The sequence below is a fragment of the Pristiophorus japonicus genome, chromosome 8 (genome assembly GCF_044704955.1).
Source record: "Pristiophorus japonicus isolate sPriJap1 chromosome 8, sPriJap1.hap1, whole genome shotgun sequence".
NCBI classification, from domain to species: domain Eukaryota; kingdom Metazoa; phylum Chordata; class Chondrichthyes; family Pristiophoridae; genus Pristiophorus; species Pristiophorus japonicus.
Genome location: NC_091984.1, coordinates 204,431,874 through 204,492,821, shown reverse-complemented (window position 1 = coordinate 204,492,821; position 60,948 = coordinate 204,431,874). Strand labels below are relative to the sequence as shown.

At 44.3% G+C, this 60,948-nt stretch overlaps 1 protein-coding gene across 1 annotated transcript; it reads right to left on the bottom strand.

The window, feature by feature from the left end:
• Positions 1-18,260: 18,260 nt before the first annotated feature.
• Positions 18,261-46,276, bottom strand: vps33a (VPS33A core subunit of CORVET and HOPS complexes). The gene is made up of 13 exons (XM_070887804.1): positions 46,138-46,276; positions 42,705-42,770; positions 39,404-39,531; positions 38,117-38,306; positions 36,764-36,880; positions 35,799-35,973; positions 30,209-30,402; positions 28,823-28,949; positions 28,584-28,651; positions 27,892-28,029; positions 22,991-23,128; positions 21,365-21,533; positions 18,261-19,350 (listed from the first exon to the last, which is right to left on the bottom strand). Exons 1-13 carry the CDS (start codon positions 46,252-46,254, stop codon positions 19,157-19,159), a joined length of 1,821 nt encoding a protein of 606 aa, XP_070743905.1. The 5' UTR covers positions 46,255-46,276; the 3' UTR covers positions 18,261-19,156.
• Between the last annotated feature and the right edge of the window lie 14,672 nt (positions 46,277-60,948).

The window sequence follows — 60,948 nt, the reverse complement described above, 5'->3', positions numbered from 1 at the left end:
TTTCTGCATCTCCATGTTTCAATTTTTCCAATCAGGTTTCCACCCCTGGTACAGCACCAAAACTAGCTGAACCAAAGTTACAAATTACATTCTCTGTAACTGTAACCATGGTGCATTATCTCTGCTCGTCCTCCGCAGCCTTTGACAGTTTACCACACCACCCTTGTCCAGCTCGATGGAACTGCCATCATTCGAGCGAGGGATTGCAAGTCCGTACGCATCACCGGCGCCATGACAGGAGCAGATGACTGCTGGATGGACCACCGCCTAATCCGTTCCGTCAACAACATTAATATGGCCCTAAAGCGATGACGGCAACAGAAGCAATGCCGCAGAAAAATCAATGTGGGGCACTCAAAGACCCAGCTAAGAGAGCCCTATAAAGCCAGCGCCTCACTGTCAAACTGGCGACCCTCAATGACCCAAAGATGCAGAGTGCCCACAGCGCCTGGTCTGCCCTCCAGGCCACTGTAACCAGTACCTGCAAAGAGTCGCTCAATCACTCAACCAGCAAACACCAGGACTGGTTTGATGAGAATGACCAGGAACTCCAGGAGCTAATAAATTGCAAGCGCAGGGCATTTTTGAACTTAAAGCAACAACCTAACTCGGGAGCAGCAAAGCAGCTCTACAGATGGCTGAACGCCGAGGTCCAACAAAAAACCCGCGACCTAAAGAATAGATGGTGAGTGGAGAAAGCACAGGAGATTCAGCAGCTGGCCGACAGCCATGGCGGCGAGGATTCTTCACCGCAGTCAAGTCCACCTACGGCCCAAGCACCCAAGGCCCCACCCATCTATTGACCAAGAATGGGGAGACACTCATCAAGGACACTGAAGCAGTCAGAGCCTGCTGGAAGGAGCACTTTGAGATTTCTTTAATCGGGACTCTGCCTTTGACACGAGTGTCCTCGACTCCATCCCACAGCATGCTGCATGCCACCATCTGAACAAAACCCCAGCCCTGCACGAGGTAGAAAAGGCCTTCCATCAGCTCAAGAACAACAAGGCATCAGAAGCAGATGGAATCCCCGCTGAGGCACTAAAGTATGGTGGAAAGGCACTATTGGCTTGAATGCATGACCTCATCTCTCTCATCTGGAAGGAGGAGTGCATGCCTGGAGATCTCAGAGATGCTGTAATCATGACTATCTTTAAAAAAGGGGAAAAATCTGACTGCGGCAACTATAGAGGACTCTCCCTGTCGGCCACTGGGAAAGTTATCACTAGAATCCTCCTCAACTGTCTTCTCCCTGTGGCTGAAGAGCACATCTCTGAGTCACAACGCAGATTCCATCCATTACGGGGTACAACGGACATGATCGTCACAGTGCGACACTCATAAGAGAAATGCAGAACAGCACCAACCCTTGTACATGGTCTTCTTTGACCACACAAAGGCCTTTGACACTGTTAACTGCGAAGGACTATGAAGCATCCTCCTCCAGTTTGGCGCCATCCTCCGCCTGCTTCACGATGACATGCAAGCCGTGATCCTGACCAATGGATCCACCACAGATCCAATCCATGTCCGGACCAGGGTCAAGCAGGGCTGTGTCATCACGCCAACCCTCGTCTCGATCTTGCTCACTGCAGTGCTCCATCTTACACTCAACAAGCTCCCTGTTGGAGTGGAACTAAACAATAGAACAAGTAGGAATCTGTTCAACCTTCAATGCCTCCAGGCTAGATCCAAGACCGTCCCATCCTCTGTCATTGAACTACAGTACGCGGACGACGATTGCATCTGCGCACATACAGAACTCCAAGCCATCGTCAACATCTTCACTGAGGCGTACGAAAGCATAGGCCTTACACTAAACATCCGTAAGACAAAAGTCCTCCACCAACCTGACCCCGCCAGGCATCACTGCCCCCAGTCATCAAAATCCACATCGCAACCTTGGACAACATGGACCACTTTCTATACCTTGGGAGCCTACGATCAGCAAGGGCAGACATTGATGACGAGGTCCAACACTGCCTCCAGTGCACCAGCGCAGCCTTCGGTCGCCTTCGGAAGAGAGTGTTCAACGATCAGGCCCTCAAATCTGACACCAAGCTTACGGTATACAGGGCTGTAGTAATTCCTGCCCTCCTGTATGGCTCAGAGACGTGGACTATATACAGTAGACACCTCAAAACGCTGGAGAAGTACCACCAACGATGTCTCCGCAAGATCCTGAAAATCCCCAGGGAGGATAGACGTACCAAAGTCAGTGTTCTCGATCAGGTTAACATCCCTAGCATCGAAGCACTAACCACACTCAATCAGCTCCGTTGGGAAGGCCACATTGTCCGCATGCCCGACATAAAACTCCCAAAGCAAACGCTCTACTTGGAACTCCTACACGGCAAGCGATCCCCAGGTGGGCAGAGGAAACGCTACAAGGACACTCTCAAAGCCTCCTTGATAAAGTGCACCGGCACCTGGAAATCCCTGGCCAAAAACCGCCCTAAGTGGAGGAAGAGCATTTGGAAGGGCGCGAAGCACCTCAAGTCTCATCGCCGAGAGCATGCAGAAAACAAGTGCAGGCAGTGGAAGGAGTGTGCGGCAAATCAGACTCCCCACCCACCCTTTCCTTCAATGACTGTCTGTCCCACCTGTGACAGAGACTGTAATTCCCGTATTGGATTGTACAATCACCTGAGAACTCACTTTTAGAGTGGAAGCAAGTCTTCCTTGATTTCGAGGGACTGCCTATAATGATATGATGGTAGTAATGCCACTTTTAGCTGTTGAATTGTATCCAGAATATCTGCAATGACGACTTCTCTTCCCATTCCCGCAGCATTACCTCCAGAGCACTCCTCATTTGTGCCATTGTCATCTTCAGATTCGACAACTCCAATGATCTCCTGGCCATCCTTCCATCACTTAACCCTTCATAATCTTCAGCTCATCCAAAACTTTGCTGTTTAAAGTCCTACTTACCCATCACTCATGACCATGCCGAACTACAATTACTCTGGGTCATCCACTTCAAATTTAAAATTCTCATCTTGTGGTTAAATCATTCATGCCTCATCCCTCCCTATCTGCAACTTCCTCCCAAACTCACTCTTCCTCTTACTCTGGCCTTTTGTGCATTCTCTTCTTCCTCCTCCACCACCCCACCTTTGGCAGGTGTGCCTCCAGCTACCTAGGCCCTATGCTTTGGAATTAATTCCCTTCCTGAACACCTCCGCCTCTCTCTTCACCTTTTAAGACCCTGTTTAAAACCCACTTTTGATTAAGCATTTAGTAACCCATCCTAATAACTCCTTCTTTGGTCAATGTCCATTTTTTAAAATTAGCTTCTGTGAAGCATTCAGGAATTGTTTCTCTACATTAAAGATGCTACATAAATGCACATTGTTGTTTAGGGCACTGATTCTACTTTCTACAAGGGCTGTGAAAACTAACATTATATGTATCCAGTTTAATACTGAACTCCCTATAGAGAGCTAAACTAGTCTCATAAGTGAGAAGTATATATAGAAGTTTAATTGAGGCAGGTGGTTTCTTTGACCAATCTATTAGTTGAAAGAGGTCTGTAAGTTACAACCACCCCACCTAGGTGGGACAAATAAAAAACCTTTGGGATTGAGATTTGATTGTGTCCGTATCCAAAACATGAGCACCTCTGCTCTTTCCACAGATATTGCCTGACCTACATTTGATGTTTTTGTTTGGGATTGATTAGTTGCTTTTCTGTTGTATTTTGTCAACAAACTGTCTCGTCATTCCCTCTGGCTGAAATACAAAAATGTAATAGGCTGCAATAGGTCCCCAATCCTTCTTGAGCCTTCCCATTCACTACACTTATTGGTTCTAGTCATGCAGGCTGACGTATGAAAATGTTCACATAGGAACCTGCCAAGTGGAGTTTGGGTCTTCAGCTTTCAGGTTAACAATTGTTAGAAGCCCAACTCCTCCATTGAGGAGCAGAACAGTCAGCTATGAAACTCAGCTCAGTCCCCCAACTCTGCTATCTCCTGTCATTTCATCGGTTCTACCCGATTAGAGAATAACATACAGTGATCCCTGCAAAATAAAACTGTACTCTATGATGTAAATGGCATATGCTTCTCCCGTGTGCCTCCAGGTAAGCGAGCCTCCAGGAGGTACACAAGAGAAGCCCAGGATACTTCACCCTGAATTTTTGTGTTCTAAGAGACAGGCGTAGTGGGGAAATAAAGACTTTTCTATGTTAGCCATCTAGTATCAGTATGAAGCACTGGCCAAGATTCTATCCTAACGATGTACCTCAGCCCCAACCTCAAAAAACAAACTGCACTACTGAATTTTTCACTTCCCATGTTAGACATCCTTTTAGCTGCTTGGAGTGAGATTGGCAATTTGTGCTGAAGACTTGGATCTCCACCCCCCAAATAATATATAAAAGTTAACCAAGCTCCATAATTTGTATGAAAGCTGCTGAAATAATAAACAACTTAAGTTTGCTTTGACATTGTTCCAGACTATCAGAAAATATCTCTACAACTCAGACTACAGTAGTTAGCCAAGGTCAAGGTCAAGCAAACAAACCTTATCTCTCCAGCTCTTCCAGCTTAGCATCCAAATGCATTTTGAACTCCTCCCAATGTTCTTGCAAGATAATAAGGATAAGGTAATAAGAATATAATATAAACGTTCTGTTCCATAAACATTTGTCGCCATTGACTATGGGTGTTATCTGCCTTGTTTCAAAGCTTCCCTGGTAAAGTGTAGCATCCCCACCGACTCCTGGGAGTCCCTGGCCGAAGACCGCCCTGGGTGGAGGAGGTGGATCCGGGAGGGTACTAAGCGCCTCGATACTCGTCGGCGAGTGCATGCGGGGAAGACAAGAGCAGGCTCCAGAAGGAACGTGCGGCAAACCTGTCCCATCCTCTCTTACCCTCAACGACTGTCTGTCCCACCTGTGGCAGGGACTGTGGCTCTCGCATTGGACTGTTCAGCCACCTAAGTACTCATTCTAAGAGTGGAAGTAAATCTTCCTTGATTCCGAAGGACTGCCTATGATGATGAATATTTCCATCTAATTCTAATTTTGCCAAATAAGCATAAATCTTGAATAGTCATAGCTTTAAACGTTCATTTTGCTTTACATGTATATTTGAGTTGGGGAGAAAGCCTGTGGTTGGGCGATCTTCCATCAAAGTACAGAGGTGTCACAGGAATGGAAAAATATTGCCATCCCAGAATACAATTAAAGGAACCCCTCAGTCTACTAGAATCAGAGAACAGGATATTGATTAGCCTGAATTTAAAGATAATGGATAACCATTATATTAAATCTCCATTAAAATGTGAGTGGTCACAACATTCCAGTGGTATTGCACCTGTCGGTGGTGCAGTGAGGTTCATGTTACTGGAAAAAATTATGAGGGACAGGATAAATTTTCATTTAGAAATACACGGATTAATCAAGGTTAGTCAGCATGGATTTGTTAAGGGAAGGTCGTGTCTGACTAACTTTATTTTTTGAGGAGGTAACACAGAGGGTCAATGAGGGTAGTACATTTGATGTAGTGTATATGGATTGTAGCAAGGCTTTTGATAAGGTTCCACATGGCAGGCTGGTCACGAAAGTAAAAGCCCATGATCCAGGGCAAAGTGGCAAGTTGGATTCAAAATTGATTCAGAGGCAGGAAGCAAAGGGTAATGCTTGATGGGTATTTTTGTGACTGGAAGGATGTTTCCAGTGGGGTTCCACAAGACTCAGTGCTAGGTTCCTTGCTTTATGTGGTATATTTTTGTGGATAAGGTGGTTAAGAAAGCATACAGAATGTTTGCCTTTATTGGCCGAGGCATAGCATATAAGAGCAGTGAGGTTATGCTTAAATTGTATAATACTTTGGTTAGGCCACAGCTGGAGTATTGTGTGCAGTTCTGGTCATCGTATTTTAGGAAGGTCGTGATTGCACTAGAGAGGGTGCAGAGAAGATTTACTAGAATGCTGCCTGGAATGGAGAATCTTAGTTATGAGGACAGATTGGATAGCTTGGGTTTGTTCTCATTGGAACAGAGGAGGTTGAGAGGAGACCTCATTGAGGTGTACAAAATATTGAGGGGCCTGGACATAGTGGATAGTAAGGGTCTATTTCAATTGGTGGAGGGATCTATTACGAGGGGGCATAGTTTTAAGGTGGTTGGTGGAAGGTTTAGAGGGGATTTGAGGGGGGGGGGCGCCTTCTTTACGCAGAGGGTTGTGGGGATCTGGAACTCATTGCTTGGAAGAGTGGTGGATGCAGAAACCCTCACCTTTTTTAAGAGATGGTTGGATGGGCACTTAAAGTGCAGTAACCTGCAGGGTTACAGACCAGGAGCTGGTCATTGGGATTAGTCTGGATGACCTTTTGAAGGTAGCAGGCCAGGTAGATAAGATGGTTAGGAAGGCATATGGAATACTTGCCTTTATTAGCCAAGGCATAGAATACAAGAGCAGGGAGGTTATGCTTGAATTGTATAAAACACTGGTTAGGCCACAGCTAGATGACTGTATGCAGTTCTGGTCACCACATTACAGGAAAGATGAGAGGGTACAGAGGAAATTTACGAGGATGTTGCCTGGACTGGAGAATATTAGCTATGAGGAAAGATTGGATAGGCTGGGTTTGTTTTCTTTGGAACAAAGGGGGCTGAGGGGAGACCTTATTAAGGTGCATAACATTATGATGGGCCTAGATAGAATTGATAGGATGTACCTATTTCCCTTAGCAGAGGGGTTAACAACCAGAGGCCATAGATTTAAAGTAATTGGTGGAACGTTTAGAGGGGATTTGAGAGGAAATTTCTTCATCCAGAGGGTGGGGGTCTGGAACTCACTGCCTGAAAGGGGTGGGAGAGACAGAAACCCTCACCACATTTAAAAAGTACTTGGATTTGCACTTGAAATGCCATAACCTACAGGGCTACAGACCAAGAGCTGGAAAGTGGGATTAGGCTGGATAGCTCTTTGTTGGCCAGGGCAGACATGATGGGGTGAAATGGCCTCGTTCCATGCTATAAATTTCTATGATTCTATGTTACAGGACAATGTTACAGTGACAGCAATATTTTATTACCCTGAACTTTTGTCATTGCACTAGAAAGATTTTGAGTTGAGCAATTTGACATAATAACCGGTGAATTGTTGACATTGTTTCTCCCCCGCGCCCCCTCCTCCCCCCCCAATAGCTGTTGTGATTTTGTCGCCTCCTAAATCAGTGCAATCTTTCCCGCAACTCCATGTTTGAATCCCTCCACAGCACTGAAACAGCCTTTAACAAAGTCAAGAATTACATCATACGTGTCTGTGACTGTGGTAAAGTATCCCTCCGCATTCTTCTCGAGAGGTCTGCAGAACGGTTCATGACATCATCCTCCTTCAACGCCTCTCCTCCGTACTCCAGCTGGGTGGGACCGCTCTCGCCTGAACCATGACCCCACTACCGAACATCAAGCCATTGTTTCCAAGACTGTCACTGACCTAATCTCCTCTAGAGATCTTCCCTCTATGGCTGTCAACCTCATAGTCCCCCAACCCTCACAACCTGCTTCTACCTCCTTCCCAAGATCCACAAACAAACAGGACGGCCTGGCAGACCCATCGTTTCAGCCTGTTCTTGACCCATGGAACTGATTTATTCCTATCGCGAGTATTTTTTCCCCCTTGTCCAGTCTCTTTCCACCTACATTGACTCTTCCAATGCCTTCCGCCACTTTAACAGTTTCCAGGCCCTAACTCTCTCCTTTTCACTGTGGATGTCCAATCCCTCAACACGCCCATCCCCCACCAGAACGGCCAGAGGGCACTCCGCTTTTTCCTTGAACAGAGGCCTATCCACCACTATCACCCTCCTCCATCTGACTGAACTTGTTTTCACGTTGAACAACTTCTCCTTTGACTCCACTCACTTACTCCAAATTAAAGGTATTGCTTTGGGAACCCACATGGGCCTTGGCTATGCCTGCCTTTTCGTGAGATATGTGGATCATTCTTTATTCCAGTCCTACTCAGGTCCCCTCCTCTCTTTTTCCAGTACATTTATTACTGTATTGGTGCCGTTTCAAGTTCTGTTCTCGCCCTGAACGAGAACATTTCATTCACTTTGCTTCCAATTTCCACCCTTCCCTCAACTTCACATAGTCCATCTCCAACTCTTCCCTTCCTCGACTTCTCTGTCTCCATTTCTGGGGATAGGCTGTCGACAAACATCCACTATAAGCCACAGCTACCTGGACTCCACTTCCTCCCACCCAGCTTCCTGTAAGGATTCTATTCCATTCTCCCAGTTTCTGATGATGCCACCTTCCATACGAGTGCTTCCAATATGTCTTCCTTTTTGCTCAACTGAGGATTCTCCTCTACCGTGGTTGACATGACCCTCGACCGTGTTCGTTCCATTTCCCACAATTCTGCTCTCACCCCTTCCCCTCCCGCCCAGAACCACAATAGGATTCCCCTTGTCCTCATCTTTCACCTCACCAGCCTCCACATTCAACGGATCATCCTCCACCATCTTCAGCATGATCCCACCACCAAACACATCTTCCCCTCCCCTCCCAGCATTCCAAAGGGACCACTCCCTCCGTGACACCCTGGTCCAATCTTCAATCTCCCCCCACGGCACCTTCTCGTGTAAACGCAGGAGATGCAACACCTGTCCTTTTACCTCCTCCCTTCCCACTGTCCAGTGACTGAAATGCTCCTTCCAGGTGAAACTGGGATTTACTTGTACTTCTTTCAATTTAGTATACTGTATTCACTGCTCGTGATGCAGTTTCCTCTACATTGGGGAGACCAAATGCAGATTGGGTGACCGCTTTGCAGAGCACCTCGATTCAGTTCGTAAGGGTGACCTCGAGCTTCCAGTCGCCTGTCACTTTAATTTTCCACCCCACTCTGACCTCTCTGTCCTTGGTCTCTTACACCATTCTAACAAAGCTCAACATAAGCTCGAGGAACAGCACCTCATCTTTTGATTAGGCAAATTACAGCCTTCTGGTCTCAACATCGAGTTCAACAATTTCAGACCATAACCTCTGCCATTCTGCCATTCCCATTTGCAGTATTCAACCATTCCTGCCTTCCACCCTATCACAGACTGTCCCTTTTGTTCTTTCCTCCTGTCCCTGCCTCTGCACCTGGTTATAGCTAACTTTTTCCAGTTCTGAGGAAAGGTCACAAATCTGTTTCTCTCTCCACATATGCTGGCTGACCTACTGAGTTTTACCAGCATTTTCTGTATTTATTTCAGATTCCAGCATAAGCAGTATTTTGCTTTTCTATTCCTATCTTTTCAGTTGGAGAATCAGCAGCAATGGCTTTTCTTTGGACCGTTACCTCTGGAGTCCCCCAAGAATCTATCCTTGGGCCCCTACTATTTCTCATCTACATGATGCCCCTCACTGATACCAGCTGAAAACACGTCAGGTTCCACATGTACGCTGATGACATATACTGCTGGTTATCAGATATCCAGTACTGAATGAGCAGAAATATTGTCCACTTCAATATTGGGAGGACCGAAGCCATGATCTTCGGTCTTCGCCCCAAACTCCGTTCCCCAGCCAATGACTCCATCCCTCTCTCTGACCACTGTCTGAAGCTGAACCAGACTGTTAGCAACCACGGCATCCTATTTGACCCCGAGCTGAGCTTCTGAATCTATATCCTTTCCATCACTAAAACCACCTACTTCCACCTCCGTAACATCGCCTGTCTCAGCTCACCTGCTGCTGAAAGACTCACCCCTAGACACGACTATTCCAATGAACTCTTGGCCGGCTTCCCACCTTGCACCCTCTAAATTTGAGCTCAACCAAAACTCTGCTGCCTGTATCCTCACACCCTCCAATGCCCCTTGCCCCTTGCTTGCCCCTCCTTATGTCTAACCTGCTCCAGCCCTACAACCGTCTCTGCGCTCCTCCAATTCTGGCCTCTTGCGCATCCCCAATTTTAAATCGCTCCACCATTGGCAGCTATGCCTTCAGCAACCTAGGCCCTGTTAATTGTATTAAAGTGGTGTTTTGCAATTGGGTGTTAATTGTATTCAGGTGGTGGGAATTAACTGGAACCCCCTTGCTCTCATATATATGGGAGTAGGCTGCGAAAGGGTTGCAAGCTGATTTTGGGGGTGTACAAACAGAAAATAGGTGCAGGAGTAGGCCATTCGAGCCTGCACCGCCATTCAACGAGTTCATGGCTGAACATGCAACCTCAGTACCTCATTCCTGCTTTTTCGCCATACCCCTTGATCCCCCTAGTAGTAAGGAAAACATCCAACTCCTTTTTGAATATATTTAGTGAATTGGCCTCAACAACTTTCTGTGGTGGAGAATTCCACAGGTTCACCACTCTCTGGGTGAAGAAGTTTCTCCTCATCTCGGTCCTAAATGGCTTACCCCTTATCCTTAGACTGTGACCCCTAGTTCTGGACTTCCCCAACATTGGGAACATTCTTCCTGCATCCAACCTGTCTAAACCCGTCAGAATTTTAAACGTTTCTATGAGATCCCCTCTCATTCTTCTGAACGCCAGTGAATACAAGCCCAGTTGATCCAGTCTTTCTTGATATGTCAGTCCCGCCATCCCAGGAATCAGTCTGGTGAACCTTCGCTGCAGTCCCTCAATAGCAAGAATTTCCTTCCCTCAAGTTAGGAGACCAAAACTGTACACAATACTCCAGGTGTGGCCTCACCAAGGCCCTGTACTCAAATCCCCTCGCTATGAAGGCCAACATGCCATTTGCTTTGTTAACCGCCTGCTGTACCTGCATGCCAACCTTCAATGACTGATGTACCATGACACCCAGGTCTCGTTGCACCTCCCCTTTTCCTAATCTGTCACCATTCAGATAATAGTCTGTCTCTGTTTTTACCACCAAAGTGGATAACCTCACATTTATCCACATTATACTTCATCTGCCATGCATTTGCCCACTCACCTAACCTATCCAAGTCACTCTGCAGCCTCATGGCATCCTCCTCGCAGCTCACACTGCCACCCAACTTAGTGTCATCCGCAAATTTGGAGATACTACATTTAATCCCCTCGTCCAAATCATTAATGTACAATGTAAACAGCTGGGGCCCCAGCACAGAACCTTGCGGTACCCCACTAGTCATTGTCTGCCATTCTGAAGAGTACCCATTTACTCCTACTCTTTGCTTCCTGTCTGACAACCAGTTCTCAATCCATGTCAGCACACTACCCCCAATCCCATGTGCTTTAACTTTGCACATTAATCTCTTGTGTGGGACCTTGTCGAAAGCCTTCTGAAAGTCCAAATATATCACATCAACTGGTTCTCCCTTGTCCACTCTACTGGAATTCCAGAAGATTTGTCAAGCATGATTTCCCTCTCACAAATCCATGCTGACTTGGACCTATCATGTCACCTTTTTCTAAACCCTATGACATCCTTAATAATTGATTCCATCATTTTACCCACGACTGATGTCAGGCTGACCGGTCTATAATTCCGTTTTCTCTCTCCCTCCTTTTTTAAAAAGTGGGGTTACATTGGCTACCCTCCACTCGATAATGCATCCACTATTTCCAAGGCCACCTCCTTAAGTACTCTGAGATGCAGTCCATCAGGCCCTGGGGATTTATCGGCCTTCAATCCCATCAATTTCCCCAACACAATTTCCCAACTAATAAGGATTTCCCTCAGTTCCTCCTCCTTACTAGACCCTCTGACCCCTTTTATATCCGGAAGGTTGTTTGTGTCCTCCTTCGTGAATACCGAACCAAAGTACTTGTTCAATTGGTCTGCCATTTCTTTGTGCCTTCCCCTGATTCTGACTGCAGGGGACCTACGTTTGTCTTTACTAACCTTTTTCTCTTTACATATCTATAGAAACTTTTGCAGTCCGTCTTAATGTTCCCGGCAAGCTTCCTCTCGTACTCTATTTTCCCTGCCCTAATCAAACCCTTTGTCCTCCTCTGCTGAGTTCTAAATTTCTCCCAGTCCCCAGGTTCACTGCTATTTCTGGCCAATTTGTATGCCACTTCCTTGGCTTTAATACTATCCCTGATTTCCCTTGATAGCCACGGTTGAGCCATCTTCCCTTTTTTATTTTTACGCCAGACAGGGATGTACAATTGTTGCAGTTCATCCATGTGGTCTCTAAATGTTTGCCATTGCCCATCCACTGTCAACCCCTTAAGTATCATTCGCCAATCTATCCTAGCCAATTCACGCCTCATACCTTCAAAGTTACCCTTCTTTAAGTTCTGGACCATGGTCTCTGAATTAATTGTTTCATTCTCCAGCCTAATGTAGAATTCCACCATATTATGGTCACTCTTCCCCAAGGGGCCTCGCAGTATGTAATGTGTGTCTCTGTAAATAAAGGCTATTTAGACTCTAGTATTAGATCCTTCACTACCAGGCTATCTGACATTTACAGGCTTCAAACTCTGAAATTCTCTCCCGAGACCTCTCCACCTTGAAGATGCTCCTTAAAGCCTACCTCTGGCCAAGCTTTTGGTCACCTATCCTAATATCTCACAAAGTGCTGGCTATCAAATTTTGTTGATAACATTCCCGTGAAGCACCTTGACATGTTTTACTATGTTGAAAGTGCTATATAAATGCAAGTTGTTGTTGAAGGCACTACATAAATGCAAATTGTTCTTGTGAGCACTTTTATTACTGTTGTACCATAATCTAAAAAAAGTTTGTGAGGAAAAATAAGTCCCAAAATGTAGTTAATTTAAATTTTGCAGTGCCAAATCACAATTAAAAAAATTAAGCCACATAAGTATGAAGAAATGGGCTGCAAAGTGAGGAAGGCAAGCTTGCAGTGTAGAGTTAAAGAATGGCAGAGACACTAAATAAGTGCTTTGACTCAGTTCCCACAGAGGTGGTGTATATTGGAATTATAGAGCTTAATTTTCGTCTTTGCTGATTTTTGGCACCCAGGGGGATAAACAGACGATTTATTTGTGCCCGATTGCGGCGAAAATAAAAATACAATTTTCGCCAAAGTAAAATTTAATTTTGGCGCTGCAGTACCTGAAGTTAAGTCTGGGGGTGGAGCTTGAAGTGTGCACCGAAAAGTCTCTGAGCATGTGCTGGGGGGAAAAAAAATCACTTTTTCCACGTGACGGGTGTGACAGTGCATTCACAGTGAACTTCCTGGTCTGGATCAAGAGCTTGGATTGGAGCTGGACAAAATTTTAGCTGCAAAAAAATGGATCCAAGGGAAGGACAAGGACAAGGACAAGGGGGAAGGGCCAAGAAATTTCTAGCAGAAGCAATTAAGCCCCTGGTAGACATAATTGAAAGAGAGATGGGATGTGCTTGAGAATAAAGGAAGAATGGGACAAAAGAAATTGAAATCCTCTCTCCGAGCAAAACTTTGGAAATAAATTGCAGAAGAGTTCAATGCAGTGACCATGATCCCAAGAAGCGGCAGGACCTTGGCCAAGCAGTTACTGTAAGTAATATTTTTATTTATGCACTGCAATTACATTTTTAAATGTGACTGGTGTGTGTGTGTGTGTGTGTGGCCACCACAGCAGAAGGACCCTCTCTTTAAAAAGTTATATTTTCATCTTTGCAGAGGAAGGTCAAAAACTGGAGGTGCACCAAGTAGGCTGTAACTAACAGCCGTGGAACAGAGGATCGCTGATATAATTAAATCTCGCAAGAGATCATCCACCAATGTGGATGCTGGGCCCAGGTTACCGACAAAGGGTAAGCCCTGCAAATTGCAGTCTGGGTTGGCATCCTGGTCTTTGAAAAAAAGAGCCTGTGCTGTGACCCGCGTATTATTCTTCATCAGGACGAGGATGAACTGGACAATGAAGGGCAGCAGGAAGACCCCAATACTGAGATGTTTACATTGGAATTGGAGCCAGTAAACCCTCTGAGTGGGCACCAAGCCCTTTGCTGACCAATACAACCGATGCGACATTTCATGCGGTACAGTCTGAGGCTGCGGGTCCCAGTGGGTTGCAGCAAGCCACACCTGGGAGACGGCCGAGGAGGGGGGGGGGAGAGCATTGAGCTAAGGAGATCGCTCCTGGACACCACAGGCGGGGGGAGGGGATGTCGGGATGTGTGAGGGGATGTCGGAGATGAGGGAGGGGATGTCGGAGATAGCTGCTGCAATAAGTGGACACACCCAGGCTGTCATTGCCCAACAGCAATTGGCAGCATCAACTGCTGACATTCACTTTCCAATCCCCAGACCAACCTCAGGTGGTGTGCCGCGGGTTGATCCACAGGCTGAAGAGGAGTCCGAAGAAGAACCCGGGCCTTCCACAATGCTGTCTGCGAGGTCTGTCCGCCCAACTCCACCAACAACAAATGCGCCTTCACGCAGAAAACAGAAAAAAACCTTGGGGTCGGGGTGAGGAAGCAAAAGTCTGCAACAACGGGCACAGGTAGGGGTAGAGGCAACAAGAGGGGCAAGAGGTGTGCACAGCACGAAGGTATTTGAATAAGGGGGAGAAGATATGGCTGCAGCTAGAGTTTGTTTGTTTGTTGCTGCTACTTGTTTTCTTCATTGAAAAGTTGTTTGATACAAATTTTTAAATTAAAGTATAAAACAGTACAAATGTTTAACAAACCTAATTATTTTTAAAATTTAAGCAGAATCCTGCACATTATTTTTTGAATTAAAGCAACATAAACCAACACATTACATACATTATGTACATTATTTTTCACACTAACAGGTGCAAAGAGTCAACACTGTCGGGTCGTTTAGCCTTCTGGCAGCAAAGCGATCATGGTTTAGCTGCTGACGCATGTCTCTAGCTATGTCTATAAGTGCACGAGGCTGCCTCCTCTGCCGTCGTCCTGAGAGTCGAGGTGGTGGCATGGGTTAGTCCTTCTCTTCCTCCCTCCCTCCCTCCCCCCCTTCAGGAGGATCTTCAATGTCCAGTGCCTGGCCCTTCATGATGGCCAAGTTGTGTAGCATGCAGCACACGCCAGTGAACTGACCGACGTGGTGAGGGGCATATTGCAGGTAGCCTCCAGAGTGGTCCAGGCATCGGAAACGCTGCTTCAGTACGCAAATTGTCTGCTCTATGATGCACCGTGTCGTTATGTGCGACATGTACCGACGCCCTGGCTCAGTGTGGGGATTGCGTAGGGGGGTTGTAAGCCAGGTGAGGAGCCCGTACCCTTTGTCCCTGAGCAAACAGCTGTGCCCTTCTGGCAGCTTCTGAAACATCACAGATATAATGCTCTCACATAGGATGAAAATATCACGGATGTTACCTGGGTACTTAGCATCCACTGCCATGATCCGATGCTTATTGTCGCAGATGAGCTGGACATTTAGGGAGTGTAACCCTTTCCTGTTGCAATAAACCTCAGTCATCCAAAGGTACTCTCAAGGCAATATGGGTAGTCAATCGCATTCTGTAGCTTTGGGAAGCCAGCAATTCTGGAGAACCCACAGCGTGGTCATAGGGAAATTGATGAACTGGTCCCTTTTGGTATACAGTGCAGCAGTCACCTGTCGAATGCAGTAATGTGTGGTGTGCTGCGAGATGCAGCATATGTCCCCAGTTGCTGCTTAAAATGAGCTAGAAGCATAGAAGGCAAGTGCTGCAGTGATCTTCACTTCGACAGGTAGGGCAGTCCTCCTGCCACTTCTTGACCGTAAATCTACCCTGATTAGCTGGCCAATCTCCCATTACCTCGCTTGTAAATCGCAGCCTGCGAATGCAGTCTGCCTCACTCAGGTGTAGGGGTATGAGCGCCTGTCCCTGTAGATTCGAACAGGGTATGGCCTCCTCCCCATCAATGCCCGAGCGATCTGGTTTCTGAGACAGTGGCTTCGTATTATCTGTCGCCTCTGCATGGCTTGCATTTAAATCAACCTTATTACATGAGGCATAGTAATAGTTGCACCCACAATTATTCTTAAATTTTGTTATTCTTGTTATTGTGAGAAACTAATTGCTGAAGCACTCGCACCTTTGCTGGGAGACGCCCTGGTCTGTGCATACACGACACTAAGCTCTGTCTCTATGGAGACACACCGTAGAGTTATTTATCATACTAGTTACAGCTTTTGCAGAAATGCATGTTTGCTACTGTGCCGTCTCCAATGCACAGTTCAGAGTGCATACCGGTAGGATCGCTCCCTCTGCCTGACAGAAACACAGGAGATCGGCGCTCAGCTTGGAAAGAAGTCCGGGGGGTGGGATGGGATCCAAGCACCGAGCTCCTGTACTTGTGTCCAGCCACGGGAGCGATCCTCCCAGCGGCCGGCACTCCTCCGACCTGTGCCTAGAACCCCGTGAGCCGAGATTCTGTGGTGGGGTGGAGTCACTATTTGCCCATTCTCAAAAACATTGTGGGAAAAATTCACTTTCCGAGTTATTTCCTGAGTTCCCTCAGCAAAAATCATGATGAATGTGTTTTATATTGTCTTTTCCCCCTCGCTCCAAAAATTCAAATATACTCTGCGCTGATTTCTTTACATTAACGTAGGATTTTTCTGATCAGTACTTAAGGCCACTGTGCACTGTCCTGAAAAAAAGACTGGTGTTGGTGAAAATCGGTTAAATGACCAAAAACGGCACAGAAATCAGTTTTCACCATGATCTGCGGCAAATAAGCTGGCTTACAAAAAATCCAGCGCTGACAGTTGGTGCCATCGTACAAACTTTGAAAGTTGCAAAAATCAAGATTACTCCAAAAATTTCAGCGAATGCCAGAAAAACAGCACCCAATGGTGATGAAAATTCAGCCCATAGAACTTTAAAAAACTGTTCATAGGATGAGGGCGTCACTGGCAAGGCCAGCATTTATTGTCCATCGCTAATTGCCCGAGAATATGGTGGTGAGCTGCCTTCAATCGCTGCAGTCCGTGTGTTGAAGGTACGCCTACAGTGCTGTTGAATCCCAGGATTTTGAGCCAGTGATGAGGAAGGGAACAGTGATATACTTCCAAGTCAGGATGGTATGAGACTTGGAGGTGGTGGTGTTCAAAGAAAGATAAAAGGAAATGCAGTGAACATGGTTATGGCAAAGATAATAGGCTTGGATTCAGGTGAATATGGTTAGATGGAGAGAAAGATGGTTAGAGGGCAGGAAGTAAAGGTTAGGGGTAAAAGTTACTTTCTCAGACTGGAAATAGGTGGTTAATGGTAAATAGAGGTTTGTTTTGGGCCCACTTATTTACAATGTACATAAATGGTCTGGACTAGGGAATTGAGAAGTAATGAAATTTGCTGAAGACTCCAAATTGGGACATGGCCAATTGAGAGGAGTGTGAAAAACTACAGAAGGAGATAGAAAGGCTCAAATGCAAGAAATGTTAATACATTTTGGTAGTAGGAAAATAAAATACACTTAATATGGAAAACATTAAAGGAAGGATACAAAAACAATGGAAAGATACAGTGTAGATTCACTAGAATGTTACCGAGGATGAGGGGTTACTGTAATGGAGAGACTGAAGTTAGGACTTTTATCACGAGAGGTCAGAAGGCAAGGTGTGACCAGATAGTGGTCTTCAAGATTATGATCAGGTAAATGATAAAATATTGTTTCCACTGGTTGGTGAAATACGAGGGCACAGATTTTAAGAAAATCAAAAAATTGTAAAAGGTAGGTTAGAAAAAAAATTGAGGGCATTTAAAATTTTGAATTCTCTGCCACAAACCATTGTTGAGTCCATAATTCTTTTAAAAAGGGAATTTTAGTTGTTTGAAAAGAGGAACATTGAAAATTATGGGAAGCAAGCAGGAGTGTGAAATTAGTCTAGGTAACTTATGTGGAGAAAAACACTGGCATAGACTTGATGGGTCAAGTGGCGAGTTTCTATAAAATTGTTGCGTACTTACAGTATGATGGTCAGCACAAAGCATCAGCCTATTCTCAAACAGTGCAGTAGAACACAAGACTTTGATTGTGGCTTGCTAGTCCATACTAAAATGTTAAACCCATCTCTCGCTCCACAGATGCTGCCTGACCTGCTGAGTATTTCCAGCATTTTCTGTTTTTATTTCAGTCTCCCATCCCAGTTCTCAAGTACAAGTCATTTCACTCATGGGACTCAGATCATAATTATTCTTTCCTCCTGCAAAAGTTTGTTAGTTTAGTGAGGAAACAACAGTATTTGAATGTGAGAAATTACTGCATGCATTTCACCACTGCAATTGTTCCCAAACAATAGTTAGGGACATCTGCAGTGGAAAAGGTTAGTTTAACAGTTTTACATATGACTTCCTTCCTGAAGAATCTTTGCTCTTCTGTATAGATGAAGCATAATACATTGATCTACAAAAAAAAAGTAGGTATATAAAGTCCAACTATATATTTTTTTTTTTAATAACAATGTGCAACTTTTCTTGCTGAAATTCTGTTCACATCCACGGAATACTGTTTACATGATTTTCTTCCCCCTAAATCTATGCAACCATTCAACAGAAGAATACATCAAAAATAAAGCTAAAGAAGTCAGTGCTTTGAGATTTAGTTTTACCCTCATGAGATAATGAACCTTCAAACATCATTACAGATGTGGTAAAGAGGAAACAGAAATCAGAACAGGAGCTTAAAAACTTGAAATTTCAATTATGGACTCCACCAGAATAAGCAAAGCCTGAAAGCATTATACTTACCAAGCTGCCACAAATGAAGCACATTCGTTGACACTATCTCCCTCACACTGGCCAAGTTTCCTACATTGTTGCACAGAGCACTTCAGTTTCCAAACTGAGGCTGCCACTGCACATGCACCTCGCATGTACTGTACCATGCATCACATATACCCACACACATGTACTAGCACTTCAGGTTTAAGAGGAAACCAGACTGCTCGGAGTTTGTGCAATGACTGCATGCATGTTAAATCTTAGTGGCATGAATGGTCAACTTATGCCTATAGGTAGATACATATATGGCAATTCTATGTGATTTGAAGCATAATGAATACCTAAGCATTGTCACTTCCATGTAGTAAACTGGAATCAACGCAGCAGCATTGCTACTCCACCATCAAACCAGCTAAAGCACGACTCAGAACAGGCAATGTAGCTGAATTTGAATCTATGCCCAAAGAAGAAATTTGTTTTCTGCATCCCATGCTGTGCTCAATTCAGTTTCTCAGCTGAAACATTAACTCCACTTATTTTCCAAATGCATCTGGAGTCAACAAACATTTTAAAAAGTTCATCTGGATTAATACTGTCCATCGCATTGTCCTTTTAGAATAGAGATGGCTCTAATTTGTCAATCATAGATTTAATCCAGCTTGTTCCATTGATCAGTTTTGTGGTGGCAATAATATATTCGGTACCTCCTTCTTCCATCTGGGACAAGAATCTAAGTGCTGCAATTTCAGCATAGGTCACACCTCCAAGAAAGAAGACCAGGGTGACTCGGTTCTCTCCCTGTTGGCCTAGAGACCAGGAAAGAAGACAGATTTTATAAACTCTGCAGTTTTCTCAAAAAATATTATATTTCATTATTTATTAGTTTCTTAGGGCTCAATTTTCTCCAAAGCCGCTTTTTTGGTGTACTTGGAGTTACGCCCTTTCTTTTTGGGCCCAACTACGGCAAAAAAAAATCATCCAACTTTCCCCATTTGAATTGTTGATTTTGTCGCTGCCTAGCCGGTCCTTTAGCTTTGGGGGGGTGGAGCACAAGATCTGTGTCAAAAAGATCACGTTGCCAGGGTAACGAGGGGCACACTGCGGGCTGAGGCTGGAAAGTGAAACATACAACACATTCTGGCCAGCTCGCAGCAACCTGCACAAGCACCTTGCAGCAGCATTCCATCATTAAATTAATATTTATGCCAAAAGTCTATCCCCTCACCCCCCACCCCCACCCCTGGCCAAAAGGCTTCCCGGTGCTGGTTGCCGCTCCAAACCCTGGCCGAAAGACTCTTTTCCCACCCCCCCCCCCCCAAATTGTTTATCCCCCCCTCTCTCTGCTGCTATCTGGGCTGTAGAACTGTATCTGCTGCGCCGATTATGTTAACTGCCCAGAAGGTTTTTCCAGAGTGGTCACATATGCCATCCTAAGAAAAGTCGGAGTAAATCGCGCTGGCCAAACTTGCTTAAATGGTCAGAATTGGCACGGGTGGCAGGCCTCCAATGAGGTAAAAAAAATCGTAGCCTAAAAAATTGCTACCCAAGTGAATTACACTAGCGCAGAAACTTTGGGGAAACTTGCAGATTTTAATTTACCTCCAAAAAAAAGATGCAGGCCAAAAACACGCCGCAGATAATTGGGTCCTTAGTCTGGTGCTGCAAGCATGTTTCAGACAATCATTTCCTTCCTCTTCCCTCCCCCCACCCCAAAAAAAGAAACCAGTTAAAACAGCAATAGAAAATGTATTTCCAAGGAACAAAACGACATGGCAGAACATATTCTATTTTTGAAATTCTTCCTTTAGTATATTTAAAGAGAACATTTTGGCAAGAAAGTGATAAACACTGTTGCAAAGTCTTGCAATTTGTTTCTACAACCATACTTGGCACTTGCAGGAAGATACAGGGAACCGAGAAAGGAACGCACTGCCCATTACAATTCTGCTAGATGGCTGATTCAGTACTTTCAGTTCTCTAGACTCATGGAAGAGCCTTCTAAATAAAAACAAACTAGTCCTCAAATGCGGAAACAGGGAGATTTCTGTATTTTATGTTGCGATTATAGATTAGTAGGATAAATCCATCCCAGAAAAAGTCTTCAGCCAGCTGCACCTCCAAGGAAATTTCGCTGTTTCTGTGGCAGTATTGACCAATACCCGTAACTGTCCAGACCCATTCCAGACTGGTGCAGGCTAACATCCCCAGCATTGACGCACTAACCACACTCGATCAGTTTCGCTGGGTAGGCCACATAGTTCGCATGCCAGACACGAGACTTCCAAAGCAAGTACTTTATGCGGAGCTCCTTCACAGCAAATGAACCAAAGGTGGGCAGCGGAAACGTTACAAGGACACCCTCAAAGACTCCGATAAAGTGCGACCTACCCACTGACATCTGGGAGTCCCTGGCCAAAGACCGCCCTAAGTGGAGAAAGTGCATCCGGGAAGGCGTTGAGCATGGAGAGTCTCAACGCCGAGAGCATGCAGAAATCAAGCGCAGGCAGCGGAAAGAGCGTGCGGCAAACCAGTCCCTCCCACCCCTTCCCTCAACTACTATCTATCCCACCTGTGACAGAGATTGCGGCTCTCGTATTGGACTGTTCAGCCACCAAAGAACTCACTTCAGGAGTGGAAGCAAGTCTTCCTCAATTCCGAGGGACTGTCTATGATAATGATGATGATGATCTTTCTTTATCAGTATGAAACATAAACTGCTTTGCATAGATGCTGAAGGTGTAGTTATAAACACATCCTTATTAGCCTCATCAATCAGTATTGTTAAAACTATTTCTTTATTGGTCTTCCTCAATTGCTTACGTTTTTTGTGCAATCCAGAAGGCAGTTGTTGCCTTTCATCAAAATGAGGTCCTGGCAGCATCTTTAATACTTCCTCGATGCTACGCCAGCCAGGCCGAGCCAGCAATTGTGTTAACCGCACACTCAGAGGGGCATAACCACTGTACACATAAGATATATCATTGGGATTCTGTAATATTGAAAAACTTAAAATTACATAAAATATTTAAAGATCATTGTTAAGGAGCTTAAAACTGCAAAGTAGCATTTAAACTCAGCTATGAAAATATACTTGCTATTGTATTGCTGTTCAGATAGCCAGCTCAAGACCATCAACCACCTTTGTTGCAACAGTCAAAAACAAATGAGTAGTATGATAGGGCTGGTTTATAAAAATAAATCCCACATCTCAATTCCCATTAAACATTTGGAGGCTTTCTTGAATATTATCAGGTCATATGATGAACAAACAATAAAAGCAATAACTACCATCACTACCTCCAGAAACATCACCTGCTCCCAGACTGAGTATTCGGACACAAGCTATCCATCCGTTGACAATATTGAAGGACTTCCTATCAGCCAATCCCATGAAAGATAAACAGGTACAATGTATGAAATCTGGAATCCTCGGGACAGAGTCTGTTCCAGTTTTTGGGATTTTCTGGATTTCAGACAAGAAAATCATGAGTCTGAAATCCGGAATCCTCGACTGAATCCATGCCAGGTTTTGAATGGAGAGATCCAAAATCCGGCAAAATCCCAAAATCCAGCACGGATTCAGTTGAGGATTCCAGACTTTATTTTCTTGTCTGAAATCCTTGACCGAATCCATGCCGAATTTTGGGTTCTGCCTCAAAAATGTCCGGTTTTCGGACAATAATTCCGGACTACTCCATCAGCTATGCACAAAATATCCAGTTTTCGGATAATTCTGGTTTTCGGAGTTCCAGATTTGGGACGTTGCACCTGTACCAACATCCTTCATTTTCATTTTAATGAGTCTGATGAGCTCAAGCCATGCAAGAGATCTGGAGTAGAGAGACTGGCAGGCCAAATAATGGGAAGCAATATTATAAGCTCACCTCACTTCTACCAGCAATCCACTACAGGAAAGTATATTGAAAATCTACACCATATATTCTGCATCCCAGTGAGAATGTGCTTATTTGGTAATAGATCTCTTAAATAATACTGAATATTTCAAGTGATGGGACTCTATAATACCCAGAAAAATATAATCTCCCCAGTGAAGATTCCAAACTCTTTACTTTTACAGTAAATGGATTCCTGAAGGATTACTTTTTTTGTTGCATGAAGAATGCTCAGTTGGAAATGTTTATCTTTTACCTGCCCCTCCATAATGTATCAGATCATTTTTGATGTTGATTTGCCAGATGAATGGAACTAACCAGCCTGCTTTCATTTGTATGATATAGGTGGATTCATCAGACTCATTCCAAACATGAATAATGTCATGAAAAATAAAGGACTTCCTATTCATCAGTTTTAGAACATGGTTAATTTGAATTTACTCTTGTACTAAAAATATTTACATTAACAATGTTTAGAATTCTCATTTTAAAATCTATTGTGTTAAAATCACATTTGTCATTCAAATTGAAGGAGGTCTTTGAACCAACTAACCTGTTCATTGATGTCGTCCATCCAAAGTCGAAGAGTTTTTCTTATTGTTGGATAATTATTTCTTGTGCTTGTCTGGGGTTTCAGTAACCCAGCCTTTTCTAGGTTATTCAGGGTTAAAATGTGTTCATAACCATATGTCTGAAATACATGGTAATTATTGTATATTAGTCATGCACAGAAATTGAGAAAATTTAGTCCCTCAAGCCTAAAAAAACCCCCACGGTTTATATTCTAAAATTGTATCTGGTACTCATCAACAAATGAAGTGCTATAAACAATCACAAAGAACATATGCAGCTACATGTTTAAATCTTTTACTTTTTAAAGACATGAATGATAAATTCCCCTGCAGTGATTTGTGCCACTATTATGCCGGTGGAAAAAGATTTGCGCTCGGTGATTGGTATAAAAATGAGTGCAATCTGCTGAGATGCATGGAAATTAGAATGCAGCCGTTAAAAAGACAGTTCCGGCTGAACACTGGAGCAGCAGACTGCCGGACTACTGGTTAAGGAAAAAGTAGTGCTTGGATCACTCACTTGACTATCAGATAATTTTACTGCATCTCAGTCTTTTTATACTTTAAGAACAGGAGGAACCACTGGAACAAAAAGCCAAATAAGGCAGCGAGGCATGGCACACAGGCATAGAGAAACCACCCAGACCTTTGCAGACTCCAATCTTCAAGAACTTCCTGGAGGAAACAGAGCTAAGGAGACAACAAAACTGCCTGGAATTTCACTTGTATCACCTGGCCGGAGGTGGCACTTGCATGGAGTGTCAACTCTCACCCCACGACTGCAGATCAGTACCGCAAAAAGTTCAATGACCTCACCAGGACCAGGAGGTTCACCGGACACCAATTTCTTCTGGGGCACCAGACACTCTTTATCCTCTTAAAAAGGAACATGAGCACAACTAACGCTTCACAACTCCCTCTGGTTAAAGTGGGGGGGGGGGGGGGGGGGGGTCTTGGAATCTTGCACTATGGCTAACCAGCTCCCTTAATAGGAATTACTTACAAGCACAACCCTAAAACCCCATCCTCCACTTTAACAGGCCAATACAGTCACATCTCTCACTTCAGCTCTTCCATACCACCTGGCACGTGTTCATTCAAATGCTAGTCTTCCTCTCATTTACTCAACCTTCTTGCAGGAGAAATTGGAGTACGATGCCCGAGAGAGGCAGGCCACTAGAGGGGATATCAAAACCTGAAAACAACTCACACCCTTCAAGAAGGCCATGGAGTTTGTTGGGAAGCTCTATGTTCTTGCCTTGGGAGATGGCGAGGTCACCTTTTGACCATATGACTGTACTGCAGCCTGGCTGATAAAGACTGGTTTGAATTCCATAAAAGTTGTGTGCAGTAATTAATCATAGCCAGAGAGAGAGCAGTACTGGGAAATGAGTTTGGCTGCAGGTCGTTGTGCAGTAAGGGATAGAACTGCTTTATTGTCTCTGGTGAATGCACTCGTACACATCTCAGTCAGATCCTTGTTTGACTTGTACATTCTATCAGGGTGGGTGGGTAAAGAGAAGGGAGGAGATAGTTATATAATGTGTGCTGCATCCTGATTAAATACTGTCTCACTGCCCTTTGTTCTGTCCTGTGCTGCTCTTCCTACTCGATAATGGCATTCAAGGGTATACCCATAGGGAATACCACACCTGGTCATGGGAAGCACTCACTGTGGGGCGAAGAGGAGAAGTTGTGGTCTAACCCAACCGGAAACAATGAGAAGCAAGCACGGGTGTGTGTTGGCAGAATGGGGTGGGGGATTGAAAAAGAATCATTGATACCTATCTCAGCTGATCCTGCCAACAGCTGTACCAGATATTTCAGTCTACGTTACGGAGTTCAATGAGTGTAAAAGCAGGAAAATGTGCTGCAGTGTCATTGGCCTTCATTATCATATTTAAGTGAGGGCACGAAGGGCTAAAAAGCATGAAGGTACTCAGAAGAAGCAATTAATAGCAGGAAACCAGCAAAATCAGCCATGGCTCAGTTAGTAGCACCCTCGCCTTGGAGTCAGAAGGTTGTGGGTTGAAGTCCAGAGACTTGAGCACAAAATCTAGGTTGACACTCCAGTTCAAAAGGAAACTAGATGAATACAAGAGAGAAAAGAATAGAAAGATATGCTGAAAGGCCAAGATGAGGTAGATAGAATGGGAGGAGACAAGTGTGGAGTACAAGCACCAGCACAGACTAGTTGGGCCAAATGGCCCGTTTCTGTAAAATGTATTTTATGTAATTATCCTCGATCCCTCCCTATGGGGGAAGTGACAAAACTCTGACTCTCATTTCCCACTAATGGTACTGCTGAAATTAGAAACTTAAAAGGTGATGGATGCATATTTTCATATGAATTTTATCTTGCAAGGCACTGGGATTTTTAAAATGGAAGCAATAGCTGCTGTTTCGATTATGTTTCCCTTCCAATGGGCAAAATAAATCAATGGGCCGAACATTGTGGCCTCTCTGGGTGCGTACGATGTGCGCATGCACCCGAAGAGACCTCGCAAATGCCGGTTCTCGGCGTGCGATGCACATGCACCAAAAACCGACTTGTGAACCTGCCAAAATGTCTTTTGATAGATCGTACGCATTCCCGCAGGAAGGACATTCGCAGGCGGAGATTTGGGCTATTTGCCCAGTGAATGTCCTTTAAACTCTTATGCCTGGTAAAAACAGGCGTATAGCCCACTTTTAGCAGCGCAAGAGTTTTAAAACATAGAAAAATTAAATGTTATTACTATTTTTATATTATAAACCATGTCTACGAAGGCAAGTTTATTTTTAACACCATTAAAACATTTTTTTTTTATTTCAAAAAAATAAATTTCTCAAACATTTAATTTAATGCAATTTCTATTAATTTTTTTAAAGTTTTTTTTAAATGTGTGTTTTATTTGATTTTTTTTTAAGGAGTATTCTCATTGATAGCTCCCATTACTATGAATGAGAATACTACATTGTGATTGGTGATCTAGGCCCATGTGATTCCAGGATACATATACGATCCTGAAAGACATGTTCCCATACGCTGGACTACGAAACTAGACACCCCCCCCCCCCACCACGCGCAATCCTACCTTCCTCCAGGACCACCAGGTATTTTCATTAAAAAAATTTCGGTTGGAGGCGTTCGCCCACAGGAAGCCTCCGTATTTTTAAAATGGAAGCAATGGCGGCTGTTTCTATTATGTTTCCCTTCCAATGGGCAAAATAAATCAATGGGCTGAAAATTGCAAAAATAACCCACCCTATAATTCCCATCTGGAGACATTAGTTAACAGCACAGTAATTCTTTAGAATGTTTGACATTTGATGGCTTTTTGATGCATGATGTTTCACAAAGTGTGGTCATGCAGACATAAAATTTGGCACGGCAGCCCTGAGAGCTGCAAGGGGCATCAGCAGGTCGGGGCCTTCAAAGGAGCATACCACTTCAAGGTACAGCACGTGCTGGAGAGCGATGGCTGAGAAGAGGGTGACTGGATTGGATGTCACCAAGGTCCAGGTCGCTGATTGGAGCGTGGGCAGGTACAGCAAGAGCGGCGAGTGATCAGGGCCCAGGAAAAAAAAGTGAGTTTGGGGCCCAGAAGAGGAAAAGGCCCAAGGGCAGCACGGGCCAGCCCACACTGCAATGTGTGTGTGTGCACTAGGTCCGTGCAGCAGAGCTGGTCTCCAATCGCCTTGGTTAATCCTTGCCACTGGACCAAGACCTAGCTCGGTCAAGCCCGTGTGGTGGCTGGTGTGCAACGGCCACCACACATTAAAAAAAGTCCATGCACAGGCATCTTCCACCCTTAAACATATAGTTCGGGACCTGGAATATTAAGTCCTTCATTGAAACACCTGTGAACGCATCCCTTTTTGGCATGGAAGCAAGTCATCCTTGCTACTAGGAACTGCCTATGATGATGAAAATTCAATAGGTTGTATCTTGAAGCTAATGTAATAAACTCAGACAGTAAGAGGAAGTTGATTTTCATCTCCAAGTAACTGTGGTGATAGAAATAATTAATATTGATTACCGAGCTGTTGAGAAAGAATCTGAATCTTTTTCAAAGATACCTGCGTGTTGTGAAAGGTCTGTCTTTAATCTGAAGCTGTCTGGATCAGCAGGCTATCATATCTTTGGTTTACGTGTTTCAACCATTTAGCTTCATGTTTCAGTGGTGAGACAGCATCCCATGAAAACAAAGCACTCACGTTACAGTATTGCAAGACTAAGTTAAATGCATTGTAATTTTGGTTTCAGAAAATGGTTTTAAGTATCAGTGAAGTACCTGTACTGCAATTGTAATTTTAGACAGAGGCAAATTATTCAGATAAATTTCCAACTTATAGTAAATATAACTTAATACAGTCTGAAATTTATGGTCCATCAGTACAGTGTTGTTCGACCTAAGGGATTTATGAGGAGAGCATGGCGGGCAACCTGCATCTCTTTCCAGTCCGAAATTCATGAAAAGATTAATCGTTAGTCCTGTGGCACACTAACCCATTCAGTCCACACACAAGGTTTATAGGTTTGGAGCATGGAAGGGAAACCATGTAGTCTGCCTTGTTGCTGTAGCCTAAAGAATGTGTGGAAGAAGCCCTTAATTACAATAGTCAATACGTGGAGAACTTAGCAACTTAATGAACATTGTACTTGTAATTGTAATTGTTTACTGTAACAGGATCCATTTATGGTAAATCAAGTTAAAACAACTAAACCTCAGCAGAACATTCGAGTTTCGATGCACATGCGCCTTAAAAAGGAAACGGTCAGATTTCTCAATTACTGTACATCAACCAAATCTTTAACAAGCAGGCTTTCCTCAAACAAATTGCAAAAACAGAAGTGATAGTCAGTATGAAGTTAAGTAGATTAATTATTTTGTCTAACCTGTAAAATCTCTCTCTTGTAGTAGTCTAGCACTTTCTGTTTCAGACCATTATTGCATACTGACTGCATACAAACAAGTCGCAGGATCTTTATCAAAGGTTCTTGTTGTGCAATGGAATCTTCAATATAGCTGTTAACCTGTGGGCAGAAGTTGCATTGCCATTTGAAGTTGCATTGCCATTTAAGCAAACTCAAAATAACTGATTATCGGAAACTGAAAAATTGCAACCAATTCACTCTTTCTAACCAAATAGCCACTGGTCACACATTTTACCAGGGTTACAGCCCAAACTACTATAATCAGGGCCATGTGCAATTTGATTTTTACAACAATATCTTTTTGCTTACCTACAAATCAAACATCTATAAAATGCATCAACTCTCACCCCGCCCCAGTGACAACTAATGAAAACAATTCAGAATGCCCTTTGCATACTTATCAGTATTTAAGTATCCTTCTTTAGCGCTGAATGCTTCAAAACCTCTCGATGACTATTATTCCTACATTTTAACTAAGATTGGTTTGCCTTCTAGCAGATACTGCAATTAAAACCACTGAAAGTAGAAGACATTTTATTCTACATTCTTGATAAATGAATCAAATATTATGGCAACCAGCTGATAGCTACTTGCTGTAAATGAAAGTACAGTATTAAGACTTTTAAAAAGACACGCTGAGGTTTTGTTATTACCTTGTCGGTGTCAATTCCAGACATAAATTCTTGTTCCACAGTCAGATTGTCGAAGAATGTTTCTGATGCTAAGAGAAAACAATTGCAGCAAGTAAAAGCAGTTTACTTTCAGTGAGACTGATTTACAATTTAGTTTACTTAATCAGATACTATTGCAAAACTTTTGATACCTAGAAGCAAAAGGAGTGGGGGAAATTTACATGTACTTTTAAAAAAAAATATATATTTCAGAGCTGTACCTGTAATATCTTTGATGAGTTCAGCAATAGATGTATGATTAGCTAGTGACGTTCTTGCTGCTTGCATATGTGGAAGCTGGGAGACAAACTGTTTGATTTCACCCACTGTCTTTGCATTATGTCTTCCCTGCAAGAAACAGTTCTGGTTATAATAGCTATAAACCAATTTTGATAGCTATTTCTGATAAAGCAAACACTTCAATTTAGTTTGAAATAAAGATGTGCTATATTCAGTTCATTATTGTTCTCCTCACCACCCCAGCCCTTCCAAGAAGGCAACCTACTCCCAGGCCTCTACCAATGTGATAAGCAGCATGCGGGACCACCAGCTAGGGTGACTCACTTCTTGACTTGACTTTCCTCTTCCAACCTCCTCTTAAATGGCATGCAGAAGTATGAAATTCATTGAATACAAAAATTACAACACGGAGCTTCAGGATGGAACTGCTGTCCTACCAAAAGCCCTACCCCAATATTAAAGGCTCGGTCAGTACTGTCCTTTACTAATCACCATTAGTAATATCAATGTTCTACAGAATATCCAATTGGTGGACAGAAAATCCATCCTTAGCTCACAAATTTGTCCCCGACTTGCTGTATTTACAGCAATCAGCAGTGTTAAATCTGAGACACATCTATGCTCTTTACAACTGTTCCTAGCTGCACCTTGTTATGCTTAATAATAAATAAGGAATAATAATTTTAGTCCATTTGATGTCAGAAGTGAAGAATTGTACATTTCATTCCAGTTTAAAAAATTTTGAAGCATTAAATCCTTCATGAATTTTAAGTAACATCCACCTAGCTGTTTTCACAATGGAAACATTGGAAGATTGCAGAAATTGGGCAAGTCTGAACATGGAGGTGTTAATGAAGCCTTAAAATTGTGGAGGTGTAACTCCTGGTGTTAGAACTGTAATGAATATTTTTTAACCCTGAACACCACACGCAATATCCAATTAAAATCAATTCTAATGGTGCTTAATTGAAATATATTTAGACTTGCGCTTAATATATTCCACATCATTTATTGACAATTAACAAAACAGACTATTTGAAAAGCTTTCTAATAAATTTATTTTTTGCCCAAACAGGTTTCTAAATTTTAACTATAAAAATAAAATCAGGTAAATTGTGTTTTCCCTTTCCTATAATTATTGTGACAGTTCCTTTGCAAAAGTCACACAGAAAAAGTACAATATTCACCAACTTACCCTACAAAGCAGCACAAAAAAATAATATAATACATAGAGAAACCAGAGTGTTAGGAACAAAGTTAATTCCGTTCTGTCCTTCAGAGATACAATTCATCCACTAACTGCTTTAAGAAACACAAACTGTACCTCTGAAGGGATTGCCAATCTCAGACTGTAAAAGGTGCATTACCTCAAATGCAGCAGAGATGAACTTGGCCTTTTTACTCAGGACCGAACCAACTGCATTGAAATTTTTGTCCCTAATTTCTGCATAGAGTTCTTCGGCAGAGTTTAACTGTAGTTTTTTAGGTTCAGTGGGCAGATCGCGCCCACTTTCATTTTGCTTTTTCGGTGCGAATTTCTCAGGAGGCAGCTTTACATATGCTGAAAAATAGAAAGGTTACAAATACAAACTGAAGCAGCATCAAAACAGTATCGCTCCTGTAGAGTGCAATTCTGCATGAATTTCCAACATTTTCAATGAGAATTGACCAGTTACTATAAGCGAGGGGGAGGGATGGGAAGGGGAAAGGGAGGAGTCTCAATAAATCCATCAGTCATAGCCAGAGAATCACATGCAATGGCTTCTCTTCCCGCTCATGCACTATTACCTATGGAGTCCCCCAAGGATCAATCCTTGGCCCCCTCCTATTTCTCATCTACGGGCTGCCCCTTGGCGACATCATCCGAAAACACACAAGGTTCCACGTGCACGGACGGCACCAAACTCTATTTCAGCTCCCTTGACCCCTCCACTGTCTGATTAGTCAGACTGCTTGTCCGACATCCAGTACTAGATGAGCAGAAATTTCCTCCAACTAAATATTGGGAAGACCGAAGCCATCGTCTTTGGTCCCCGTCACAATCTCCATTCTCTGACTGCTGTTTCTAGCCCTGGCAACTGTCTGAAGCTGAGCCAGACTGTTTGCAACCTTGGTGTCATATTTGACCCAGAGATGAACTTCCGACCACATATCCACTCCATCACCAAGACCACCTACTTCCACCTCCGTAACATTGCCCAACTCTGCCCTGCCTCAGCTCAGCTGCTGCTTAAACCCTTATCAATGCCTTGATTTGACTATTCCAACGTCTAGATTTGACTATTCCAACGCTCTCCTAGCTGACCTCCGATCTTCCATCCTTCATAAACTGAAGCTCATTCAAAATTCTGCTGCCAGTATCCTAACTCGCACCAAGTTTCATTCACCCATTATCATCATAGGCAGTCCCTCTGAGTTGAGGAGGACTTGCTACCACATTAAAAATGAGTTCTCAGATAACGGTTTCCAATGCGGGAGCTACAGTCTCTGTCGCAGGTTGGACAGACGGTGGTTGAAAGTACGTTGGTTGAAGTTCCTTTTTTTTGTTGAAGTGCTTGGATTGTCATGCTCTCCTTCCGCCGTATGCACTCGGTGTCCGCTTGCTCCCGGCGGAGAGACTCAAGTGTTTGATTATTTATAGATTATTCTCTTCCATTTTGAGCGATTTTGTGCTTGTGATTTCCAGGTGTCGGTGGGGATGTTGAACCTCTTCAAGGAGGCCTTGAGGGTGTCCTTGCAGCATTTGCTCTGCCCACCTGGGGCTCACTTGCCCAGTCGGAGCTCCGAGTAAAACGTTTGCTTTGGGAGTCTCTTATCGGCCATACGGATGATGTGGCCAGTCCATCAGAGCTGATCGAGCATGGTCAATGCTTCGATGCTGAGGATGTTGGCCTGCATGAGAACACGGACATTGGTACGCCTATTCTGCCAATGGTTTTGCAGGATCTTCCTGAGGCAGTATTGATGGTATTTCTCCAGTGCTTTGATGTGCTGCTGTATATAGTCCATGTCTCAGAAGCATATATGCGGGCAGGTATCTCTACTGCTCTCGAGACCAAGAGCTTTGTGCCAGTTTTAAGGTTCTGGTCTTCAAACACTTTGTTAGGTGACCAAAGGCTACGCTGGCAATTGAAGGTGGCGTCGGACCTAGTCATCGCTGTCTGCCCTTGTTGACGGTAGGCTCCCGAGGTTTGGGAAATGGTCCATGTTGTCCAAGGCCGCATCATAGATTTTATAATCGGGGGGGGGGGGCAGTGCTGTGTGGCAGGGGCAGGTTGATAGAGCACTTTTGTTTTACGGATGTTTAGTGCAAGATCCATGCTCTCGTACACTACGTTGAATGTGTTGACGATGGTTTGGAGTTCGTCCTCCGAGTGAGCGCAAACGTCATTTGCATATTGTAATTCAATGGCAGAGGATTGCACGACCTTGGATCTGGATTGAAGGCGAGAGAGGTTGAACAGTTTCCCATTTGTTCTATAGATTACCTCCACTCCAGCAGGAAGCTTGCTGATGAGATGTAGCATTGCAGCAAGGAAGATCGAGAAGAGCGTTGGTGCAATGACAGCCTTGCTTCACCCCCACCTGTGGTGGATCCATTGGTCAGGGTCACAGCTTGCATGTTATGAAGCAAGCAGAGGATGGTGACAAGTTTGAGGACAGCCAAATTTGAAGAGGTACACTCCATAATCCCTCACGGTTGAGGGTGTCAAAGGCCTTTGTCAGGTCAAAGGCAGCCATGTATAGAGGTTGGTGTTGTTCCCTGCATTTCTCTTGAATTTGTCACGTGGTGAAGATCATGTCCATTGTGCCCCTTAGTGGCTGGAATTCGCATTGCAACTCTGGGAAGTGCTCTTCTGTCTCAGGGAAAAGACAGTGGAGGAGGATTTTTGCGATAACTTTCCCTGTGGTAGACAGCAGGGAAATTCCTCTGTAGTTACCGAATTATCTCCTTTCTTGAAGATGGTCATGATTACGACATCTCCGAGATCCCCTGGCATGCTCTCCTCCTTCCAAATAAGAGAAATTACCTTGTGTATTTGCGCCAATCGTGCTTCACCACCATGTTTGTGTTTCGGCGGGGATTCCATCTGCTCCCGAGGCCTTGTTGTTCCTCAGTTGTCGAATGGCCTTTTCAACCTCATGTCAGGTTGGGGTTGTACCGAGATGATGGCAGGTAGCATGCTGTGGGATGGAGTAGAGTACACTCACGTGAGCACGGATTGCCTCTGTCCTTGATTAAAACTTCTCCGTTCTTTGACCACAATGGGCTAGGACCTTGGGTGCTTGGTCTGTAGGTGGTCTTTACTGCACTGAAGAATCCACGCACATCATGCTCACTGACCTTCATTGGATACTGGTCCGGCAACAGCTCAATTTTAAAAGTCTCATCCTGGTTTTCAAATCCCTCCATGGCCTCACCCCTTCCTATCTCTGCAACCTCCTCCAGTCCTACAACCTTCAGCTATCTCTGCACTCCTCTTGCACATCCCTGATTTTAATCACTCCTCCAATGGCGGCTGTGCCTTCAGCTGTCTGGGGGTTAAGCTCTGGAATTCCCCGCCTCTCTCTCTCCTCCTTTATTACTCTCCTTAAAACCTACTTTTTGCCCATCTGTCCCAATATCTTGTGTGGCTGGGTGTCAAATTGTGTTTGATAACACTCCTGTGAAGCGCCTTGGGACGTTTTACTATGTTAAAGGCGCTATATAAATGCAAGTTGTTGTTGTTGTATATCCATGGACATAACATTACAGCTTTATCCACTTTAACCAAGGAGAATATAGGGAAAGAAACACACACACACACACAAACAAGTTTAATCATGCTTTGATAATGCACAGAAATAATACAATTTAAAAAAAAACTGTCCAGGCATACAAAAAGTAGTATCGCATACCAAACTGATATTTTGGCAGGATTGCAAAGGGCACTTCATCCCATTGAGCAGTGGTGACAAGGAGATTTACATATTGATCAGCATCTCTATTTTGGAAGTGGGATACTGTTTGATGTAAGCTAGTTTACCTCTACAAATAAGCCAAGGAATGGCCTCATTTATTGTGCAAAAAAAATTGAAGGCAGAAAGAAAGAATACAGTTCTTTTAATGTGTCCATTAATTCATCTAGCTGAATAATTACTGTTATTTGCTTTTAAAGAAAGGGGGCAGCCTTGAGGAAAATATGATGTTACTTGTTTACTAAGTGTGGGATCCATTAAATACCCATTTAAAAAAAAAAATAGGGCTTCAAATGCTAGCTACCTGCAGTAGGGCATGTACAGAAACTTATAAGCCAGATTTACATCACCATGGTTTATGACATTTGTGGATTAGGTTCAGTATTTTGGGCAGGGATTTTCACAGTTCAGTTAAATATTAAGGATCACTGTACAAACAAATGGGAATTTATGTTCATACACTTCCTTATCTGAATGTCCTAGGCCTTAAAGTGGGAAAAAACACCTCCACAAGAAAATGTACGACAAGTAGGAGGTAGAGATTGGAGGAGACCTCTTTACCGTCTTGGGAGTGAAAACCATTAGTAACAATAGGAACAATAGAGATGGGATACAAAGGACTAACCTATTTACAGCTAACTTCATCCAGACCAGATTATCACAATGTGCCAAACTATTTAATCTGATCAAAAGCTTTTTTTTTACATTGGATAGTTTTCCCAATTTTAAATGGATGATAATGCAAGTTAAATTCATTTTTTCATTTCCTTTAAATCACAGAAAGGTTACTTTAATAGAAAGCTGCTTAAGTAGGCGTACAGAACAAAATAATATCTCCAATATATTTCCTAAGCAGTAATAATTGAAATGTCAGTGTTGGGAGGGGTGAAAACACACACAATAAAACTGGGTTTAGGTGTGGATATTCAATATGGTCTGCCAGTGGAAAATGGAGCTTCTCATACAAGTCCATTGAACTTGTGGAGACACACTTGGAGCTATAAGTGGCTAGATGCCCACAAGATAATTACGGTTGAGAAAGGCTATGCGGCTCATGTTAGTTCATCCTGAAGTTCCCAATTTTCAGCATCCAATTGTTTCTTTAAAAAGATTCCAGCATTTTTCCCTCCACTACTCTTCCTGGAACTCAATTCCATATGTTAGTTTGTGTCTCCCATTTAAAACTGTACTAGTGCACGTACCAAGTGAAGGCCAAGAGCTTTCTTATAGGGAGAGCAACAGGAAACAAGGGGAGAATGGGGGCAAAGAATCACTAACAGTTTTCTCCACAATGATCTCCCCTCTTCTCCTGGAGATACTTATGCTACAGTACAGTACCACAGGTACCAGTAGCTTTCTGTAGCTTGGCTGTGGCCATTAATCATGTGTGAGCATCAGCAGGCTATTCAATTATGGGAGGGAGCACTGCAGCCAAGACTGGTATTGTCTTCACCCAAGAGGCACCCACGTGTGTTGCCCAACAGACATCACTGACTATCAGGAGCAGGAACCCTGACACTACGGCCCATTTGTAACACTGGCACCCTGAATGAAATGAGTTAACTCAGAACATACCAAAACGTCAACCTAGGACATTCCTGATCTGTACACCTCAGCATCACTATGCAGTGCTTTTATCCAGAGCCAACAGGGGATCTTCAAAAGCGGAATATGAATGCATAAAATTCCAGAAATGAGGGGTAAATCTTTTTTCATGTTGGGAAAAAATATCAGCTCAATTGAAATTTGGTTAAACAGAGGGTGGCTATGATTCCAATTCAGTCAAATGTTCATTGACTTGCTTGTCCTTATCTAAAATACCAGAAATTTAGTGTACAAGAAACATACAAGACTCGTACAAGATTTTTTTTAAACATTTGGAATACAAATATTTTGCAGTTATTTGCCAATTAACATTTTGCAACTACTGAGGAATGAAATATTTTAGTTAGTTGTCATCAATTATATATGCAACAATTGTAGATTTTCAGAACTTACTATTTTGAATGCCATATATTTCATCAATCAGTCCTTCATAGGTCAGTTGTGTTGCTAGGGGTGTTAACAGGTCAACGTTACGATCAAGTAACAGGAGTTTATCAAAGACAGGTAAAATCTGGTTCTGACTGCCAGCAAACTCTCGTTTCATTCTTAGCATCATATTTGCCACAAGCTGTGGAGAAAAGGTCAGGGTTAAAATTATGAACCCAACGGTCATGAGCCAAGCCCCTGGAAGTACAACTCCACTCCTTGACAAAATCCACAAGATATTGCCACCCTCTGCACCACATTTGACTCCGAAATGACAAGAAAAATTAAAAAGGGCACAAGAATAGAGCCTATGACACCAGATATCAGAGGAGCAATGGAGAAAAGTATGGAAGCAGAGCTTCATAAGTATCACATGCAGCAGAATGGGTGAGGGAGGGCAAGCTCAAGATAATACACTGACCATACCGTACTCACAGGTGGGGATGACTGCTGGAGGAACATTACTGCATTTTGGGAAGGAGTCTGAAAAAACAAAGAACCCCACAATCTCTGCAGACCCAAGTCTAACACTGTTGCCTCCTACTGGTGAGTCAACTGTTTGCAGTGTTGCTGCAAGATGCATATTCCAATGCTTTAAATAGCAAACGAGCAAGGATCAGATCATCCATTCACTATGCCACAGAACACTATCGTAGATGACACTTGTTCATCTACATTATAAAATATCCATGTGCTGCATCAGCAGTTCATGATGGAAAATAACAATGCTGCACTCCTATGGAAGAAAGGTTCTGCTCACTGGTTCAAATTTCTGTATTTTAAAATACTGCACTTCTTAATTAAAAATAAAAGAAAAAAAAATAAAGTGCATTTGACATTCTTCTCAGTTTATAACCAATGTCATCCTCAAATCTTATTCTTAGCATTGAAGAACATAACACTCAAGCAAGGTGGAAAAGGTTTGAACATACCCGTGCACATTCGCCTTTTCCAAATATCTGTGGGATGGTTCCATACAAAGCTTGCAGAGTCATCAGTCCTTTGGCAACATGGAATAGAACAGTCTGATCATTCTCTAGATAACACTCCTATTTGCAAATACAACAACAGTTAAATTAATTTCTGTAAAGACAGACCCTTAAAGTAAGTAGTTTAGGATTTGATATTTGTTTATTTCAATCCATTTTTCACAAGCTGTGTCAATCTCTCAATAGCTCAACTTCTATGTCTACAATTCTTGTCACTTGGGCTCGACATTAACTTTTAATCTGTCTATACAAGATAAGTGCTGCCGTCTAATTTTACTTGCCTAAATTCTAGCCTACTTATACTACCACCGTTGCATTGATGGAAAGCAGTTTTGGGTGCACATCATGTGAAAGTGTTAGCACAACGCAAAAGTCAGATCAGCTATTTGCATTTGTTAAAAGTGCCCACCTGATCAACTGGCCCTCCTGGGAACATTATAAATGTTTTTTAAATGTTAAAAGAAAGCAAGTGCTCCCATCTGCACTTTAACTTAATTATAAAATGCTGACATATACATTGAACAGCAACTTGTAAAGATTATTTTAAATGATCAAAATGTACATTATCAAACGTCTGAGACAATGTGATCAAACATTGGGCTCTAAAGAACAGCATGCTTTGAACTATAATTGTGATCAATGCTCAAACTTCCTTGCTTTAAATGTGTGCCTTAGTAGAACTGCAGCTGGCCCCTTGCACTGTTAAAAAATATACATCCTATAATGCTGTACTTGGTTGCATAAATACAATCTGCTCATCCAGCTGCAGTAGAAAGTAGTTCAACATAAGAGTTAAAACTGAAGAAAAATCCACAAAAACAATAAATTGTGCAAATTGGAAGCCTTGGAAAGAATATGGCACATTTCAAAGAACAAATTACTTATTTAATATATTTCATTGCTGCAAAAAGAACCCAGTCTAAACTCTGGGTGAAAGGGAACAGTTAGTGTTTCACTTGCCAAATAACACTGTGCCAATATTTATACTTTATGCAAATTACATTATATCCTCACTTGTACATTGTGATTTTCATAGGCCTCAAGTGCCAAACTGCGCAGTGATGGGGATCCCAACTAAACACACGAGCCCTGACCATTACACAGAATATATGGAACCTCACCTAATACGATCAGATGCCATTCAGAATACTGTGGGGAAAGTAACTGAGTTATCCAGTCATGTAAGCAAATACAGAAAGCCTAATTTGCAACCAAGTTTATGTCAAGAGAGATATATTTGTGTTGATACTTAAAGTAAACTTGAGACTTTGCAATGGAAATGAGATAACCAGTTACCCTAAATGCACTTTCAGCTTCCATGGACATCAGATCACTATCAAATGGAATTAAATCCAGGCTGTACTCCTCTATATGGGTGATGTTGACCAGTAGCCCTTGTTCTTTTAGTCGCTGTTCACAAAGGAGACTTCGACGTGGCAGAAACAGGATATGGAAATCTCTGTGAGGCCCATGAAGTCTGTCTTCACTAAAATAAAATTTGAAAATTAATATATCGAGGTAATGATTTACACCTTACAAGCCTAGACTATACTGAATTTCTAGTCCCATTTCTACCACTCTGGTTCAGATTCTTAATTCTTCTGTTGCTAGGGATTTTGTATACTGCTGTTTATCGGACTAGTGATTATTGATTATATCCAGGAACCTTTTATCCAGTGTAAAACCATAATGGGTGGGGAAAGACTTCATGCATCAATAGGTTTGCATGTACATGGAGAAAATAACCTGTTTGCACATGCAAACTTAAAGTTAGTTGTAAACATATGTGCACAGATGTTTCAAATTACAGCAACTGAAAACCAGCCTTTTATTCTCTGGTTTTTATTCCGTACAATTACTGAGTGACCACCCTCAAAACTTGATTGTCTAGTTAAAAACCAAAAGATGGTCATCCAATTACATCAGCATCTGTAACAATGCTTTAACCATTATTATACCAGCTATTTAAACTAGAACAAGGTTTTTTTTCCTCAGTTGGAATAATGAGAAAAGCTCATGTGTCACCAAGTAGAACATTTGACTGAAGTGTTCATATTGATGAGGCAGAGAATACCTTCACCATACAGACTGCAGCTGTTCAAGATGGGGCCTTTACCACCACCTTCTCAAGGGCAATTAGAGATTGGCAATAAATGCTGGCCTTGCCAATGACTCCCACATTCCAAGAACGAATAAAAAAAAAGACAAATATTACCAGACATTAGAACCATTTCAAAAAAGATACAGTATATTTGTCTTATTAATGTGACATCTCCTTAGGAGCTGCACAATTTTCTGACCGAAAAGGCTGCATGCCCAGGACTTTGTCTATGCCATTATGTAACCAAACGCCTTGACTGGAATGGTTGGCTTATAGAGGTAACTATTGTCCCGCCTGATGGGGAAACAACCATAACAGCATAAAGATATGTCCTTGGCTACACAGCAGAATGGAGCACCAATCCAGGGGCAGAATATCCATGTTAACATTTTATACTAAACAACATGGAAAAACAAAAGTTAAAAAATGACAAATCAAAAAAAAAAAATCAGCATTCTGATTTAAAACTGAAAAGCACCTACCAACGAATATTATCAGCAATGATGTCCATTAGTTCCAGTCTAGGCCTCACAAAGAAAATTATGTTTTTGACTTCAGCTGCAGGTAAACGCCCTTCCTTCAGCGTAAACATTTTATCCACTTCATGTTCCTGAAGGATTGTAAGACATTACTATTACTGTATGTATCATGAAAGATTAAAAAAGAAAAACTGTTAACCACCATGGAAAAGCAGACTTATTCACAGGACTTTAAGAACCAATTGGTCAATCAAATGTGGATTTTATTATTTAAAATATTCTACAATTTTGTTGTTTGAAAGAGGAAATACCACATTCCTAAACAAAATCACATTGGCCCAGAATTTGCAGTCAGCAGCAAAGCGACGCCGATCGCCGTTGATCTCGAAGAAAGCTGCCCACAAAGATCTTGCGACCTCTGTGGCGAAAACTTGAGTTTTCGCAACGTTAAACTGACTGCAGCGCTGTCAAAGGGGGAATCCCCAGCGGCGAACAGCAGTGACGTCATCAAGCTGTCTAAGTAGTCAATCACATTGAAGAATTCTCACAGAAAGCAAACCACGAAATAAAAAGCAATGCTTCCATTTACTTTTTTAAAATTTTGCCAAGAGCAAAATAAAGACTGGGACATACACATGGGGTTAAGGTAGTAGCTGAAATATCAAAGAAGCTTAAAATATTTTTATTATTTTAAAAATCTAATAATTTTCTATCATAATGGAGAAATTTGACATTGCACAAATATAAAATGTGTTTTTCAGGGCCACAACGGTTATTCAGCTTTCAATACGCCGTTAAATCGAGTAGATTGAGCCTATACTTTCTGGAGTTTAGAGGAATGAGGTGTGATCTCATTGAAACATACAAGATTCTGAGGAGGAATTGACAGGATAAATGCTGAGAGATTGTTTCCCCTGGCTGGTGTGTCTAGAACTAGGAGGTACAGTCTCAGGATAAGGGTTCGACCTTTTAAGACCGAGATGAGGAAGAATTTCTTCACTTGGTGGGTTGCGAATCTTTGGAATTTCTGCCTTAAAGAGCTGTGGATGTTCAATCATTGAGTATATTCAAGGGGATTCTAGAGGAATCAAGGGATATGGGGACAGGGCAGGAAAGTGGAGCTGAGGTCGAAGATCAGCCATGATCTTATTGCATGACGGAGCAGGCTCAAAGGGCCGTATCGCCGATTCCTGCTCCTAATTCTTGTATTAAAACCTCAGTTACACTATTCCAACAGCGTGTAACTTTTTAATGGGGTGTTCATCAGCGATAATACAGCAAAAGAAGCTCAAGTATTTGTCAGTTTAACTGATTTCACCGATTGCTGGATCTGAGGAGTTCTACACCAATCCTGTGGCGGAGCGGGGAATGACTGACTGCAACTTCACGATTTCCACATTTAGCTGCGCATGCAGTGGGGTAACGACAGCGAAGGCTAACAGTTTGCCGTCATTACCACCGCAAAATCTGGGCTATTATAGTAATTACGCAAAAATGTTAGCAAGCATTGTTGCCTACATAGCAAACTATGCAACAATCTGTTGATGCATAATGTTTTACAGAACTTCAAAATAGGTTTCAGGCAATACAGTTCTATTGCAATGCAGCTTGCCTGTGTAAATAAAGGTATTTTAGATTAAGAGTAAAAACAAGTTAGTTTCCAATCCAGGTTCCAACCGTCTCATAACTAAATACATCTATAACGAATATCCATATTTGGGAGGGGATGGGTTGAGAAGAACAACACTATGGGCCCAAGTTTCCACATGATTCGCGCCTGATTTTTTAGGAGCAACTGGTGGAGAACGGACTATTTTAGAAATCGCAATTCTCCACATTTTTTTTCTGCAGTTCTAGTCAGGTAGAACAGTTCTAGTTTAGAACAGAATTTTTTCTTCAAAAGGGGGCGTGTCCGGCCACTGACTCTGATTTAAAAGTTTCCACAGTGAAAATGTACTCCAAACTAAAGTAGAATGGAGCCAGTGAATATTTTTGTAGAACTGAAAAAACCTGTTCTACACATTAAAAAATCAGGCGCAGGTTACAAATTAGGCGTCCAGAACAAGGTGGGGAGGGGGGGGGGAGGGAGGGAAAGGGAAGTCATTAAATTCTATAATAAATCCTTATTTATACTCCTACAAATAAATCCAACCTGAATAAACATTTATAAGCAAAGAAAAGATTAAATAAACCATCTTCCTACCTGTGTGAAAGTGCTAGAGAGAGGGAGAGAGAGAGGGAGAGAGAGAGGGAGAGAGAGAGGGAGAGAGAGAGGGGGAGGGAGGGAGAGAGGGAGGGAGAGAGGGAGGGGGAGAGGGAGGGGGAGAGGGAGGGGGAGAGGGAGGGGGAGAGGGAGGGAGAGGGAGGGGGAGAGGGAGGGGGAGAGGGAGGGGGAGGGAGGGAGAGGGAGGGGGAGGGAGGGGGAGGGAGGGGGAGGGAGGGGGAGGGAGGGGGGGAGGGGGGGGGGGAGGGGGGGGAGGGGGGGGGAGGGGGGGGGAGGGGGGGGAGGGGGGGGAGAGAGAGGGGGAGAGAGGGGGAGAGAGGGGGAGAGAGGGGGAGAGAGGGGGAGAGAGAGGGAGAGAGAGGGAGAGCGGGGGGGGGGGTCGGGTTGGGTAACAGGAGCGCGGGTCGGGGCGGGTCTCGGGGGGAGGGTGTTGGGTCTCGGGTCGAGGCGGGGGGGGTGTCGTGGGAGAGCGGGTGTCGGGTCGGGGCGGGGGAGAGCGGGTGTCGGGTCGGGTGAGAGCGGGTGTCGGGTCGGGTCGGGGGAGAGCGGGTGTCGGGTCGGGTCGGCAGGGGGGAGCGGGTGTCGGGTCGGGTCGGCAGGGGGGAGCGGGTGTCGGGTCTCGGGGTCGGGAGCAGGTCTCGGGTCGGGGCGGAGCGGGTGTCGGGTCGGGGCTGGCCGTGGGAGGAGCCTCATTCACGCAGCCCCAGTGAGGCCATTGGGCCAGGGGCTGCGTGCTTCGGGCCCCTCCCACACAGTTCGGCGCCTGGAGCTACTGCACTTGCGTGCCGACTGTAGCGCGCATGTGCAGAGGTCCCGGCACTGTTTTCAGCGCCGGGACCTGGCTCCGCCCCCCCACAGCTCGTGCTGGCTGCGCCGAGGGCCACAGTAGGTGGAGACTACCGAGGATTTTTTTAGGCGCCGTTTTAGGAGCAAAAAACGGGCGCCCAGCTCGGAGGGGCGCCCGTTTTTTTTCTTGTGGAAACTTGGGCCCTATATGTTAGAAGTGTGACATTTAGTAAAATAAACACACACCAATGTTGGCCATTCGGAGTGCCCAAGACTTAGGAAACAGCCATTTACCTTCAAAAGTGAATACTGTGCAATTAATCCAAATGGCCCAGTAAGATACTCGTCCCAAACTATCGCCTGTGCAAGAAAAATAGACTGTTATTCATATGCCAGAAATTCACAATGACTTGGAGTCTCAAACAGTCATGTGCCTGCAATTCCAGCAGAAAGATCAATCTCCAACAATAATTAGCAGAATCCAGAAAGCAGAGTCTACAGATTTTAGTTTTAAGCTCAGTCTTATTTTATGTTTTTAAATTTAATTCTCAGGATGTGGACGTCGCTGGCATTTATTGCCCATCCCAACTTGCCTTGGTAAGTGGTTTGAAAGAACGGAGTGGCTTTCTAGGCCACTTCAAAAAGGGCAATTCAGAGTCAGCCATGATATTAAATGGTGGAGCAGGCTCAAGGGGCCAGGTGGCCTACTCCTGCTCCTATTTCTTATGTTCTTGTGTGGTACTGGAATAATATATTAGCCAGACCAGGTTAGGACAGCAGGTTTCTTTCCCTAAAGGACATTAGTGAACCAGTTGGGTTTTAAATTATGAGGTACCAAAAACCTTTTGTAAGTATACTTCTGAAATCAAGATACAAATATTGAGTTCTTGTACATCTCTGGCTACCAGAGCATCTGATATATGTACTCAAAGTACTGACCAACAGTATTAACATCTGTCCAAGTAAAGTCGTCAAATAAGGTGATTCCAATGTGTATATATAATCCTTAGAAAAAAATCTATTTCTATCACTATTTGCAGCGCCAAAAAGTAACAAGCTTGAGGAAACACAACTGTATTTTAACAGAATATCACATACCATATAGTCCCATGTTCCAACTTAGCTCATTAGCGATCTAATTTGTAGAACCTTGTAGCAGCATATACTTTAAAAAAACTTAAAAGGCTGTAAGACCATCCAATAGGCACAAAGTAGGCATGTCAAAAACTTTCAAGGATGACAAAGCTTAAACAGCAAGCAATTCATTCAATATCTTAGCTCCTCAGAGAAATAAATGTTAGATTGGGTCTGATGTTCACCTTTATTTTTTGAACTATTTAAAAAAATTCTAATTTACAGCTGTATTAAAAAAAGTAACAATGGAGTAATATCACAATATTTGTCTCTGCTAAAAAGAACTAAGATAACAGGGAGTTGTGATATTCGATGAGAATAAGCAACTACTGGAAAAGAAAAAGAACAACAAGTATCACCTTGAAGGAAGACATACAGATAATGGGATAATAAATATTTTAAAACTTGTAACTTTTCCATCTGATCCTTGCCACCTCAAGAATCAAAAAAATCTATGGAATCTTTAGGTTTAGAAAGCTAATAGCATTAAATTTAAATCAATCCAGACACTACAGGTTAGACAAATGAGTTGTTTTTATATTTCACACTATAGCCATCACCCTTCTTGATATAAAATGGTATAAATTGGGGTAGAATTGCTGACAAAAGTATTGCTACCCTAAATTAATGCAAACATAACTAAATTAGTAACACTAGATAAGACCTAATAACAGAAATGATCCTAATTAGTGTATTGCAGCAAACTAACTATAGGGGGAAAATCTCACTGATTCACTATGTATTGTACCTTTAACATAGATCCCAAGGTACTTCATAGAAGCAAAAATCAGACACCAAGAAGTAGCATGGTCAAAGTTATAGGTTTACTCCTCTTCCCAAAGCACCTTACCATGCAAGCGCATGAAATGCAACACCTGCCCTTCACCTCCTCCCTCCCCACCGTCCAGCGCCATAAACACTTTCTAGGTGAAACAGCGATTTACTTGTACTTCTTTCTATTAAATATACTGCATTTGTTGTTCACAAGTATCTAAATTGTCAGATTGCTTGTCCGACATTCCAGTACTGGATGAGCAGAAATTTTTTCCAATTAAATATTGGGAACACCGGAGCCATTGTCTTTGGTCCCTGCCAGAAACTGTGTTCCTTCACCATTGACCCCCATCCCTCTCCCTAGTATCAATCTGAGGGTGAACAAGATTGTTCGCAACCTAGGTGTCATATTTGACCCCGAAATTAGTTTCAGCCATGTATCCACGGCATAGCTAAAACTGCCTTTTTCCACCTCCGTTACATTGCCCACCTCCACCCCTGCCTCAGCTCTTCTGCTGAAACCCTCATTCACGCCTTTATTATCTCTAGATTTGACTACTTCAACGCACTCCTGGTTGACCTCCCACTGTCTACACTATGTAAACTTGAGGTCATCTGTATAAAGCGACTAAGTTTTAGTGCAGGCTCTTGTTTTCAGGATCTATCATTTTTTAAACATTGCTCCCACATATCTGAAAAATATTCATTTTTTGTTAAAAATGCATGGTAAACAACAACATGTATTTATATAGCACCTTTAAAGTAGTAAAATGTCCCAAGGCGCTTCACAGGAGTGTCACAAGACAAAAAAATAAATTTGACAGTGAACCACACAAGAAGAAATTACGGCAGTTGACCAAAAGCTTGTTCAAAGAGGTAGGTTTTAAGGAGCGTCTTAAAAGGAGGAAAGAGAAGTAGTGAGGCAGAGAGGTTTAGGGAGCAAGTTCCAGAGCTTAGGGCCCAGGCAGCTGAAGGCACGGCCAGCAATGTTTATAATCAGGGATGCTCAAAAGGTCAGAATTTGAAGAGTGCAGATATCTCGGGAGGGGTCGAGAGACTGAAGGAGATTACAAAATAGGGAGGGGCGAGGTCATGGAGGGATATGTAAACAGGGACGAGAATTTTGAAATCGAGGCGTTGCTTAACCGGGAGCCAGTGTATTTAATGCACACTTTTGGATACACGCACACTTAAGCAAGCTCAGGATCACCCAATAAGCTATGCATATATAAACTTTTTATTGTCAATTTTTTGTGGGACGAGGAAGAGTCAAGAATTTGATTCATTTTCTCAACAATGTCATTGAAATTAATTTCCTGAACTTGACAAGTATACATTCAGGACTCTGGCAAATTAAGACAATAACCAAGAGCGATTGAGCATTAATGAATTTTAGTAAAATTAATGACAAACAACATGTAGAACATTGGCGTTGCATTTCTGCCCTCCTTTATGTCAGAGTACTTGTTTAGCATTTCTGTAATTGAAGCAGGCAGTAATCACGTTTTTCAGGATTATTAATAAGGATGGGGTGGTCTCTCTCTCCCCCCCCCGTGCTGGGGTGCCCTGTTTCCCCCACCCCCGGTGCCGGGCTGCCCTGGTGCTTCCCCCCCACCCTCCGGTGCCAGGGTGCCCTAGTTCTTCCTTCCCCCCCGGTGCCAGGGTGCCCTGTTTCTTCCCCCCCCTCCGGTGCCGGGGTGCCCGGTTTTACCCCCACGCCGGTGCTGGCCTTTCAGCCCCGGCCCCGAGCCTGGAGCACCGAATTGTCTAATTCACCGCGAGAGCGCACTCTGGGGCCCGGCAGACGCGTGCCGCCGACCTTGCTGCCTTCACATTTGTCAAGGAACTCGCGCAGCTCCTTGCGGGCCGCCTCCCGCAGGTTGTTGAGAATCACCCGCCCGTAGTTCAGGTGCGTCGCCATCTTCAGCGTGGTCATGTGACGCCGCGGCCGCCAGCCCACGTGACCCTGGCGCGTCTCCATCGGGGCGGGAGGGGCAGGAGCAGGAGAGGGGAGGAAAGAGACTTCGAGAGTAGTGGGAGAGGAACAGGAGAAGGAGAGAGTGGGAGAGCAAGGGGGGTGAGACTGCAGCTGGCTGCTTTTAGAATGGGGACCAATTGGAGCAAATTGCACATGATTAACTACTTGTTGTTATTTAATACACTGTCAATGCATTTAAAGGACGTGGTGAACAGTATTCTTTTTAGGGGAAAAAAACTATTTGAAATAGACCAATAAAATGACTATGGTTCCAGGACCATCTGAGGAACATCATCATACCAAATGCCCCCTTCAAGAGAAGGGCACTAATAAAACATTTTCACAAAAGTCCATCCAACTAAGAGAAGCTTAGAACGAAATTACAGTTTTTGCTCCTCATCTATGATGCAATTTATGATCCAAATCTGATCCCTTGTGCATTGTCAATTTTTATCACTCCACCCTTGGTGGCCGTGCCTTCAGTTGCCTTGGCCCTATGCTCGAGAATTCTCTCCCTAAACCTCTCTGCCTCTATCTCACCTCCTTTAAGACGCTCCTTAAAAACTACTCTCACCTGTCCTAATATCTCTTTATGTGGTTTGGTGTCAAATTTTATTTCATAACGCTCCTGTGAAGTGCCTTGGGATGTGTTACTACATTAAAGGTGCTATATAAATACAATTTGTTATTGTTGATGTTCTGTCCTGTGGTGCCCACCGTTTGCGGAAGGCCTTGAACATACCGATGGAGTGTGTGATTCCTCTCCATGGCTACCCAGGCGTGAAAAAGAGGCAGGCAGTCGGAGTTACATCCCTTCCACCCCCACGGATCCTATGCATCTCTATTTGGGAAAGGTGACAGCCGATACCACTGATCAATCTTCAGCCATGAACAAATTTTTTAATTGACCTGTCTAAACTATATTGCAGGATTATCCATAGCATAAATCACCTCCGATGCCCATAATATTTTTGTCGGATTGTCAACTGTGATAGCAGCACAGGCTTTGGCTGCCTTAAAATAGAAAACTATTTGACAGTCGTGCAATTCAATCCCCAAAGCACTGATACAAATCCCAGAATACTATGTAATAGTAATGAAACCTTTCTTCTGCAGTCACGGCAAATCAGTGGCCCTGATGTAATATTGTTATAAAAACATTTCTTCTGACTCACCTGAATTAATACCACAGGAGATGTGCTAATAAAGTTTTTTGAAAGTACATCATGAAGATTTGGAGGACATGATTTAATTCCCACTCATACTGCTGACTAGATCTTTTGTGACTCTGTCACATTGAGTTTTTAGGTCATCCCAGCTGTGGGATATAAATCAAGTGCTATGGGTCTTCATGATGTATCCTTTATTTAAATAGTATATACTGTGGATGAATAAACTGCAGTTGCTCTAGAGTAGAAAGCAGGTCATCCCCCTGCAAAACAGATACACCGTTTTGAGTACTGTTTCAGGGGTGGGCAGCAGCAGCCAAGTTCATGGCACCGTGGCTGGCTCTGCTGCACAGGAGGGCAGGAAAAAGAGTGGGAGAGCGATAGTGATAGGGGATTCAATTGTAAGGGGAATAGATAGGCGTTTCTGCGGCCGCAACCGAGACTCCAGGATGGTATGTTGCCTCCCTGGTGCAAGGGCCAAGGATGTCTCGGAGCGGGTGCAGGACATTCTGAAAAGGGAGGGTGAACAGCCAGTTGTCGTGGTGCACATTGGTACCAACGATATAGGTAAAAGAAGGGATGAGGTCCTACAAGATGAATTTAAGGAGCTAGGAGCTAAATTAAAATGTAGGACCTCAAAAGTAGTAATCTCGGGATTGCTACCAGTGCCACTTGCTAGTCAGAGTAAGAATCGCAGGATAGCTCAGATGAATACGTGGCTTGAGTAGTGGTGCAGCAGGGAGGGATTCAAATTCCTGGGGCATTGTAACCGGTTCTGGGGGAGGTGGGACCAGTACAAACCTGCACCTAGGCAGGACCAGAACCAATGTCCTAGGGGGAGTGTTTGCTAGTGCTGTTGGGGAGGAGTTAAACTAATATGGCAGGGGGATGGGAACCAATGCAGGAAGACAGAGGGAAACAAAAAGGAGACAAAAGCAAAAGACAGAAAGGAGATGAGTAAAAGTGGAGGGCAGAGAAACCCAAGGCAAAAACAAAAAGGGTCACTGTACAGCAAAATTCTAAAGGGTCAAAGTGTAATAAAAAGGAAAGCCTGAAAGCTCGGTGCCTCAATGCAAGGAGTATTCGGAACACAGGAGAGGCCTCTGAACTAGTTAGATGGGTGAGAGCTCAGATGAACAGGATCCCAAGAAAGAATGCAAAAGGCAGGAGGCAACAGAGCAGAGTAGCATTGGGGTAAGTGTAAACCACAAGGTGATAGGAAGGGACAATATGTATGAATATAAAGGGGCTGCAGGAGGGGTCAAAACTAAAAATCATGGTTTAAAAACTAGTATTAAAACACTACCTAAACGCATGCAGCATTCGAAATAACGTAAATGAGTTGAAGGCACAAATCATTACAAATGGGTATGATTTGATGGCCATTACAGAAACGTGGTTGCAGGGTGGCCCAGACTGGGAATTAAACATACAGGGGTATCTGACAATTCGGAAAGATAGACAAGAAGGGAAAGGAGGTGGGGTAGCACTGTTAATAAAGGAAGATATCAGGGCAGTTGTGAGAGACGATATTGGCTCTAATGAACAAAATGTTGAATCATTGTGGGTGGAGAGTAGAGATAGTAAGGGGAAAAAGTCACTGGTGGGCGTAATTTATAGGCCCCCAAATAATAACTTCACGGTGGGGCGGGCAATAATCAAGGGAATAATGGAGGCATGTGAAAAAGGAACAGCAGTAATCATGGGGGATTTTAACCTACATATCGATTGGTCAAATCAAATCGCACGAGGTAGCCTGGAGGAGGAATTCATAGAATGCATACGGGATTGTTTCTTAGAACAGTATGTTACAGAACCTACAAGGGAGCAAGCGATCTTAGATCTGGTCCTGTGTAATGAGACAGGAATAATAAACGATCTCCTCGTAAAAGATCCTCTCGGAATGAGTGATCACAGTATGGTTGAATTTGTAATACAGATTGAGGGTGAGGAAGTAGTGTCTCAAACGAGCATACTATGCTTAAACACAGGGGACTACAGTGGGATGAGGGCAGAGTTGGCTAAAGTAGACTGGAAACACAGACTAAACGTGGCACAATTGAGGAACAGTGGAGGACTTTTAAGGAGCTCTTTCATAGTGCTCAACAAAAATATATTCCAGTGAAAAAGAAGGGCGGTAAGAGAAGGGATAACCAGCCGTGGATAATCAAGGAAATAAAGGAGAGTATCAAATTAAAAACTAATGCGTATAAGGTGGCCAAGGTTAGTGGGAAACTAGAAGATTGGGAAAATTTTAAACGACAGCAAAGAATGACTAAGAAAGCAATAAAGGAAAGATAGATTACGAAAGTAAACTTGCGCAAAGGAGAACCAGTTGATGTGGTATATTTGGACTTTCAGAAGGCTTTCGACAAGGTCCCACACAAGAGATTAATGTGCAAAGTTAAAGCACATGGGATTGGGGGTAGTGTGCTGACGTGGATTGAGAACTGGTTGTCAGACAGGAAGCAAAGAGTAGGAGTAAACGGGTACTTTTCAGAATGGCAGGCAGTGACTAGTGGAGTGCCGCAAGGTTCTGTGCTGGGGCCCCAGCTGTTTACATTGTACATTAATGATTTAGACGAGGGGATTAAATGCAGTATCTCCAAATTTGCGGATGATACTAAGTTGGGTGGCAGTGTGAGCTGCGAGGAGGATGCTATTAGGCTGCAGAGTGACTTGGATAGGTTAGGTGAGTGGGCAAATGCATGGCAGATGAAGTATAATGTGGATAAATGTGAGGTTATCCACTTTGGTGGTAAAAACAGAGAGACAGACTATTATCTGAATGGTGACAGATTAGGAAAAGGGAAGGTGCAACGAGACCTGGGTGTCATGGTACATCAGTCATTGAAGGTTGGCATGCAGGTACAGCAGGCGGTTAAGAAAGCAAATGGCATGTTGGCCTTCATAGCGAGGGGATTTGAATACAGGGGCAGGGAGGTGTTGCTACAGTTGTACAGGGCCTTGGTGAGGCCACACCTGGAGTATTGTGTACAGTTTTGGTCTCCTAACTTGAGGAAGGACATTCTTGCTATTGAGGGAGTGCAGCGAAGGTTCACCAGACTGATTCCCGGGATGGCGGGACTGACCTATCAAGAAAGATTGGATCAATTGGGCTTGTATTCACTGGAGTTCAGAAGAATGAGAGGGGACCTCATAGAAACGTTTAAAATTCTGACGGGTTTAGACAGGTTAGATGCAGAAAGAATGTTCCCAATGTTGGGGAAGTCCAGAACCAGGGGTCACAGTCTGAGGATAAGGGGTAAGCCATTTAGGACCGAGATGAGGAGAAACTTCTTCACCCAGAGAGTGGTGAACCTGTGGAATTCTCTACCACAGAAAGTAGTTGAGGCCAATTCACTAAATATATTCAAAAGGGAGTTAGATGAAGTCCTTACTACTCGGGGGATCAAGGGTTATGGCGAGAAAGCAGGAAGGGGGTACTGAAGTTTCATGTTCAGCCATGAACTCATTGAATGGCGGTGCAGGCTAGAAGGGCTGAATGGCCTGCTCCTGCACCTATTTTCTATGTTTCTATGTTTCTAAAACATAAAAACAGATAGTAAAAGCTTTTACCGATATATAAAACGGAAAAGAGTGACTGAAGTAAATGTTGGTCCCTTAGAAGATGAGAAGGTGGATTTAATAATGGGAAATGTGGAAATGGCTGAGACCTTAAACAATTATTTTGCTTCGGTCTTCACAGTGGAAGACACAAAAACCATGCCAAAAATTGCTGGTCGCGGGAATGTGGGAAGGGAGGACCTTGAGATAATCACAATCACTAGGGGGTTAGTGCTGGACAGGCTAATGGGACTCAAGGTAGACAAGTCCCCTGGTCCTGATGAAATGCATCCCAGGGTATTAAAAGAGATGGCGGAAGTTACAGCAAATGCATTCATTATAATCTACCAAAATTCTCTGGACTCTGGGGAAGTACCAGCAGATTGTAAAGCAGCTAATGTAACACCTCTGTTTAAAAAAGGGGGCAGACAAAAAGCAGGTAACTATAGTTCAGTTAGTTTAACATCTGTAGTGGAGAAAATGCTTGAAGCTATCATTAAGGAAGAAATAGCGGGACATCTAGATAGAAATAGTGCAATCAAGCAGACACAACATGGATTCATGAAGGGGAAATCATGTTTAACTAATTTACTGGAATTATTTGAGGATATAACGAGCATGGTGGATAGAGGTGTACCGATGGATGTGGTGTATTTAGATTTTCAAAAGGCATTCAATAAGGTGCCACACAAAAGGTTACTGCAGAAGATAAAGGTCCGCGGAGTCAGAGGAAATGTATTAGCATGGATAGAGAATTGGCTGGCGAACAGAAAGCAGAGAGTCGGGATAAATGGGTCCTTTTCGGGTTGGAAATCAGTGGTTAGTGGTGTGCCACAGGGATCGGTGCTGGGACCACAACTGTTTACAATATACATAGATGACTTGGAAGAGGGAACAGAGTGTAGTGTAACAAAATTTGCAGATGACACAAAGATTAGTGGGAAAGCGGGTTGTGTAGAGGGCACAGAGAGGCTGCAAAGAGATTTAGATAGGTTAAGCGAATGGGTTAAGGTTTGGCAGATGGAATACAATGTCAGAAAGTGTGAGGTCATCCACTTTGGGAAAAAAACAATAAAAGGGAATATTATTTGAATGGGGAGAAATTACAACATGCTGCGGTGCAGAGGGACCTGGGGGTCCTTGTGCATGAATCCCAAAAAGTTAGTTTGCAGGTGCAGCAGGTAATCAGGAAGGCGAATGGAATGTTGGCCTTCATTACGAGAGGGATGGAGTACAAAAACAAGGAGGTCCTGCTGCACCTGGAGTACTGCATGCAGTTTTGGTCACCTTACTTAAGGAAGGATATACTAGCTTTGGAGGGGGTACAGAGACGATTCACTAGGCTGATTCCGGAGATGAGGGGGTTACCTTATGATGATAGATTGAGTAGACTGGGTCTTTACTCGTTGGAGTTCAGAAGGATGAGGGGTGATCTTATAGAAACATTTAAGATAATGAAAGGGATAGACAAGATAGAGGCAGAGAGGTTGTTTCCACTGGTCGGGGAGACGAGAACGAGGGGGCACAGCCTCAAAATACGGGGGCGCAATTTAAAACCGAGTTAAGAGGGAATTTCTTCTCCCAGAGGGTTGTGAATCTGTGGAATTCTCTGCCCAAGGAAGCAGTTGAGGCTAGCTCATTGAATGTATTCAAATCACAGATAGATAGATTTTTAACCAATATGGGAATTAAGGGTTACGGGGAGCGGGCGGGTAAGTGGAGCTGAGTCCACGGCCAGATCAGCCACGATTTTGTTGAATGGCGGAGCAGGCTCGAGGGGCTAGATGGCCTACTCCTATTCCTAATTCTTATGTTTTATGTTCTTATGTTCTTATCACACAAAAAAATTAATAATGCTCAATAATTTAAATAATTAACATGTAGTCAAAGAAATTGGGCCCAATTTTAATTTCTCCCGTCTGGCAGAAGCTAGGCGCGGGGCAGTTAGAATGAGGGCACTCACCTACCCACTCTGATATTGCTGCCTTTCCACCATGTCCCGATGTTAACCTGTTCTTTTGAGCAGGTGAGACATTCGCAGGAAGACAATGGGCCCTCTTTAACAGCAATTTGCATTTATATAGCACCTTTAATGTTGTAAATGCACTTCACAGGTGTAGTGTCCCTGCACCTTACTACAAACTCACACGAGGCATAGATGTATTAGGCACGGTCACTCTGTGACCTTCACCTTTATTGCCAGGACCAAGGAGTCTTGACCCTGGGTGGGACCAGCCCTTTTATACCTGGAAACCCAGGTGAGGAGTGTCTCCCGCAAGTTCACCCCCTGTGATCAGGGTGTGCATTTCTAGGGTACAGGTACAGTGTACATGAGTTACAGTTACATGACTATGTCATTGTAGGATGGTTAAATACATGACATCACCTCCCCCCTTAAGTCTTTTTGTTTCAGAGGTTAAGTCTGTCAGGTGGTCAACGCTCTCTTGTGGAGCGCCGCAGTTGTGGCTCTGGTGGCTGAGCTTCGGCATGCGTCTCTGTCACTTGAGGTGATTCCGGCCTGTTCGGGCTGGCCGCAGGGACTGTGCATGCTGAGGACTGTCTTTGTTGCTCGTCCGCTGGGAGTGATGTGGGTGCCATCTCATGCTCTTCTTCAGGTTCCTCCATGTCTATGCTGAACCTTTTCTTTACTTGGTCCAAGTTTTTGCGGCATATCTGCCCATTGTTTAGTCGGACCACCATGACTCTATTTCCTTCTTTGCCAATTATAGTGCCCTCAAGCCACTTGGGTCCCAAAACATGGTTAAGAACAAATACCGGGTCATCTATTTCTATACACCGCCCCCTTGAGTTTCGATCATGGAGCTCGGTTTGGGACTGGCGCTGGCCCTCAACAATGTCTGGCAGAGCTGGGTGAATGAGGGACAACCGCGTCTTGAGCGTGCGTTTCATGAGGAGTTCCGCTAGCAGGACTCCCATGAGCGAGTGCGGGCGGGACCTGTAGGCCAGCAGGAGGCGCGATAGGCGGTACTGAAGGGAGGGTCCTTGGATGTGTAGCATGCCCTGTTTTATGACTTGGACTGCCCGTTCCGCCTGGCCATTGGAAGCCGGCTTGAACGACACTGTCCGGACGTGCTTGATACCATTGCCCGACATAAACTCCTGGAATTCATGGCTGGTGAAACACGGGCCACTGTCGCTGACCAGGATGTCCGGCAAGCCATGGGTCGTATGCAGACTCTCCACGGTGATGGATGTCGTGAACGAGTTCAATATAATGCACTTGATTCACTTCGAGTATGCATCGACAACGATCAGGAACATTTTCCCCATGAACGGGCCCGCATAATCTAAGGGGGAGGTGTTCTTCGGTGTCTCAACCCATTATGAGAATGTCATCTTGGCATACGATCGTTCCAGGAATGGATTTGAGCAAGCTTTCCATGTTTCTCTGAAAGATGGCTGCTGCCGAACGAATGACAAATAATCCCTTGTGCGTCGTGATGGTGGTCAGAAGCTTGGATTCTTCAGCCAGTTCCTGAGTCACATAGGCCGAAGTGAGGTCCAACTTCGTGAACAGCTTGCCACCTGCCAACGTGGCAAAAGGGTCCTCCGCTCTCGGAAGCGGGTACTGGTCTTGCAGCGATATACTGGTCTTGCAGCGATACTCGGTTGATGGTGGCTTTGTAGTCGCCACAAATCCTAACCGAGCCATCTGCTTTGAGGACGGGAACGATGGGACTTGCCCAGTCGCTGAATTCAACGGCTGAAATTATGCCCTCTCTGAGCAGCCTGTCCAGTTCACATTAAATTTTTTCACGCATCACATACGGCACCGCTCTGGCTTTGTGGTGCACTGGTCTGGCGTCTGGAGTGATGCGTATCACTACTTTGGTGCCCTTGAACGTTCCGACACCAGGTTGAAACAGTGACCCGAATTTTTGCAGGACCTGTGAGCATGAACTTCGCTCCACGGATGAAATGGCGTGCACATCCCTCCATTTCCAATTCATCCTCCCCAAAAGCGCGGGGCCATTTCCCGGAACGATCCAGAGTGCAGCCGGTTCTGTAATCCATTATGTGTTCCCACCAAATTTGTACTGCCCAGCACAGGGATAATCCCTTTGGTGTACGTCCGTAGCTGCGTCTCAATGTGTTCCAGTTTGGGCCTGCTAGCTCTGTGTGGCCATAGTCTCTCAAATTGTTGGGCGCTCATGTGTGACTGGCTAGCTCCCGTATCCAGCTCCATGTGCACCGACATGCCATTCAGTAACACTTTCATCATCATGGGTGGCGTTTTAGTGTATGAGCTGTAGAAATCAGCCACATGAACCCGCTGAACTTCAGCATCTATGGCTTTACCCCAGACCTCATCCTGCATTGCAGACCCCTCGTCTGGTTCCTCTGTCTCACAGATTAGCCTCGCTACTGCCTTTTTGCACATCCTGGCCAAGTGTCCACTGACATTACAAATTCTACAGGTATATTGCTGGAACCTGCAACTTCTCGCAGTTTGTCTACCCCCGCACCTCCAGCATGAGCTGAGATTGAGATTGCTGTTAACAAAAGGACTATTACCAGGCATTCCTCTCTGATTGCCAATTTGGCTATTTCTAAGCACTCTGATGGTGGGTGTTCATGGTCCCATCGCGGGACGCATTGTTCCTCGAGATGGCGTGAATTGCCGATCCCCTTTCCATTGTCCTTGTTGCGGGCCCACCCTAGAGCCTGTTGCTGCCTGGGCGGTTTCGAAATGCCCTTGTCTGCCTGCGGGGTCCCGAGCCGCATTCACTGTGTTAACTCCCTGGTCCATCACCACGTTAGGACCAGGGCTGCGCGCGTAAATTAGCTCGGTCTCCTCTTCCCTGCCATAAAAGTCTGAGCTATCAATGCCGCCCCTTCTAAAGTCAAGTCCTTTGTCTTTATGAGCTTCCTGAAAATGCCGGCATGGTTAATGCCCTCGGTGAAAAAGTCCTTTAACATCTCCCCCCTGAAGGCATCGGAGAACTTACAGAGTCTGACCAAGCGCCGCAGTTCCGCCACGAAGTCCGAGACGTTTTGTCCCTCCCGACGCCGGTGAGAGTAGAACCGGTGCCGGGCCATGTGTACGCTACTCGCCGGCTTGAGATGCTCACTGATCAGCTGGCTGAGCTCTTCAAAGGACTTGTCCACCAACTTTTGGGGTGCGAGCAGGTCTTTCATCAGCGCATACATCTGTGGTCCGCAGCTGGTCAATAGATGCGCCCTCCGCTTGTCAGCCACTGTCTCTTCCAACCAGTCCTTTGTGACAAAGGTCTGCTGTAGTCTTTCCACGAAGTCGTCCCAGTCCTCACCCACACAGTAACGTTCCTCTGTGTCACCGGTGGCCATCTTCATGGTTCGGTGATTCCCGTTTCTCGTCACCAAATGTAGTGTCCCCGCACCTTACTACAAACTCACACGAGGCATAGATGTATCAGGCACGGTTACTCTGTGACCTTCATCTTTATTGCCAGGACCAAGGAGTCTTGACCCTGGGTGGGACCTCCCCTTTTATACCTGGAAACCCAGGTGAGGAGTGTCTCCCGCAAGTTCACCCCCTGTGGTCAGGGTGTGCATTTCTAGCGTACAGGTACAGTGTACGTGAGTTACAGTTACATGACTATGTCATTGCAAGATGGTTAAATACATGACAACAGGAATGTTAACAGACAAAACTTGACTTCATCGGGACCTGATCAGCAATTATAGTTAAAGGCCTGAATGGGGGAGCAGTGGTGGCTTCCCTGTCAGGCCAGACCCACCGGGAGATGGATCGTGGGCCAGAAGAGGCCCAGGCAGGTAAATAATTAAATTGAATTTGAGATTTCCTTGCCAGCCAGGAGGAGCAGTACTCCTCCAGGCCTCACAGGGAAGCCTTGGGCCTTTCTTGCCCCGAGCACCACCCCTAATCACGAGCGAGTTCAGAGCCCCCCTCAACACTCACCTGGGTCCCTTCTCCCACCAGATTGTGAAATTTCCTTATTTTAATTTTCTTCTGATGCCGCACAGAAATGTAAAGTTACATTCAAATCATTCACTCGATACAACTAAGTGGGCAAAACATTCTGTAATTGAGATTAGGCATTCCAGATCAAATATTTGGGAGATAACTTTGGAGAAATGGTTGAGTAAACAATTGCGGAAATATTTTGAAGTTGTTAAAACTATGGGCCAGCTTCTTTATAGTAATATTAGAAAGGGGTTGGTGTGTGCTTAAAAAGCTATAATTCTACCCCCTAGGTGTGTTGTGACTCAGTTGGTAGCACTCTCACCTCTGAATCAGCAGGCTGTGAGTTCAAGTTCTACTCCAGAGACCTGAGCACAAAATCGAGATTGACACTCTGGTGCACTATTGAGGGAGTGCTGCACTGTTGGAGGTGATGTCTTTCGGATGAGATGCTAAACCTACCTTCTCAGGTGGATGTAAAAGATTCTATCACATTATTCGAAGAGGAGGGGAGTTCTTCCTGGTGTCCTGGCCAATATTTATCCCTCACCTACCATCACTAAAACAGATTATGTGTTAATTATCTCATTGTTGTTTGTGGGAGCTTGCTGTGCACAAATTAGCTGCCACATTTCCTACATTACAGCAGTGACTACGCTTCAAAAGTACTTCATTGACTGTAAAGCACTTTAGGATGTCCTGAGGTCGTGAAAGGCTTTATTTTTTTTAAACTTTTTTATATTAAGTGTGATAGTATGGTGCAGCAGCTAAGAAAATAGGTTTGTCATCACTCTTGCACCTGCAGATCAAGGTTGTGATTAAGTCTGGAACCTGAACTGAGTGTCGGTGCGCAGGTCATTGGTGAATAGGTGTCACCTGATGGCACGATTGATGACTCCTTCCATCATGTTCCTGATGATTGGAAGACTGATAGAGCAGCAATTAGCCAGATTTGACTTCTGTTTTGCGCAGAGGACATTCCTGGACAATCTTCCACATTGTTGGATAGATTCCAGTGTCATAATTGTACAATTCAATTGGGCTCTGGTGTATATTTTCAGCACTACTGCCAGGATGTTGTCAGGAAGGACCCAGAAGCTTTGCTGTGTCCAGCATACTCAGCTGCTTATTGTCATGTGTAGTGAGCTGAATCAGCTGGTTGCTGGCATGTATCATAGTGGGGACCTTGGGAGGAGGCCAAGTAGGATGATTCAGCTGAAGAGATTTATAAACGGTTCAGCTTGGTCTCTTGCACTTATGCTGGGCTCCTCCTTGGTTGACGATAGGGATTATATGAAAAATAGCACCTCTGGCATTACAACGTTCCCTTAGTGCTACACTGAAGTGTCAGCCTAGATTATATGCTCAAGTTTCTAGCGTGGGGCTTGAACCCACAACCTGAGTCAGAGGCAAGAGTGCTACTACTGAGTTAAGGTTGACAGCGTTAATTGTCTACCAGCATTCTCAACTGGATATGGTATATGTAAGAGAAAAATTTGGCATTAGGGGTACCAGCGGGACAAGGGCTAAAATGCTGGTTCCTGCACCGACCCATAAGGAGGTAAAAGGCCTCTCTTTGGCCTTGTACATTCCAGTATCAAGGCTCCAGAAGTTATCAATTCAATAATATTCCGACAGGATACGATATGAGAACCTAAACAGACATTGATAAGACCTTGCTAAGAGGCTCGAGGCGGACTCACGGGCATCAAGGAGAATCAACAAATTCTGACCTAATGAAGTCATTCTAGTCACGGCCGAAGGTGGTCACGAGGGTCTTGGCCTGTCAATCCAAAGTAGCACTAATAAGGTAGTCCAATTAGAGAAATAGCACTGATAAGGTAGTCCAATTAGAGATCTAGGGAGGTCTTACCAGGGAACGGAGCGGCTTTTGAAATGTATGAAAGTTGTATGATTGTGCTGTTCGGGGAGCATCTCCACTCACAGGCGGCTGTGATGAGAAGTGTTCCCGGACGTTCGTAATAAAAGATCGTTATACCTTGCTGTCATGTATTCAACCAGCATTGTAACCCATGTATAAACTGACCTAAGTTGTACACCGTGAGAACACTGACCACTAGGTGGGAGACACTCCTAACCTGGACCTTCAGGTAGAAAAGGGGAAGCTCCACCCACCTTCATCACTTGAGTGCTAAGGAATAAAGGACAGGTCACATACTGACCCTCTCTCAAGCATGGGCCTCGTCTGCATTTATACTGTGCAGTAAGGACGTATCAATGGCGACAAGAAACTGGGATTTAAACCACGCGAGCATGGCCACTAGCAGAACAGGCGAGAGGTACTGTGTTAAGGAATGGTTGGGACAGAGATTCAACATTGTTAAAACAGCACACAGTTCTCCAGGCAGACAAGGGCAGTCAGGCATGCCCCAACATGTAGTCGAACCCAGAGGGGGAGTTCGACAGAGACAATGGCAAGCTGAACGGCGATTCACGCCATTACAAGGGACAATGCAGCCAGTAATGGGGCCATCAACACCTGTTAATGGTGCACTCAAGGACAATAACAGGGGCAGTCAGGGATGATCGACTGGCAAGGGACCTTTTGTTTCAAACCGCAACTCATGCTGGAGGCGTGGAGGCATACATTCAGCCGGAGTTTGCAGAGATGAGCAAAATACCTGCAGAAATTGCAGAAATGAACACTGGGGGAAATCGCTGGAAGCTGAAGTTCAGCGAGTTCATGTGGAGCTCGTATACAGTTCATACACTAGGACGCCACCGATAATGATGAAAGTGCTCCTCAATGGCATCCCAGTATCAATGGAGCTAGACACGGGGGCCAGCCAGTCCCTGATGGGTATCAAACAGTTCGAAGAGTTGTGGGCGTCCAAGGCCAGGAGGCCAAAATTATCGCCGATTGACGCACAGCTATGGACTTACACAAAGCAGATCATTCCGGTGCTAGGCAGCGCCACGGTAGTCGTGACCCACAAAGATTCGGAGAACAGGTTGCCACTCTGATTGTCCCAGGGGACGGTCCCGCACTACTGGGGAGGAGTTGGCTTGCTGTCATGAACTGGAAATGGAGCGATGTCAATGCAATTTCCTCTGTGGAGCGAGTATCATGCTCACAGGTCCTGGACAAATTTGACTCATTATTTCAACCCAGCATTGGCACTTTCATGGGGGCCAAGGTAGTGATTCACATAAACCCGGACGCCAGGCCAGTACACCACTAGAGCGGTGCCGTACGTGATGCGGGAAAAGATAGAATGCGAATGGACCGCCTGCTGAGGGAAGGCATCATCTCGCCAGTCGAATTCAGTGACTGGGCGAGCCCGATTGTGCCGGTGTTCAAGGCGGATGGGTCGGTCAGGATATGTGGCGATTACAAGGCCACCATCAATCGGGTGTCACTCCAAGACCAGTACCCGCTACCGAGAGCGGAGGACTTCTTTGCGACGCTATCCGGTGGCAAACTTTTTTCAAAATTGGACCTGACCTCAGCTTACATGACCCAGGAGCTGGCAAGTGAGTCAAAGAAGCTGACCACCATCACGACACACAAGGGGTTGTTTGAGTACAACAGATATCCGTTCGGGATTCGCTCGGCCGCCGCGATCTTCCAACGAAATATGGAAAGCCTCCTCAAGTCGATTCCAGGGACGGTGGTTTTTCAGGACGACATCCTCATTACGGGTTACGATACTGAAGAACACCTCCACAACCTGGAGGAGGTGCTACGCAGACTGGACCGGGTAGGTCTGCGACTGAAAAAGGCGAAGTGCGTCTTCCTAGCTCCAGAGGTAGAATTCCTGGGGATGAGGGTAGCAGCAGACGGGATCAGCCCTACTGCGTCCAAGACGGAAGCGATCCAGAGAGCACCCAGACCCCGTAACACGACGGAGCTGCGTTCGTTCCTGGGGCTCCTGAACTATTTTGGTAACTTTCTTCCCAAATTGAGCACGCTGCTAGAGCCGCTACACGTGCTCCTACGCAAAGGTCGCGAATGGGTCTGGGGGGACA

Coding starts and splice junctions, on each gene's coding strand:
- vps33a (XM_070887804.1), bottom strand. CDS start 46,254: ATGACCACGCTGAAGATGGCGACGCACCTGAACTACGGGCGGGTGATT. Junction 39,532..42,704: donor CACAGTATTCACTTTTGAAG/GTAAATGGCTGT, acceptor ACAATCCTTCAG/GAACATGAAGTGGATAAAAT. Junction 28,030..28,583: donor CTGGAATTGACACCGACAAG/GTAATAACAAAA, acceptor TTCTGCCCACAG/GTTAACAGCTATATTGAAGA.